The sequence below is a fragment of the Labrus mixtus genome, chromosome 1, assembly GCF_963584025.1.
Source record: "Labrus mixtus chromosome 1, fLabMix1.1, whole genome shotgun sequence".
Classification (NCBI taxonomy): domain Eukaryota; kingdom Metazoa; phylum Chordata; class Actinopteri; order Labriformes; family Labridae; genus Labrus; species Labrus mixtus.
In genome coordinates this window covers 27,974,807-28,044,360 of record NC_083612.1, presented here as the reverse complement: position 1 = coordinate 28,044,360, position 69,554 = coordinate 27,974,807, and the positions used below count along the sequence as shown (strand labels likewise).

Below are 69,554 nucleotides of genomic sequence, written 5' to 3'. Positions count from 1 at the left end.
TCTGTGATGCAGTGGGTTAAGCCGTCAATGTCCTCCCCATGTGGACTGCACAGCACCTCCCAGTCAGTGGTGTCGAAGCAGTCCTGCAGCGCCTCAGTGGCCTCCTTAGACCACATCTAAGGTTGGTACCTGGTTACCTGGTTGTGGGGGGTCGTTTTTTCACCATAGGTATGTAAATAGCTGCAGTCTCACCAGGTTGGGGTCTGAGCGCCCCAGTGGGGGGAGGGGTGATGATCTGTATGCATCCTTGGTGTTTGCATACAGTAAGTCCAAAGTTTTATTTTCCCTGGTATGGCAGTCAACATACTGAGTGAAAGTAGGGAGAGTGGCAGACAGGGAAGCGTGGTTAAAGTCTCCTGAGATGAGAAGAAGAGATATATAGTAAGGAGTTGACTTTAGTAAGGTTCTTTCTGTGTTTACATGATCTGTGTCTGTCTGTGCCTGCATGTAGGTAACCATTTCACTGGCTCTGAGTATTGTGACTGTACTTGGGACATGTTGGACTGCCCTGCACATCATCCCGGACTTAATACACAGCCACTATAGATATGAATACCTTGTAGATAATATCACAGAGGAAGAGGAATGGACATCATATGATGAGGTAATTTATTTTCTTACTTTTATTTTATTAGTTATTTTCAGTGTCATGTATAATATTTATTAAAAAAACGTTTGTAGGTAATTATAAAGGTATTTATAAAAAGAAAGCTGTATGTAGAAAATTGAGTGAGTGATAAGAAGAGTCTTTATTTATCCCACAAAGGAGACCATTCTTGTGTTTACAGCAGCAAAGAAACAAACAAAGAAGGAAGAATCACTCTCAGTGCACAAATACACATTAAATAGTTCCCAAACTGTAATTGATGCCTGTACATTGTTGCACATTCACAGAAAAATATTGACAGAAAATGATAATGCACACACAAAAATGTTTTTTACGTTATTGCACATGTACATGACAGTATGTGTATGTTAAAATGTCATAGATACCACTGGTTTCTTTGTTTGTTTTTCGTGTGTTTTTTTGTTATATATGTGTGAATATGTGTTTTCCAGGCCATGGAACGATCATTCGAAGCGATCTTCTTGCTCTACACCTTGATGGGTGGAATTATTTTCACTGTAATGTCAGTTATGGCTGGGGCTGCCCTACGTTCAACAAAGAGCCAGGTAAAAGACATCAAAACTCTCCCCAATGCTTTACAAACTGTTCTGAGAGCTGTACATGGTCCAGGAGCTCAGACGTTGTCTCACAGTATCTGCTCCGCTTAAATTAAAGTGACATTTTAGTAAGGAGCTAACAAAGATTTGAACGGCTCTTTGTTCTCTTCTCTTTAGACCATGATAATGATGACCACTCCAACAAGTGAAACACAAGTTGACCAACGAGGACAAGAGGACGGTCTAAATTGTGAAAGAATGAGCGAAGAGAAGTAAACAGAAGCATTCAATGAAGCACCTCTTAATGTCTCAAATGTATAAATGATTCCCAAGTATTAACTCCTTCTCACTATTTCTCACTTTTTAAGCATTACCACCAAAACCACTTAATATGTACTTAAATGCCACTTACTGTGTGCTAACTGTGCACACATGATGTTTACACTACTGCATCAGGGACAAAGGTTGGTGTGGAACAAATGCCTTCTGAGATAGTTGAAAATAAAGAGTACATATCTCAAAACCCAACAAATTTAATTAATTAATTTTTTTTTAGCCATTTTTCATTTAGGAACCATGTGGAATAAAATGTATATGATTTACATTTAAAGGTAATTGACAAGACAGAATTTTGGGTTGCGACTGTTACCATGCCAACATGATTATTGACTTCCTTTTTTCTAGCTTATATTTGATAGAAATCTCCAAATGAACTTTGACCAGCTTGGTATCAGATTGTTGTCAGTGTGTACATATAACGTTTTTCCAGCAAATCAAATATTGCATTTAAAAAACCCCCCAAAAAAACGAAGCAGTCTGCTCAATCAGATTTGACCACTCATCCATCGCAATGTTATATAGGATGTGCTGTAGAAATTTCTGGACCACAATTGATCAATGACATGACCAATGTGCTGACAGAAAAGTAGTTGTTTGTTTTGTAAAACTATTAAACATTAACCATCTATGATATAATCACAGCTAAAACTTTGAAAGAGTAACAAAATAATGCTCATTGTGAGTATTTATTGTTTGAATGTAGAGTTGCATTATTACCAACAGGATACAAAAAGCCATGTCAGATATAAAATGTTTTATGAGGAGAGAGAGAGTTGTTTCTATTTAAAAACATCTGTTACATGTTACGTTCATAATGTTGTTTTAACAAGTCCAACCATGAACAATTTAACTGGTCTCTCGATATGATATGATTTATTTTCCTTTTTGTCCCGTCCAGAATTCTAGCAGAACAAAACAGAACATGCACAGACAGAACAGGCACAGAATCTTGTGGCTGCCCTTGATACTTTTTTTTCTTGTCATGGCAGCTCAAGTTTCAGCTGCTGGAATATGAAGTACACACTCTAGGGCTCACAAAGTGCTGCCAACATACAGAGGACAGCATATAACGTTCTCGGTCTGAAAGAACATACACTGAAATGTTAAACACCATGGCGTGGCAGTTCCCTTGTGAAACCACAATCAAAGTTTGCAGTTTTAGTTAAGAAATGTTATAAATCAACTGAACAATTGAACATGTCAGTCCTAAATGTAACGAGGGACAGGGGAAGGAACATTTTTAGATAATTTTCAACCTAAACATCAATGAAATACACATGAAGTTTATGATTTTTTCCGCTGATTCAGACTATAATTATCAACAAAATGTTGCTTGCCTTTTAAGTAATTAAAAAATATATCAATATGTATAATATTGACAAGTGTTGTCAAGAAGATAAAAAAATAAAAATGTGTCTAAATCCATGAAAGAAGAAACACAATGACATGTAAATAAAATATTTTGTTATTCACTGTGTATTTTGAGTTTGTATCAGATATTTTACAACACAAAAAAGTTGGTTTGACCTCCCATAAAAAAGTTTGAACAGGGAATAGATGTGACGATTTTGAAGCATTTCATTGCATGTGTCTGTTAACACATTTGTGATTTGCATTTTCTTTCACAAGACTCTTGTTAAAATGTTCAAAATGGATTGAAAGTACTAAGGGAAGTCGGGTATCATCACTTAAAGTTCAGTCACTATAAACTAACACTTTCAAATAAAGGTAGTCCTGTGTTCCATGATTAACACCAAAAATGTGCTTATAAATGATTTAAATCACTAATGTACTTTTTTCTGTAAGCCCCTTTCTTCATATTTGGAGGGGCTGATTTCCATGGCACTGCAGTGTTATCAGGTTATCTCACATTGTTGGCATCCGGAAGACCAAGACACCCTTCAATGTAGAAACATTTCTCAGACTTTATCCCAAAATGCCCTCGTTGTCTTCCTTGCAAAAATATGGGAGAAATGTCCTTCAATATTTCTTTCCCAAAAACTGTCCATCAAAAACAGGACAATAAATTTTGGTTTTGTGCCCTCTCTTCAGTGTCTCATGTTAGAGAAGCAGGGGGCTTTTGAAAGTCAGTCCCAAGGGCACAGCGCTGGTGAACTCGCATGTGTTCTGTGACACGGTACTGTCGTGAAAAGGTCATAGGGCAGCTGGGGCAAGGGAAGGGTCGAACACCAAGGTGGCTTCGTACATGTCTATTGAGAGAGCCTCTCTGGCTGAAGGAACGGTCGCAGAGATAGCACTGGAAAAGGTGGCGAACAGGAGTCGACAGAGGAGACGATTTATTTGTTGGCATGATGCCTGAAACAGTTGCAGGTATGGAGTCAGACAAGGTAGAGGCCATGGAGCCTTGAACAAATACTGGATCAGTGGGTGGTGTACAGACTGTCAAGTTTAAGGCATGGCTCCTAACCTCTACAGTCCTTTCCTCATGTAGAACCTCAGCTCCGAGACTGCTTCGGTCTTGTCCAACAGATTGTCTTTTTGCAGCATTTACATCTCCAACCCAAGATTTAGTCTCAGCCCTGTCAAAACTCTCATCCCCAAGATTTGTCCTAGTTGTAGTCTTTCTCTCATCAACCACCTGTACAGGTGGCACTTCATCCCATTGCTCTCTATAATTATTCTCAAACACACTTGCAAATGTGTCTTTCTGGTCACATGCAACCCAGTTCTCCCCTACCACAGATCTGTGTTTGTAGGACACTAGCAATTCAGCAGGTTTGGTGCTAATATCCAGCAGTAGAACCCTCTCTGTCATCCCACTGGCAAAGTGCTGCCTCAGAGTCTCGTAATCAGGATTGGCAAATGTACCAACTTCCTCATCATCTCTGGACTGGTCAGATGGGCGAGGGCTGGAGTATAAACTATCAGAGTCGCTGTGTGATATTTGAGTGTCTTCTTGAGGTAGGCAGTGATAATGAAGATGTGCACGGTATGACTGCCCCACAACACTTGATGTTGGTTCAGAAGTGCTGTTGTCCACAGGAATTTGGCTTGACATACTTTCAAGTTCCAGAGATGTGGAACTCTCAAAGGCAGAAAGACTCACAGAGATGTTACCCAAACTTAATTCTGGTGTGGTGGGGACAGACGGGCAAACAACATAGTTCATTTGGTCTGTCATGTTTCTATTGTCACAGTCATCTTTTGGGCTTGTCTCAGCTCTCTGCAAGGCTTGGTACCAATCAGTCTTAGGTCCACAGAGGTTACTGTTGCTGTCCTGTGGAAACCGTTTTGAACATGTATGTTTCTCTTGCACTTCTCCCTCAGGACTGAGGTGTTCACATTGACAATCACATCCTGCGTCAGTTTCCAGCAAATAGTGGGGAACCTTATCTTGCTGGTGATGTGAGTGAATGGACTGCCCCTTTGCTGTTGTTGCCATTGGGATATCATGGCTATCGGAACAATCAAGACGCTTATGTTTGAGGGGGAAATCTTCAAAACTGAGATCAGGCCTATATTCTAACTCTCTGATTGGACTCCTGCAAAGCCTTTTCTGTGGTACTAAATTGCCTCTAAGATCTTTTAATTGATTCTGAAATGAATCACAATAAGCATTGTTGTCAATCGGGTTAACAATGTGGGGGAATGCATTGCCACTTTGTTCACTATTCTGTCTTGTAAAATGATCTGTGTTGCTGCAGTTAGATTTGCAACATACATCTTGGTTTTGAGCCCCATTAAAATCTTTGCGGCTGATGGTAGTTCCCTCAACAATGTTGTCAATGTCTGTGCTTTCCGACTGAGAGCAGGCGTTGACTGAAGCCTTGGGTATTGAAGGGTAAGGAGGCATTGTAGACAATTCTGCCCGCTGGGGCATAGAAGCTGTGCTGCTGTGACAGATGACAGAAACTGCCTCACAGCACGGATGTGGTGATGAGTAAGAGGATGAGAAAGAGGAGGCACACTGTGAGGGAGAAACATTGTCCTTAAGAGTGGCGGTTGAGAGACATGGAAGGGGAGAGGGGCCGATCTGATTTTTGTCTTCTTCTATTCTTTTCATTTGCTCCCCTTTAAAATTGCTTTTTACTTCTAAACATGATTGCTGAGTATTTTCTTCCCTTGTAGTTTCTTCCTCTTGCTGCTCTGCTGTGCAAGTTGAGAACAAGTCTCTCCTGTCCACAACTGTCCTCACCACCTTCTTCATTGTGTTCTCCTGACTAGTCTCTGAATATGCAATGCCAACTGAGCGAGACTTTAGCACCTCTGTAAACACCCCATGAGTTTCAATATCCTGAGATGTCAGGTGCCTTACTTGTGTGCAGTTACCTGAATTTGCACTACTTCCAGTGTTTCCAGATAAACAACAAATGGTGCTTACATTTCTTGAAGGGCTGTTATCCTTTCTGCTACAAGAGTTTGTACCATTTTCTTTGCTACTTCTGCGTGGGTATATTTCATTGCATGTGTCCACATCAGCTGCACATGTATGATCCTTTCTGTGCATTGAGTTTTCACTACAAGTGTGAGACAAAGGCGGATACTTACTAAAGCTGTTCACATTGGTACTATCAGCATCCTTCAAGTCCTTATAAGGATGATAGTCTGCTCCACTGCAACCATCTGATTTATCTGCAGCATCAACCTTAGTCTGCTGCAAAGCCATCAGGGTGTCCTGCAGTTCATCCATCTGCAGGTAGGTGGCAGCAGTGAGCAGATTATAATATTGTTCCTTGCTCTGAGTATATTGCAAAGATCCAGTGTAAATATAATCCAAAAGCATTGCCAGTACAGAGTCAGACAGACATGGATCCTGTAGTTCAACCAGAGCACCAGTTGAGGACAAGATTGATGCCAACACTGGACTAGAAGCTGATAGGACACATCTGGGGGAGCAGGAAAAGAAATCAGCTAGATTTTAGAGTTTAAGACATCATGTTTAAACAAAAAACTACAGAAAACAATTTAAAAAAAATGCAGATATTTTGCCAGAGGATACTTTGTCTTATTTCCTGTTTGATGTTGCTCACCTGTGGGCAGGGAAGACGCGGCCAGGGTTCAGTCTCTGTATGACCACGCAGTCACAAAGCTGAGCTCGTTCTCTTTGGAGGTTCAGATGTGCCAGCAGTTGTACTGCATAACTGCTGACTTTCTGGACAAAATCTGCCATCTGAATGAAAAAAGCTCAGTCAGTAGCAGTTTAACTGAAAGGCAGGTTTAAACAGAAGCATGACACTGACTGTTTCTTCCATGAAAAGATTAGAATGGTTTTTCTGATTGCATTTAAAGCCTCTACATGCACCACAAGTGTTTAGAATGAGCATGAAAAAAGAATGCCACTGCCCATATGAGGCATCTTATATTAGCACGAGTAGCTTCTCTTTCATGGTACAAATTATTTGATTCATGTAGAGTAATTGACTGAAAAGGCTTATCAATTTCATATAGAACTTTAGTAGGTTAATCGCTTTAGCTAGACAGTAAATGTATTATGTAATATAATATGTAATAATACATAAATGTAATGTATGATATTCAAAAACCAGGCCAATATGACAAATAAAAAAGCCTTGACCGATTTGATAAATAAACTGACTTGACTATTCTTATTTACTCATAAAATAATGACTGTTTCAACATGCACACAAGAAAAAATATATCCTATAAATATTATCTTACCTCTGTTTTATAGAAAATCTATAAACCCCTTCAAATCCTGTTGGCTTCACTGTGACGTCTCCTAGCACGGCTTGCTTGTAGTGAAATGGGGAAAAGAACCTCAATGAAGTCTATATAGTCACAGTCTACTATCTACGCACACTGTCTCATGCGGAAAACAATCACACGCTTTTCGTATTGGGGGCCTGGTGTGACGTGAAACGACAGGTGCTTATAAGGAACCCTGGCATCCAACGTCAGACTTTCCATGGCCTGTTTTGGAGTGGGAACTGAGACCTGCCCACAGAGGATCCACACAAGACTACAGACATAAAGCAAATAGAGACAATATTTCCATTCACTTCAGGATATTATCAAGGGAGGCATTTTTTTTAATCACACAAACATGCATGGATAACATACATAGGTTCTCGTTGCAGAAGAAACACACAGACCACGTGGCTCATCCATATTTATAGCATACTAACATAGTCGAAATTCTCAAAAAGAAGCTCCTTTTTCTACAAAACAATCTTTCTCCTGGACCTGTTGGGAGCTCATGGGTTGATAAAGCTAAGTAACTTGGGGCAGCAGTACCTCAGTTTATAGGTGGGTTGCTGATTCATTCCGGTATGGAACAAGTGCAGAATTGAGACTGGATGCTGGAGAGATGCTATTTAAATTTCCCTTGCCTGGCAATGTCTAGGTCTTTTTGAACAAAGTACCAAAAAAAACAACTGCTAAGGTGCCCTTTTGTGTGCTGGCCCTCATCCTGATATCCTCCTTTAGTGCATCCTGTTTGTGCGTGTGTTTCTGACCTATATGTGTGTGTAAAATGTTCAATAACATAACTCTTCTCCTTCTTATTCACAATGTGAATCAAATGTACGTTGGTCATAAAGAGCTGTTATTAAGCATCATTAGGTCCAGTGTGCCATCCATGAGTCTACACTGTAGTCCTATACTGCACTGTTAAGAATTTCTCACAAGCATTCTACATGCTCTAAAGAAATGAGGGATGTAAATCTCAACATTTCTGTCTGTTCTACTTCTACAAAGGGGAGCTTGCCCGGTGTTACTGACTACGAGACGCCCCCTGTCTGACGCTTTGTTGACAACTCCATACTGAGCTATTTCTCCACCCTCACACACCATGTGCTCGTCACGCCTCACAATCTCGACAGCACTGTGACAGCTGCCCACAGTGGTACAATTGCACTGGAAACTCTGCAATGGAAATACCACTGTTACACACACTAGCACATAATGAACCATTTCAAAGGACTCTTTTGGACAGAGGAGTCATGCTACAAGACAGAAATTATTGCATAGCTTCATTTTGAGGTATATAAAAAGTAAAACATATTTATGCTACATATCTCTTTTTATTTTCTCCAAAATATGTTTATAAAGCAGGCAAGCAAGTTTGTGCAGGGGGCATACTATCCCTTAAAAAATGTAACGTGTTCATTTAAAACTGCAGACAAAATGCATTTATTTGGATGTGGATTGTTGGATGTGTATAATACACAAATGAATAGAGCTGAATAACAGTATTTTGCATTAGAGTATCAATAATAGTATTCTTGTCTCTACTAAGCTTCTCCATATAAATGAGTGGGTTATATGGGAACAAGAAAAAAAAACATATCAGTTAAACAAAGTAAGAGAGGCACAGGCATACTCCCTTAAACTGAAACATTTGTATGAATTCTGTCCAGAAGATCACATACTCAAGACATACTCCCCTGTCTCTCTCACTGTTTCTCACCCGTCTGTCACATTGTTATCCTCAAATTTTGACTTCAAACAAAAACAATCCAAGAAAACAAACTATGAATTATTATCAATTGTGCTTTACCTTAAGCAGTCATGACACTCATGTACAGACATTTAGACACACACACAAAGTAGCATGTGCTGGAAAGATGTACACGTATAGTATTTCCATTCACAGGGTGCTTGGCGACATGGCTCATGTATTGTACTGGCTGCATGCAAATTAGGGAGGGTCTCACTGAGCACCATGCAGCTGTAGCTGCTGGAAATATGTCACGTAGTGATAGAGATGATATACTTGATCAAGTGTACTTAAGCTGTTATTGAGTTGTTTAGACACTTTCTTTTTTTATTTGAGCTGAAAGTCGAACTATTTCTTGCAAAGCTTTGAGGTGTGTTTGTGTCATCAAATCCTGCTGCAGTATGAATTCTTCTGCACACTTTTTGAAAACTTTTCATCAGCCTCAACACTTTTGGACACAACTGACCCAGTTTCTGCTTCATGTTCCATGTTCCATGCACTGTCCCCTCAGGAATTGCAACCAAGCCATGATATAAAGCTGAAAAGCTCCTCTTTGCCAATAATAACAATTTGGATCCGGACACAGTCCTGCTTAGTAAAACCAACTGGAATCTCAAGGTAACATTTGAACATTGGCTGCAGCTTGAGTTACTTGAACGAGGCACTGATGAACAAATAAAATCCACTTAAGTGTCATCTGAATTCTGGATTCAATGAAGGGGATACGACTAAAGGGAATCCTTTACACGAAGTTCAACTGGTTTGTTAGAAAGATATTAAGGTTATGCTGTCAAAAGTTATAGATACTAAATTAAAAAGTAAGAAAAGCCAAGCTTAACATCTGGCCTTAATTGAGGTCAAATAAGTATTTCTTGGGCCGCTGGTGGCGCAATGGTTAGTGCGCCTTGTATGGAAGTTGTAGCCCTCCAAGCGGGCGGTTCAAATCCAACCTGTGGCTCCTTTCCTGCATGTCATTCCCCACTCTCTGTCTCCCTGATTTTCAACTCTATCCACTGTCCTATCTCTCAAATAAAGGCACAAAAAAAACCTTTTTTAAAAAAAAAACAAAAAAAAAAAGTATTTCTTTACATCATTGGCCTAATCAACATCATTAGGCCATTAGATGACAAAGAAATACACACGGCTGTACTTTGAATTTCAAAAGTGCATGAGCAGACACTTGGGGTTATATCTGCTGACACTTAGGGTTATATTTACTCTTAAATTTTTTTAGACAACTGAAGCCAGCAATTCTCTGGCGCAGTCACAGCAAACATCAAAACGACTGCATTGCTTCAGGCGCACAGCCTGGAGTTGTTGAGTACAGCCATAACTAATGTGCTGTACTACAGCCCAGCACATTCCAACACAATGTACAGTACACGGCCTCTCTTCTCAGGGAAGACTTTGGACTTTGTGTCCAAACACATCATAATTAGGACGCTCATTTGCTTTCAAATATACCACCAGATATATATATATATATATATATATATATATTTAACCTGTAGTTGTAATTTTTGGGAAATGTTTACATGGATAAACCTGAATGAGAGTGTATAGCCCTCTAATGGTTGGGAGGCTGTAATTCTCATGACAGAAAAATATTTTGTGGATAAACCAGAGTGCTGGACAGACTGAAATTCTTAGCAAGGGGGGTCAGAGTTAGTCTGCACCAAAATGTAGTGCCAATATATCATGCATATAAGATATGTTATCAGTAAAGTCATTGTTTTGACCAATACCTCATGCACACGCATACACATCATGCCCAGCTTACAACATGATGTACCAACCCTGCTTCTGCAACACAAACAGAACCAAGCTCCAGCTGTGTACTTCTTGTCCCAGTTCCATTTTTACATATGTAACATCATCATCTTCATCTTGCTCTCCTGTACTCACACTTCCAGAACATTGTAGTCATGATATCTGGTGACTGCTATTCTGAGCTCATGGGCACAGCACTTTGAGCACTCATCCTTATATTAACACCTCTGGGAAGACATAACGATAGCAGGTCAGAAATATTAGGACTGCTGCCAACAGTAGTACCAGGCAGCATTCATGAGTCACAAAGCGTCTTGTTGGCCTTGAAGTTGTGAAGGTGCAATAACTGTTATAATTTCCAGCTGGAGACCTTGGTCCAAACCTCTTCTTCTCTAACAGCAGAAGTCTTAATTTTCTATCAGGGAAAGACAAAATGCAGAATTTGTGAATTTTAAGAAGAATGAGAGAAGATGAGTATGCCATTAGGATTGCTTTTATTAAAAACTCACAGCAGGTAATTTAACACGGATATCATCATTGGACTATGTAAAAGTTCATCAGAAGTAAGGAATTGAATTACTGAAATGTTTTCAATCAAAGCCTTAATTATTTAAAAGTTGAAAGGAGCATGTCTTCTGTTTTTTTAAATCTATAAAAATATGAAGACATTAAGCCTCTCAGTGACAGAGATTTGCATTTTAACGAGTTAGATAATGTACAGATGTTGAAGCTGTAGTATGACAATTTATGCAGAAACTTTGTATTGTCAATGGAGATCATTTATGGTGGCAGAATCAGCATGTTGACGATCTGGACATGTTGATAAAGCTGCACGCCTACCCACAGAAGCCTAACCCACAAATTCTAGTTATTTATTGAATTTGGTCCTTGTTTTTTCTGTGTTTAATATACTGTGTGTGCTCTTACTTTTTTTATCTTGAATTGTATACTTTCCTGAGGGCAAATTTTGATTTTACACTGTTATTGAGAGACATGCTACTCACACACACAGGCCCTGTTCTGATCCAGCAGAACTGAGCTAAAAGGACCAACAGTAATGCTGAAGAAAAGTTAGAAGTTAAAATTAGTATAATGACTCTGAAAATAAATAGAGACCTTTCATAAAGAGGTTTCCAGCCGTGAATACATTCATAAAGTAGAATTCTTGGATTTAAAAAGTCCATGTGCAGCAGAGCCTCTCAGACAGAGTCAGAGAACAAATCTCTCGACCAATCACATGCCTCATTCTCCCCATCAACAAGGTAACAAATAGATCCATCCAATGCTGCCTTTTCAAAAGTCTCAGTGTCAGAGCTTCCTGCATGCACCACACCTTTCTGTGAGGATTTGACAGCTTGATCCAACACAGAACTCTGACCATTCACTCCATCCCTCTGCTGCTCTTCAAGAATCTTTCCGAAATCACTGCTGCTGCACTCAGTCTGACTTCTGTCTCGTAGCTTCACACTCAGCAGTTTTTTAACAGCAGGTGTAGGAGGGACAAAAAGTGCATTGTTGTCGTCATTATCACACACAGTCACATCGAAGTGCCTTGAGTCGCACGTGTGTTTCTGCCTTCTTGGAGTCCCTGTGTTTGGAGCCCCTCTCTGGACACTCTGGGGTTCCTGAGCAAGAAGATGATTTTGATCTTTCCAAAATCTCCTTTTTGAGTTCAACCTGTGTCTGTTTAATTTTGTCCTCCACAACAAGTTTTCTTTGGTGGACTCTTTACAACACCAGGGCCGCTGATTTAAACGGACACATTTTGAATTGGAAGATGGGATTTTGGCTGTTTTCTTACCGTACAGTTGGGGCAGATTTCTGGAACAAGGAGAATCTGGACTTTGAATTTGAGAAGTGGACTCATCAAATGTCGAGGTTATGCATGAGCAGTCAGTTGACCCTGTCAAAGCAGTTGATTTCACAATGGGGGTGGACTGAGAGGGAGGGACAAAGTGAAGATCGAACGTGCCAGATGGAGTTAAATTGTCTTCATAAGTGCATTTGTTACTTTTCACTTTCTGCTTGTCAGGGGTTAATTGTGATGAGTTGGTCATTTCCCTCCTTGGGTGTTGTTTGTTTGGCACGGAAAGCGAGACACAAGCTTCTGTGGTTGTCCTGACAGTTTCTACTTGTGTTTTTATCGTGTTTGTGCTCATATCGACCATCAGTGAGCTACTGAATAGGTCTGCAGAACAATCGTAAGTGTCTATTTGAAGCTGCTCTTCTTCTGTGCTTTCAAAAGAGGCAGAAAAAGACTCCTCATCCACCCGGTTACATTTGTTTTTGGTCTGACTCCTATTAAAAAATCCAGCTGGTTTCTTACATACCTGGTCAGATAAATCACATCCATCAGCTTCATTCGGTGCTGCTGTATCTTTGTTACCCAAAAATATCTGTGAGTGACTGTTTTTAATGTCTTTGAAACTTGAATGAACAGACTCTGATTCAGTCGAGAAGTTCTTGTCTTGTGATTTGTCTTGCGGGATGCTTCTTGAGATTTCTTTTCGGTTTTGAACATTCAGATCTGGCTCTGATTCACCAGCGATGATAAAGTCTTTGTTTTCCTCACCCAAAAAATGTGTTAGACTCTCAGAGAGTGGCAAGTCCTCCCAAGCCAAGGAGTCTGATAAATATGTTTGGGTTAGTTTTCTGGGAGACAACTTCTTTCTTGAGCTGTTGTTGTCAGTTGGAGAAAGACTGAACCAAGGTTCTGTGATGGAGGTGTCTCCAACAGCTTCATCAACACATGAGAATGAGTATTTGGCAAACGACTGAGTGCTGCACAAGCTGCGCTGTAACGGAAGAAGAGGTGAGACTCCTCTCTCCTCTGTGACTTCAGGGTTCTTTAGGTTGTCTGTCCGTGTATTGTGATTTTGTGTTTTGCTTTTTTCTGTCTGTCTGCTTTTCACATCGTCACTTTCCTGAATGCTGCAGCCTTCCTCCTGCTCTGCTGATGATGTAACCAGTCCCAGAGATTGCTGCCATGGAGGGGTGGGAGTAAGTGTGCAGTCTTGGAACTGGGATCTAGGACCAAGACAATACCCACAAAATATAACATGAAATCTTGAGCAGATTTACACTGGAATTCACTGGAAACTTTATCAGTAACTTTTGAATCTCATTACCTTTGCAGTGGTTGACTTAGAAGACCTGATGTAGAAAGTGAAGCACTGTTAAAGCTGCTGGCTGGAGAATGATGAGGAAGCAGCAGGGGTGTTTCGGGGTTTCTCGAGGGTTTTCTTCGATCAGCAGATCCCAGCTCAGATTCTGCGGCTTTCTGCAGAAGGATCCGAAAATAACTGACCACTGTGCAGCCCCCCAGGCCTAAAGCTTTGGGGAGAATCATCTGGCTGGCAATTAACTGGACTGTGTCTTCATTTCTGGAGCAATTTGTGACAGTCTGTCGTAACCACGGCTCACGTTCTGTTTCAGTCACCTGATGGATACAAACAAGACCAGGGAGGGTTAGGAGTAAGATCTGGAACAGAACTTAAATTTAATAGACCTTTATTCTAGATATCTGGTTCAAGCATAGTGGACTAGCACTGTACCTGTGCAGACTTTTATTACTATTATATATGTTAATAAATATTATATATATATATAAACTAATATTAAAGCAGTTACACAGTTCTTGACTAAATATGGTTCTGAGGGAGAGTAAACAATTAAGATAAATTATGAAAATAAAAGTTAAATAACAATATTAATACCACTAAGAGCTGCTTATGTAGCCACTAGTGGTTTGAGAAATCATAAAATACCAAAGGATAACCATGTAAGAAGTCAGTGTGCTTTGTCTTAATGACTAGATGTGTGTTAACACGTAAAGATTGAAAAAAGCGAGTTTGCTGTGTTAACATTTTAGATTTTATCTTCGGTGTGATTTGTTAAGTGTATACACTGTGTATTCTATAGATTTAATATTGTGGCTCTAATATCCTGCTATATCTGGGTTTTTTGCTTCCTAGTTCTGCACCTTTAAGAAAAAGCTAAAGATCCAGCTCTTTCATGAATACCTATTAACTTAATGATGATGGTTTCGATATCATTGATGATGATGATGATGATGATGATGATGATGATGATGGTTGTGATGATGGTTTTTGTTTGATAACGACGACTTATAAGATGGTTTCTATACTGATTAGAGCGCTCAAGAACTGCCCTCAATGTTGTGCTTTGCCTCTGGTCACTTCCTGTCAACACCTGTGTGTCCAATCAGACTCAAAGCTGATCGTTTGCTCTTACTGACATTGTTCCCTTTTTTCTAGATCCTTGCTTGTGTTGTTCTTACTCTCTGATGTACGTTGCTTTGGATAAAAGCGTCTGCTAAGTGAATTGTAGAATTGTAGAATTGTAGTTCTGTTATTAGCACATTGTGTTATTGTGAGTATCTTTCCTATTCAATTTGTTATTTATCAGGGTAGCCAGGATAGCATGCTGCATATTTATCGGCATTCACAAGAGCAGTTGTACCTTTATACCAAAGATGAAATGTCTGCCAATAAAACAATCTTTGACAGCCTTAACCAACAATGTACATCTGGTTGATGTTTCCACTGGTCCATCTGCGTGCTCCACCAACCTACAACAGAAATACATGCAACATTTAACTTCAATGGCGAAGAAGGAAGCACAAATAATACGTTTACCTTTTTAAACATGCAACATTTAACAATGGGGACATTAAGTTAACATGTATGGCCTCTGACCTACACGAGAAATACTTTGATAAAAGCTCATTTCCCAACCTCACCTCTGTAAACCAGATGCAGGAATGCCAAAAAATGTATTCAAGCTGGTCCCAAAAACTGTGACTCCAAAGATGCATTTGTCCCGGATCACCTTCAGCGAGAGACGATATCTGTGATCAACATTTTCCCTCAGACAGATGTAACCACACTTGGCACATCGACACCTGTGGCGGATAGACAGAAAGATTCAAATAACCTCAGTGTTGGAATAGGTCAAATATTCTACTTATTCTGAGTTTCTCTAACTAGATTGATAACTTTTCTGTCTGGCAATTTGCGTTGTTACCTTTTAGCGTCCTGTAGTTCCACTTGAATCTTAGAGAAACAGTCTTTACAGCATGGATAAAACACACAGGCATCTTGCAGAGACAACACGACACAATCCACCAGAGCTGCTCGAAGAGACATATGTCTACGAGCTAGCAGCTAGCAGGGGCTAGCTGACAAACACTTAAACCGTAGTATTAACTTCATCCATACAGCAGAAACTTCTATTTTCACTGACTACATGTTTTTCAGATATAAAACCTACTAAAATGGTCATAGAAACATCGAAACGTTACTACGAAGTACGAACTGTTTCTTCTTCGCATTGTTGTGTCATTTGCGGTTGACAAACCAGCTCGCAGCTGCTTTACTGCCCCCTTCAGGACTGAGTGGATAACAGGAGGAATGACAGCGACATTACAAATTGTTATTATGGAAACAATCTAACATACGTACATATATTATCTTTCTTGAGAAGATACTAGATTTTTAATTAGTTGACATGGGATTAGAATGTAGAAAATGTATTTCTATTTATTCTATTGACTATTTCACTTTGACTTAAAATGTTCTCTTTTCACAACTTCAGAAGGTCAACACTTTTTTATTTTTTTATATTCAGGTCTAATTACAGATTTTTTCCTCAACTGTTTAAAGGTTCTTGCTTTAAATTACACATATATTTTTATCCCTGCACGGGTTATGTACATTTCTTGTATAAATCTATTTTTAATTGCACAGTTTAAGTTTGATTCATCTAGGGGGATTCTTTAAATCTTTTTTCAGGTTAATATATATGTATGGGAGGGGGGGGCGTCGGTTTTGCGGTTTAATTTGTAACAAACCTGCTACTGGATGCTTTGAATTTCCTTCGGGATCAATAAAGTATCTATCTATCTATCTATCTATCTATCTATCTATCTATCTTAACACCAACAACATATTTTGACTGCTCAGTTGGGTAGCCTACTTAAAGATCTAAAGTATAACCCATTCTCCTAAAAAAATATGTATCAATGGAGACTGCAGACTGAGGAAGGAGATAGGCCTACATTCTTGCTCAAATTCCACAAAAACAATAATTGATCACAAAGTTTCGAGTGTGCAGACCTGGACCTATCTGCTTCCTCAGTCTGCTGATTTTGCACTGCACCTATGTAATGTGCGTATAACTACCTCCTTTTTCAATGGAGACTGCAACCAGGCGTGCCTTAACTTCTTGAATTGAAATGGTTGCCTGTATTTCTGTATTTTAAGAAAACTTAACCAGGAAATATTAAAGTAATATGTCAAAATCTTCTCAAACAAAATCACATACTATATTTGTATAGTCCCACATGATATCCTACCATTATTTTTTGTCCAGAAGGAAGATTGTAATCAGATAGTAAGCTATAAGTTATAAACCGTGGATGGCAAGACTTGGAGCCCCAGGGACCTGAACCCTAAAGGAGTTTGAGAGAAAGTCAGAGATTTTTAAGTTCATCCTACCTTTTTCAGTAATTGTAGTAGTTTTACTTTTCTGTTCCTTTTTGAAACAATGAGACCTTAGCAGATAATCCAGCTCCCAGTAACAGCTATGTAAATATTAACCACTGAAGGATCCCCAACCTACCAGCTGGGCACTTAGAATCAGAGTGTGTTAATTCCCCAGTCTGTTTTTTTGGAAGAGTAGGAGATCTCTGCTGTGAATTCCTGGAAATACAAGAGATGGACAGTTTTACCAATTTCACTATGGTGCAGGGCAGAAGTGATTATGAATATTTTACCTTCTTACATCAGCTTTACCACTTAAATTCCTCCCTAATTGGTTCAAAGAAATCACTTATTTATAGTTATTTATAGGTTTCTTATGAAGGGACAAAAAACCCAGAATCTGCTGCAAAAGATTGATCAGATCAAATGGTGAGAAAGCTGAGGAGTTTTAATGTTGACAAATCTCTTCTGAAAATGTTTTATTCATCTTTTATTGAATCCATTTTGACTTTTGTGATGATCTGCTGGTTTGGTAACCTCAGCATCACTAACAGAAACAGGCTGTGACATATTGTTAAAAGATTGTTGGCGTTGACTTGAATGATCTTGGCCATATTTTTCAAGCAAGAACCCCTCACAAGGCAAACGCCATCTTAGAAGACCCTCAGCACCCTCTGCATGCAGAGTTTAGACTTCTGCCGACAGGGAGGAGTTTCATTTATATAAGGAGGGCCAAATCAAACAGATACCTGAGGTCGTTTGTCCCTTCAGCAGTTGGGGTTTTAAATAAGTTGTAGGCATTGTTGCTCATACTCTTTTACTATGTACTGTTGGTTTTTGTGTCCCTCATCTCACTCACGTTCATCATGATGATTTCCATGTGAGTTATGTTTTATATATGTATTTATGTCATTTTGCTGTTATTTTATGGATGTATTGCCTGCATGGACCTCTATTGTCCCCGAGGGGCAATTTGGTTTGCAACAAAGATTTTCCAAAATCCAAAGAATGGGAGTTCTGTTTGTTTACTCTTATTATCTTGCGTTGAATGCCAGATTCCCTTTGTTATGGGCCTACACATGTAAGAATGATGCAGGCAGTTGGATATGGATCAAGGAAACAACAAGTCTGTCTCTTTAACAGCTTTATGGTTTGATCCTAAAAACAATTTTTAAAATAGACAATTCTTCAATTCAGTTTTCCTGTGATGTTGTTAAATCATTGCTGAAGCGTTTATCCGTTAATGGATCGTCTTTACCATCATGCCCTATATGGAATAACACCTTAATGTGTAAGATATAAAATATTTCAAATTAAAATTATACATAGGATTTATATCACACCAAGCAGATTAAAGAGAATTGATAATTCCCTCACCTTTGTGCTGGCATGGCTGTGGTGATACAGGAACACTGATCCATCTATTGTGGCATTGTCCAGTGAGGAGTTTTTGGAATGAGGAGACAGTCTTTTATTTTGAAAGGAAAAATACCACCCTGTCTGCTAGGCTGCCTTCTTGGCACTATAGAAAAGAAACATACAGTCAACGCTCACATAAGAAATCATCATATGATCATCATATTGATCTTGAATTACTACTAATAATACTTTGTGAAGCAGTATATCAACAAACACATTGTTGTTTACATGTTGCATAGCAAAAATTAACTTTAACAGCTAGAAAAGTTGGCTTCTGCAGTTCTGCAGTTGGAAAATGTTGTAATATATGTATACTGGGTTATTGGTCACATGTGACAACTTGCCCCGAAATCACTGAGACAACTTGCCCCAGAGTGACATGTGTGCTATTGATAGCTATGCCGCAAGCTAGCTTTAGCGCAGGACTTTGGTTCAGGTATCAAAATAAACATTTTCTCTCCTCTATTCTGTCTAAAATATACCCAATTGAGCATACTTACTAATCAAATGTTTATGACATAAAATGTACAATTAAGTTTTTTTCCTTTTATGTTGGAAAAAGATCAAAATTGTTCCCACCTCAAATTACAGTGACTAATGCTGTGTGTAAGTAGCAGAATGACTTCAGACCTGTGAGTCGCACATTCAATGGTTATAATTATAGACAGCGCCCTCTGGTGGTAGAGATATAACCAGTGTGACAACTTACCCATGTGACAACATGCCCCGCTCTCCCCTCCTATGTCAGCGTGTCAGGCTGACTTGAATGTAACAAAACCCAAGTTACAATGAAAGTAATCGAGGTAAAAATCAAACATTACAAAAAAACTTGATGCATAGGCCTACATGCTAAGACTTTTAAGGTCATAGGATATTGAATGTACCTTTAAAATACGTAAAATGCGTCTCCAAGAGTTGCTGGGACAGAATGAAAACAATTTTCATCTTGCTTGCAGGTTAAAGCATTTTCCCTGAAGTGTTTGTCAGACTCATAAGAAAACAGTGAGTTCAACTGACACACCTGTCATCTTAAGATGAGTAGACTACAGCTAAGTTATGATGGGCTGTAAAGCACATCTTCACCTCTATAACATTATGTTTATTTACGCTATTAACAATACTTAATTGTATCGATGTAAAACCAAATATTGCCTATGGATTAATGAACCCGGACAATCCAATTTAAAGAAACAATAGACCACATAGAGCTGGATATATGATGCCTTCAAAAAGATTTAGAATAAAAAATGGTAATAGGTATAGGAAAGCGTAGTGCTGCCTCCTATAACATTTTACTTTCAAATCACTTATCAAAACTCACCTCTTTAAACAAGCTTTTAATGTATGATTGTGATGTATTTTCTGTTTTCTGTAGTTTACCTTTATTGTTGTTGTCTTTATGATTTGTGTGTAATGTTGCAATGTATGTTAGTCTGTCCTTACTGTGCTGTTCTTTCTGTTTTTAACTATTGTAAAGTGTCTAAATAAAATGTATTATTATTATTTTAATAAAAGCTGCCGTCGGCTAAAGTCTCTTTGTATTGTGCTCTGTGCTGGGACTGAAACGCCCTCTTCTTCTTCTTCGGAATTAGTGGAGAGACATTTCCAGTAAACGCGAGCTTCCCATATCAGGAAGAGAGACTCTGAGGACGCAGTGAGTTCTAGCTTCGCTTTCACACACAATGGGTCAAGAGGACTGAGCTGGATTTTAGTTTTCGAAGGACCTAAGGCAAATGAATCGTCTCACCATGGGATTAAAAAGGTAATCTTGGTAATCCTGGATATCGTGGGATCATAATTGTAAATATTGAAGTAGCCTTTAACTTGTTGTTTTTCTGCTTTCAGTCGAGTTGGCGTTCGGAACACTTTTGTCCTGCTGATTTTAGGAAATATTGCGACTGTAATATCTCTTTATGGTACGTACAGTGGACACGTAGACAGCTTTGAAATCAATAAATGCAATAAATCATGTCCAAATCTCATCTGTAAATTCTGTCTCCTGTAGGCCAAAGTCTTGACTGTACCAACGACTTCGAGGAGTTTCTGTTTTGCAGCTTTGGAGGGGAAAACTGTACTGAATACAATATGACTCTAAAGTGGGACAAGTGGTACGGGTGAGTTGTTGTTTTATAAGCGTGTGGATAACAGAGTTAAAATAGAAGGCCTACGTTTTGGATTAGCCTTTTATAGTTGTGTAATTGAAGAAAGTCCTAATTCTAAAAAAATATGAATTGTTCAGGACCCGTGAATTCACTTGAGTTGTCGACCACATCATGTGTATTATTATTAATAAAGCCAAGGGACTCGGTCTGAGGTGCTAAAAATAAGTGTTATGATTTCTTGTGTCCCACAGGGAGAAGGGTTGCATTTTCAGGCAGTGCCACGTTGGACAGTGTTGTTGCTCCGTCCAGATGAATTACTTTGTAATAAACAATAAGCATACAGCAACAGTTTGGAAAAATGGCAAAAGCATAGAGACCAAAACCATCAACGTCACAGACAGCAGTGAGTTGACTTGTTTTGAGTCAGAGTCCATCTGCATATGCCAGAATTAGACTGAACAGTCACAGTGTATTTAACTTACCTTTTTATTTTCTGCTTCTCTGCAGTAAAGCCAAAAACCCCAACAATAATTTCAGTTGATGAATCCAACGGGAACTATCAAGTTATGTGGTTGACAAACACGGACCAGGAGAGCATTTTAACTAAGAGCCTGACTGCTGAAGTGACTTACTATGAAAGAGGATGCACAGATAAGGTAGGAGAATAGTATTGTGCTCTGTCTAACACTGAAACTATTCATTCTTGCAGATTTAGACATAGACCTTTCTTTTTATGTCCAGTTACTGCTAGGTAAAATAAACTAGGATTGCCATGACTCTCCTTTTTCATTCATGTTTCTCCTTCCTAGGTTTCTGTAAAGGTCAACCAAACTGCTGATGGTGGAAGGAACTACTATGAAATTCAAGGCCGACTCTTGAACTCAAGCACAACTTATGTGGTCAGTGTGAAAAGCTTCATCGATTGGAGCGGAAAATACAGTGACAGTAGTAATGAGTGGGAATTTACAACCTGTGAGTGAATTCTTTACCTCTTCTATTATTAGCATTTTACTCTGCATATTTGTTTGAATCATAACGAGGATGTGCCACTTATTTCCCTAACACATGCACACATTTTATTGTCTGATAGGCCTCTAAACTCATATAATCTATTAGCTAAAGTGGACTCTCCTCTCTATCATCTCCTGTCTTGCTTCACTATTATGGGCACACTCTTTCCGGTACCCTAAAGACCTCCCTCCTCACCCACTGTATTTGTAACTGAACCATTGTCGCTGTCTGTTCATCTTATTTCAGGAAAACCGTCTTAAATGTTTTTTTAGTAATTCCTTTTGGTGAGGGTATAGATGTTGAATACAGGGTGTAGTCATTTGATGCAGCCTTTCTTTGGGTCACTCTACTGTTTCTTATTTGTCGCAAAACTAAACTAACCTTCTACATGTTTCCTCACAGCTGTGTCCTCAAGTACTCTGTTTTTGGCCATCATCTTCGGGCTCAGTGTGGCTGCAGTCCTCATCAGTGGAGTTATATATGGCTGTTATGTAAAGTAAGTCATGCCAATAAAAGTTGTTTCTTCTTGTTCTCTGTAAGTGAACTATATGTAAGGCTTTTATCCTTAAAAACTCTAAGTCAAGGTTGATGTTGTGAAATTGTCATCATTGATTTCTGCTTTTGTTTCCAGGATCAAAAATAAGTGGTTGGACATAGTTGCCAAATTTCCGAATCCAAAACTTCTTGATGTGCATTCAAGCAAGCAAGAGGTGAGTCTAATGTGACATAAACTTGATGTTGTCCAGAAATCAGAAACCTGCAGCATAGGTTGTTATTTAACCTCTTATCGTCTTTGTGTCAGGTCTTGAAGCCTGTGCGGCCCATCATCTCCTCTGTCTGTGTTGAGCCTTTCTCAGATGACAGCAAACCGTGGTAAGCAACAACAAAACAACGTTTTTTGAAAGGATTTCCATGTCATTGTAATGGAAGTTTGAAGAAACACATTTTTTTGTATTTAGGTTAAAGGATTCACTGAAGGACTTTAGCAGTGGCAGCAATCAGCAAAGTAGTGGAATCAGCACTGGCTCCTCTTATCTCAGCTACGCTAACACAGAACCAGCTGACATCATAGCCGAAGTCCAGGAAGCCCTCAGGAAAACTTTCGCCAACATCTGCCCAATATTACCTTTGACCACCAGCCTTCTTACAGACTCTAACAAAAACAGCGGTCTGCTGTGTGATCCACACAGCCCCTGTGATGTCAAAGCTGAAGACATGAGCTCAGGATCGTCTGCATTTCTTAATATAACCTACTCCCTCCTCATTCCCCACTGTCCTGCTCAGATTAAGACGGACATCACTGATGTCCAGACACAGAATGAAATGCTCTGTGAGTCTGCATACTGTCCTAGTGAGGGTGTCACTGTGATCTCTTACCAAGAGGCACCAGCATGTCCACTCATCAGCTTAACTTCAGAGGTTTCGTCCTTGTTGCCCACAGACATGTCATATCAGCCTTGTAATGCAGATTCTGGGGGATTTTCATACGCTGAAGACTCCGGTTCATCCGCCTTCTCTAGTGGAAGGGATACAGCTGCGTCGTGTGATCCTGGTTCCAGAGTTAAAGCTGCATGTGAGATCTTGGAAAATGAAAACCCTGAACAGGTCACTGTATGTGATGAAAATCCCTGCTACAACTCCATGCCTGCAGGCTCCCAGAGCTTTCCTCCAGTGGATTGCGACTATCAGCCGTTTCAAAATCTAGTGGAGCAGCCGTGTATTTTGCTTTCAGAGAAGAGGAGTGATGAAAAAGAGGAACATTTGGCCAAACAGCCACAAGAAGCCTTCATAACGATGCCTCAAACACTCTTAAACCCAGTTGTAGCGGGTCCCACTTCCAATGGCCGGTGTCTGTCTGAGCTGCAGAGACCTTTTCTGTCCCTGAGCTCAGCTGACCAGTTCACACCAGTCATCACAGACAGCGGGTATCACTGTGTTTAGAGCTACATTTTATGCACTCAAAATGTATTTATTTTTGTTTGAGTATCAAACATTTTTCGGCAATGTAAAGCATGAAAGGGAGTGGCGACACTGTGAATGTTGTTCACATCTTTTGCATCACTCTGGTTTCCACTTGATTGAACTTGAAAACAGTTGAAGACAAAGAGACCTCAACTCAAGGTCTTTTAAGAAGCTGTTCATAATCTCTCAGTCACACATCATGATCTTTCTCGGCACAATGAGTTTTCACTGTTGTCATGTAAATACACAATTTATGGTATAGTTTATTTTTATTCTCATCATCAGCATTTTTTTACATTTCCATGACGTCATCAGTTTCTGAACAGATTTTTAGTTGTCAGCTTCACATCTTTGAATTTTAAATACATTTAAATTGTTACATTTAATACCACTTTGCCACTGTGTATAACTGCCTGTTATGTTTGTATATAAAAGTTTAAAGTAAATTCTCTGTCATAAGCAGAATGCACTTGTTTTACGTCAGTTTAAAATGTGTTTGCTACTGTAATTAAACCAAATAACTGCCATGAACTGATGTATCTGATTTCATAATAAGGTCCTTTTTCTATTCATCAACAAATTGTACTCCTTAAATGTTGCATGAAACATCTTTGAATTTTAAATACATTTAAATTGTTAAATGTAATACCACTTTGCCACTGTGTATAACTCCTTAAATATTGCATGAAGCTGAGACACTGTTTGACTATATTAAGTCACAGTCATTCCTGCACCAAATGTGGTCATTAATAGTTGGCCTTGTGAAGAAAATACATGAGAATTGATGAAATGCTGTGTCTTTCACCAGCCAGCCCTACCCAGTGTTGTGTAATTACTTCCTCATTTCTTTTCTCTGGAACTGGTGATGCAAGTCCATAGAAATACGTAAGCATTGCTCAGCAGACTGTAGCTGTGGAACGTAACTCAAAGGAACTGTTTCACTATAAACAGGTAGAGGGATTTGTTTGAATGGGTAAATAAGATGTAACTGCATCTTTCCGTAGAAAACAGTTCAATCAGATATTTCTCATGTTTTAGCCTGTGGAGTATCCTGAGGTGTGTGTGAATTCAAAGAACGTAGCTGGGTGTGAAAATGTTTTTTCCTACCAAAAACTTGTAAGTTTCATTTATTTAAACTGTAATGTTATGATAAAAAAAGCTTAAAAATAAATAAAACAAAAACCTGGGTGGATACAGAATATACTTGTTTGTGAAATGAATTAGTTGTACCTTATTTAATTGAATTTATGTGTCCCAAATTAAAAACAAAAATGCCATGTCTTATGAAACACACAACATAAACGAAAACAGTTTCTTTCTCCACTGTCTACTGAAGCTGTGTGTGAGGACAACTCGTGTGTTATGTGGGGAGTGATATAACAGAAGCAGGTTGCTAAATGCAAAGCAGTTCCTTTATCACGCACAAAAGTTACCTCTGCTTCTACCTCGTGGCCTAACATGAGTTGACCCATGCAACCAGCTAAGAGTGAAAATATTTATAATCAAAGATAAATATTCGGATTTCTAAATATTTAGTTTTTATTTCTAAATATTTAGCTTTGATTTCTAAAAATGTAGCTTTAAAATTCAAAATGTTTAGATACAACATTAAACATTTAGATATATTATTTAACAATTCCAGTTGTTAATGAAATTATCTTAAATTTATATTCACAAAAACTAAATACAACAAAGTTCACTAATATTTCTCTAATGTGAATACATTTTTTTAGGAATGTTTTAGGACTAAATGTGTAGAAATGTTGCTGTTATTTGTAGTGTGCACAACTTTATTCGGTGTCCCATAGATAACACAGTAGCCTACGTTTTGGATTATTGTGGTTGTGAAATTAAACAAAGGCCTAATTCTAAAAAAATATGAATTGTTCAGGACCCGTGAATTAACTTGAGTTGTCGACCACATCATATGTATTATTATTAATAAAGCCAAGGGACTCGGTCTGAGAAGCTAAAAATAAGTGTTATGATTTCTTGTGTCCCACAGGGAGAAGGGTTGCATTTTCAGGCAGTGCCACGTTGGACAGTGTTGTTGCTCCGTCCAGATGAATTACTTTGTAATAAACAATAAGCATACAGCAACAGTTTGGAAAAATGGCAAAAGCATAGAGACCAAAACCATCAACGTCACAGACAGCAGTGAGTTGACTTGTTTTGAGTCAGAGTCCATCTGCATATGCCACAATTCATATTTCACCAGCCATTCATCTTCGCTGTTACTACCCAGTGTTGTGTAAGTACTTCCTCATTTCTGACATGTAGAGGAATTTGTGTGAATTGGTAAATAAGATGTAACTGTGCATCTTTCCGTAGAAAACAGTTCAATCAGATATTTCTCATGTTTTAGCCTGTGGAGTATCCTGAGGTGTGTGTGAATTCAAAGAACGTAGGGTGGGTGGATACAGAAAATGCTTGTTTGTGAAATGAATTAGTTGTACCTTATTTAATTAAATGTATGTGTCCCTATACCATGTCTTATGAAACACACACAACATAAACCAAAACAGCTTCTTATGATATGACTTTGTAAAAGATCCTCTGGAAAGACTAACAGATATGTCCTTCCTCCACTGTCTACTGAAGCTGTGTGTGACTTGACAAGACTTTGTGTTGGGAGTGATCTAACTGAAGCAGGTTGCTAAATGCAAAGCAGCTCCTTTATGACGCACAACGTTACCTCTGCTTCCACCTGGTGGCCTAACACGAGTTTATTAATATGCAACCCCATAAAAAACCGAAGGATCACCAATCACCACTTTATTATCAGTGACTCTCAAATGGCAGATGAACGATGACAGAAGTAATTGCAACACACCTTTACATGTATTCAATGAATGTTTGACTTTGAGGGACTTGAAAGACTCTGCTGTAACTGGAGGAGCCTCTGAGGTAGTGAGGAGGACACTCATACCTGTGAAGTCTTTGATTGGAAGAATTCAGCAGAGGAGGAACCTCTGATTATATCCTAATTCCTGAGAAACTCACGCTTACTGCTGAAACTCCTGTGAAGCATCTGAACAGAACACCTTCCTGCATACCTGAAGCTCAAACTGCAGCATGCAACAGCAGGGCCGGCAGAGGCTGAGGCCGTGGCTGGAGGAGCAGATTCAGTCTGGGACGTATCCAGGAGTCAGCTGGCTGGACCAGGTAGACCCCCTCCATCTCATCCTCTTCCCATACTCCTACACATACACACATTCATGCAGGTGAACACACATGTTGACACTTTAATCTCTTCAATGATATTTTGTTCTTTAGTCAGCACAAATCTTCCAAATCCCGTGGAAGCATGCCGCTCGACATGGCTGGAGTATTGACCGAGATGCAACACTCTTCAGGAGCTGGGCCATGCACACTGGTAGGGGTCTAGCACGCATATACATGTGATTTGTTCGTCTTGATTGGTCAACTATAAATCTTTTGTTTAAAAAATTCTATTTTATACTTACTTATCTTTTCCTATCAGCCACAGGAACTCTTCTTCACACCTTGCGTTAGGTTCTTATATTTACACTAACATCCTGATGCTTTGGTTCTGATATAAAGTGAGCAACATAACAATAGACTAGCCTTTTTGTTCTTTTTTTACAAGCTATTAAAAGATGGATTGCTTGGATGAGGGCTTCTCCACAACATATTGGAAATGTTCTATTTTTATCGTGTCAAAATCCATCACAACTTGCCTAATTTATTAAAGAATCTTCAGTGTGTTTAACATTGTTTCATATCATGTAAAAAACCGGAGCAACTCTTTATTAATTATGCAATTCCAATGTGCATGTAAAATACATATATTTTCTCATTGTGGGCACAATATTGGTTTATCCTGTCTTATAAACAACAACAGCATAAATATTACAATGTTAAATATGTCGCTCTTTGTGATACTCACAGGGTTGTGCAGTTCAACAACAACAGCAAAGATTTATTTTTTTAACACAAGTGTCTATCTACCTTATTAATGTTTAAAGACCTATTGCCTCACTTGTTATTTGTCACTCACTCTGTCCCCGGTATAAGTCTGGTAAGGGGTCCTGTCAGTGGAGGAAAAATATCCTTATTGGGTGGCTTAATGAATGACAAAAATTATCTTTATTTAAATGTTAGTTAGATGAGTATTTCTTTGACTAACAGAAATTCAGAGGAGAAAAAGATCAAACATGTAACTTTAGTTTTAATGTCCCTACACCTCAGTTATTAAGTGTTGGATGCCTTTTTTCATATCATATACTGTTTCCTGCTCTGTAGAAGTATTTACAGTTAAAAGCAGATGTTAGGTTGATTCAAATAGTCCAGCAGGCTTTAATACCAACAATGAATGCTTAACAAATCAATGTGGGATATAAAAATTCTGACAGACCAGTCCATGCAACTCCCTGCAACAATGACTCAATTTAGAAATCAATCCAGACAAACAAATGTTGACTTAAAAAAGGGTTGTTGGTTCATTTTTTAACCTGTACAACCTGCTTTTCCCCAATGCTTCATTTGTACGAACACACACACACACACACACACACACACACACACACACACACACACACACACACACACACACACACACACACACAGAGCATCACATCACTTGAGTGTTGGGAAAGTCATGCTTGGTGACTATACCTGTAGCTGCATCACATCATGGGAAAGCTCCAGTTCACTTGCTATCAATGTTAAGGGGGATCGTATTCCTGTGAAAGTACAACAGGAAAGCCCTTCTCATGTATATAACTCAAGAAATCACTGTGTATGTTGTGTGAAATTACCAATCTCTACAATGTATCCCAATATTAAGTAGCAATAAATAAAAACCATTAGAAATATAGCAGTGACCTATCTTGACATTTCAGAGGGTCTTTGAAACAAACTAGTGACAGCTCTAAAACTGTCTAAAGGGTTCATAAATCTGCTGCTTCTACTGCTAACTGCTCTTCTTTTCTTCTTGTTAGGCCTTGTCTGCTGTTAATGATCCGTAGTGGATCTTTCTAAGCTCCAATGATTTTATCACTGAGGTTGTAATTATAGTCAGAAGACTGGCTGAGATCCAAATCACACTGCGATGCTTAATACAATGAGCATTAATATTTATACATGAATAGAGTCCATACACTTGGTGAAGTCACTTCACTGTGCACAAGTAGAATACAGACACATTTCTTTTTTCAGATACCTTGCATGCTGATATATTACAGTTAATATTATGTAAACTGCTGATGCTGATATATAAACTATTGTAACACCTTATTGCAAAGTGCTTCTTAATTGACTTGAATTATGCTAGATTTTGAGATACGGAAATGTTTCTTTAAGCAGAGCTGTTGCTCCCCTGTGGTTTACCTTCCGATAGCGACCTACAGCAACACACCAGGAAAAGGTGACATCAATGTTAGATGTGGTTACAGGTGAAACACAGCCTGCTTCTTACCAGACCCTACTACTGCAGGCAGGTTTCCCTTTATACGGCCTGTCATGCTGTTACAAATATCTCATCATTAATGTAAACAAAAAAGAAATACAGAGCAATGCCATTCCCCCGACCGTGGATTTGGTTACAGAGTTAGATTGAGGTCTGTGTGAATAGGTGACAGGACATGATGGGACAAGAGTCTTAATCAAATACATGATTCTCACTGTGAGGAAAAAAGAAACACACTAAGTAAACTTTGATGTAATAAGGGCCGTCATTCCTACGTCTGTGCCTGGTGCTACTGTAAGTCACAAATTAAATTGACAAGAAGTATTCAATATTTATACTCAGCTACTTAACTTACCTTTCCAACCAGGTATAGCACAAAGCTGCCACTTGGCCACAGCAGCTTGAGGTTTTTCAATTCAAGATTTTCAATCTGTATTTCAGTTTCGCGATAACAAGTTTCCTTAACTGTGTAAATCAAGTGAGCAAACCCGGCATCAGGTATTCCAGCTTAGAAAACTAACAGTAAAAGGGAGAACAACAAAGACACAGAACAACAACAAACAAACAGATACGCACGTACAGACTAAATTCTGTTCATACATATTTTTCTCTTCAGGACGGTATCGCCCAGGCAAAGACAAGCCAGATCCAAAGACATGGAAGGCCAACTTTCGCTGTGCTTTGAATTCTCTGCCCGACATCTGTGAGCTGCAGGAGCACAGCAGGAAGAGAGGCAGCAACGCCTACAGAGTGTACAGGATGCTGCCCAGCACGCACACACCCAGACGCAGGAGAGGTAGCAGCTCGTAGTAAACATACACTTACACACTGGCAGACAGACCTCATTTGACTGTACTATCCTCCTTTCATCCTCTCTCTCTCTTTCTCTCTCTCAGGGCTGCGTTTGTTCAGCAGACCCCGAGAAAGACAGGCCGGTTTAGGTGATGATACACACATCACACACACTTGGCAACCCACAACAGCAAGACCTGTTCCAGACACACCGCAGAAGGTGGAGCCCCCTACTGAAGACATCTTTGCCAACGCTCAAACACACGGTGAGGCACTTGTTGGCAAAGCAAATTGTTGTTGTTCTGACAGTTACATTTGTGGCCTTGTGCTGTAACGATGGTTGTTACTGTTGTGTTGCAGGCATGTGGGAGACAAAACCAGAGGACCAGGAGCAAAATGAGGCTGTATACAAGGTACCAAGCAAACTCTCACTTGCAGAATGACTGACCCCTGAACAGCTTTCGGATTTGACTTTACTGATTTTAACTCAGTTGCGTATTCTTGGGATGCAGTCAGTGGAAATTCTAGTCTGTTGTGGCCTCTGCAAAAATTCCCTGGGGGCCCCCTCCAACCAATATTAAGTCTATCAGTGTTCTGACTCTCTTCCTCTTTCTTCTTTCAATCCCAGACAGACAATTCCTCTCCATTTTCCTTGAGTGGTTTAATTGTACTGAAGGAATAATACATGAGATGCTAAGCAGGGCAAGGAGAGTGAGTGCTGTCACATGGGGCCCTATTCGGGAGGTTTCCTACTGTAATTGCAAGATTTGCACATTTTGAGCTACTGCTGCGGTTTTAGGGATGTCAGCCTTGGGGGGGCTTTACTGGCCTGGGGCCCCAAGCAGTTGCCTCCCTTGCCTGTTGACAAGCAGCGCCTCTGGATGCAGTTTGGGCTCTGTAGGTGTCTGACCGATTAATTCTGGTTCCTGCAGTTGATGGACCACCTAAGCAGCAGTGACCACTGGAACCAGATCGAGGAGCAGAAAGGATGGAGGACACACACACTGTGGGACCACTGGCATGGTATGACAATATGACGGTATAGTTTGTCCATGAGAAACATCAAATAAAAGTACTTTTGTTCATGTGTGGTTAGTCAGATGCTGAAGTTGTAAACCAACAGAAAATATGTAATATGTTAAATGAGATAGAGTAGAGTCTGTTTCAGTCCTTAAAGTGTTACTTTATGTGTTTTGCCGTCAGGTGCTGGGGATGAATACGCGTATTCTCTGCACACAAACACCTATGGTGATCTGTTTGGTCCAAACTACATCAAGGAACTCTCTGATTGGTCCATACATCAGCAAACACTGATGCTCTAGCTGTTCACAAACAGCTCACATTTGATTAAAGCTGTGTTTGCTTCTCGCTAACCTTCGGCTGTTTTCCGCCCTGCTGTCTGTCTGACTCAGCTGACCGCTGCAGAAGAGAAACAAGAGAGGGGAGAGCGGGCGGAGATTATTGCTCTGTCAGTCAGCGCATTGGTCATCTCTCTGCTGAGCATGCTGAGATGAAGATCATGTTCCAAGCCAAGCTTTTCTTCTGTCATCATCACCTGGGTTCATTCTGGTTCAGAGGCTAAAACTCACTGAAGTGACACCATGCTTACACCACAGTGCACAGAGTAAGCAGATCTCATTTCTCTTCAGTGCAGGATCGGTTGTGCTTTTTTGTCAATATATATGAGTTTGATACTGTCATGCAAATGTCTCTAAATATGATCTTATAAAGATCTGTATTTTTTTTCCAAGTGATAATTGGTGCATTTTGTTGTTAGACTATGTTAAATGTTTTGGTTGTGTCTGTTTTGTGTATTTTTTTGATTAGTTCAACATCTCGAACAGTTTAAAATCAACTGATGCACATGACCGTGTCAGGTGTCTTTTAGTTGTGGGTACATCTATTCAGTTATCTTAAAAAAACAACTAAATTGATGATGTGGCTTTATTTTGAATCATCTTTTAAAGTCTTGTGTTTATATTTTTTAAATCATTTTCAAGAAACATATTGACAGCAGCTAAAAACACTCAGCAGCACAGATAAAATATGATGTGTGACAAGTTCCTCCCTTAAAAATGATGACATCAGACTTTTACCATAAAAAGAAAACCATGTGTAGATCGAGTGTTGTGCAAACCACAAGTAAAACCCACTCACACCTCCAGGTGAACAGTAATCTACTGAAATCTAATCTCTTAAACGAGACAGTAGAAAACTGTTTTCAAAAGGCTTCAGAGAGCTAGACATGGGGAATGTGAGGTCAATATGAGGAAATGTCAACTTAAATGGAACTTCATTTCTTATTTAAAAAAAATGTTTACTTCATTAATAATTGCCTTAAAGGGACAGGTGTTGCAAATTAGCATCCACTATAAACACTCTGATATTGCTGTTTTCAGTTTGTCTATGTACTGTATCTGAAATAAAACACAAGATAAATAATAAAATAAAAGCTTTTAATGGTATGAAGACCACTGTTATCTCTCTTTGCCGTTTTCAGGCCCAGCTCAGTGCAGATATTTGGACTTGTTACAGCAGGAGACACGTGCTAAAGATAACATATACTGTGGTTCTGTTCCTTTGAAAAGTGGCACCATCCTACTCCAGTGCTTCATCATGCAATGACACATCTTTGAGTAATCCATCCATATATCTATCTATCTATACGGCTTTTCCCGTTTGGAGTCGTGGGGGGCTGTAGGCAATCCCAGCTGTCATTGGGCGAGAGGCGGGGTACACCCTGGACTGATCACCAGTCAATTACAGGGCTGACGCCACACTCACACCTAGGGGCAATTTAGAGTCACCAATTAACCTAATGAGCATCTTACTGGACTGTGGGAGGAAGCCGGAGAGAACCCACGCATGCAGAGGGAGAACATGAAAACTCCACAGAGGGACACTGTCCGACGGGAATCGAACAAGGAACATCCCTGCTGTGAGGTAACAGCACTAACCACTACACCAACGGGCAGACGTCTAGAAGTATTATGCATTATGTTAATAATAAACAGGGCAGGATATTAACGGATACATTTACATCCATATCAAGAATGACCTGTACTGTTATTAGTGAGCACATTCAATATTTTAGAGTGCTTGATTCAGTACATTAAGTACAGTGTTGAGTGTCTTTTATATCCATGTCTTGTTGCTTTCTTTTAGGATACTTATATTCAGAGATAAATATTGTACTTTGTACTCTACTAGTACCATAAGTGTACAACATCTAGACGTGTGTTTACAAACCATTTGCTTGTGAGCCTCTATAGAATCTCCCTGTAATGATATCAACTCTGAGTTTAAGCTTAAAAACTATACTTTAGTTATATATGATCCTCTTAAACAAGCTCAATCCCTTCCTTTGTCAGCCCTGAAGTGAAACATGAAGCACACATTTGGTCAAACATCAACATTGAACATTTATTTCTTATTTTTTATTCTGAAAAATGCAGAAAAAAAAGACAAATGAATTTCCCTTAAAGTGGGAACTACATAACAGGCAGTTCCTGAGAAAAAACAACAATGACAACAGAACACTGCGCCAACACCTTCCCAAAACTCTTACACAGAAAAGTAACCAAAAATAGGTACGATCCCAATGACATAGAAGCATGGATCCATTACTTTATGTTTGGTATTTACATTTCATCATAAAATATTGTCTTATAATATCGGGAGGATTAATCTATGTTTTTTTTAAAGTCACATTCAACCAGTCCACTAGCACAGCCTGCTGGTCACTTTACATACGGCCATCCCAGTTTGTCTGCACGTACTGCAGCATTGAACTCCGAGCTGGAGAACAAAGAACAAACTACACAGACTGCATGTGGATCTCTTTTCACACTGAAAATACTACAGAAACATTTAAAGAGGAACAGATGTGCGCTGCGACAACATTAAAGCCTGATGAATCACATGATGTAATCTGTCTGTGAATGTTGGACAGTCACCGTCAGCTTTAAGGCTGTAAATGAAAACATATTACAATGTGGCTATAGGATATTTAACATCGCCTGATACAAACACCAAGAATTCATTCATGTATCATATCATTGACATTCACTCATTTAACACCAAATTGTTTGACACAATTATACATCCACTTTCTGTTGTTTGAAAAGTAAAGCATATGATGTACATGGAGAAGAAATAATCACGTGTATTAAGATCCAGACCTGCTGGTTGGCTCTACACCTGTAACCTTCAGATTAATAAGTCACTGTCCATATGAATGAGCAGTGTGTACATACGGAGTACCAGAGACCCTGAGTAGAGGGGCCCAGGAATTTAATATCAATCTGAAACTGAATCTGAAATCAAGGTTTCTCCAATTCAGCTGTGTTCAGAAATGTGAACTGCATGTGACAATACTAAGGGTAGAAAATGTACCAGCCTGTCTGTATTAGGGAGAACAGCGACAGTGATCACTAACACGACTGACAATCTTTGTAATCAGGCCATAAGAGCTGCCGTTTTTTTTTAATGTAAAGTCAAATATCATATTCTTGAAAAAGTGGATAACAGAGCAACAAGCTGAGAAAAGCATTTAGTCCTCTAAAGGTGGAAAGTAGGGGATTCATTACGCTTTACATTTTAAATGTTTGTCTTTTTACAAAAGTATTATTAACGCCACATGAATACATGCTTTTACAACAAAGCTACAAACACTGCTACAAAAGGTGGGTCACATACATTTGAATGTCGTTAAGAAGCATTTATATACGTTTTCAAAGACACGTTAAACGACTACAACAACCCCCCCCACCAGAGGGATGAAACCTCCTCGGACCAAATTGTGCGTGTATCAGCCAAAAAAAATGAAAAATGACTTATACTATGACTAAGACTCCTTAAAAATGCGATACACAAAACTGAGCAGGGAAACGAAAGATGATGGAAAAGCAGAAGATAAACTATAGGTTTGACAATACTGCATCAGACCAGACCCACATATGCAGCAGTGTTTGCAGTGCTGATTTGGTTACTTCCAAGTTTAATTCTTGGGTTCAATGTTGGTACAAAAGTCTTGAAAAAAAGAAAATACATGTAAAAAAAAAAAAAAAAAGGAACAAAACATTTGAATTCGCTAAGCTCAGTATTTGCAGCATCAAGCTGCCAAAGGAAGCTAGTTAAAAAAAGATGAGCATGACTTCAGAAGGCAGATTATGAAGGTCATAGTTTATTAAAATTCTATATGGTTTGATCTAAACGAGTATAAAAAAAAAAACAGTTGAAATAAATCAATGCGGAATTCCTAAGCAAGTGTAAGTGTACAATGCATGGTCCAGTGTACTCTACTCATTCAAGTTTTAAACAAGACAGCAATCGTCAACCCTGAAAGCAACTCAGAATGGTGAGCATTTCTCAGAATAAAACAATGAACATGTGGCGTTATGCTTCGCTACCTCTACCTGTCCTTTGATAAACCTCTGAGGACAAAGAAGGAAACTGAATGACCAAAATCTCCAGTGTGGCCCAGCCACCATGAGGTCCGTTTTACAAATCAGGTAATAAATACAGGCATCCAAATGGGCTACAACAGCAAATCATTTTGAAACTTATCTTTCTCATGCATACACACAAGCATTCTTGGCTGACATTATGAGCTTACTAAACCCTCCTATCTACTCCTAACAGCGACTCTTTACAGTGCAACAGTATGGCAGCAAATGGATAAGCAGTGCTTTCATTAAAAAAAGGAATGGAAATAAAAATATATACAACATTATGGAAAAGCAGTAGTTTCATCTTTTGGTCCTGCGTCCATTACAGACAGCACTGCTTTTTGAAAATGGTTCCTCAAATCAACAACAGTAGTTTCCACAACACTGTGAAGGGGCTGCAAGGAGAAAAAAATGGAAATCAAAGTTAGGATGTCAGATGCTACTGATGGCTGGGACGTGGCTGGAGTCTTAACAACATTAATATACCGTCAAATATGAACCTCTCTGTTGTTTTCATTTTGAGAGTGAACAGACTTTGGAGTGCTGACCCGACCCCAACCAGTTAATCATTTTTAAGACTTGTTTTCTTTATAACATGTTATGCAATGGTGGTTTGAATTTATACAGCTGTATCAAAGAGACATGTGCCAAAAATAAAAAGTGAAAGTGACCACATCTACCAAGACAGATGAGTCAACAGTTAACAAGTTTTCTACTTCCAAAACAGTCCTGTTGAAGAACAAAAACATCACTAATAAAAAATACTGACAGCTGTGTATCATCACAAGGAACATGCTCATTTCTATTGTCACAACAGAGCTAATCAAATGGAAAATACTTTGATTACTTAATGCAAGGGAGGAAGAATTCCCAGAACAAAAATGACAAACATAATGCTCAGCATAGTATAAACATTGTATGTGCTGTGTGCTATTTGACCAGATCATGAACGTTAACATGATCTGTCATCTTTTTGTTACCAGATAGCATGAGAGGAGTCAAGTCTGCATCTCTTGCTGGAGATGTTAACCAGAAATGAGAATATAAACTATGTATGTACTGATGAATTCTCTCAAAAGGAACCTTGACCTTTAGCCATAAACAAGGAGCTATTTGCATCCAACATGTCTCAGGTGTGCTTGCAGGGCTGAGGGGTCATGAAACTTTTTCCCATGAAAGAAAGAAAAGGAAAAAGTATCTCTCACCTTGTTACAACTGAGAACCTTCAGACCCTCCATGTGAGTAGCCTCCTTTAGATTTCATCTGGGCCTGGACAAGGTCCACCTACAATCATCAAGGTGGAAAGGTTTTACATACTGTAAAAAAAGACTCTGTTGGTGGCATATTAATTACAGAAGACTAGAAACCTACCGATGCCAATCCCAGACCCATGTCCCCTGAGCCTACATGTGTGGTGTGAACAAAGTTTGTTGGCTCGCCAATCATGGAGCGATCGATCCGTCGCCGCCGTTTCTGTGAACAAGGAGCAGAAACAGAAACTTTAGTAAAGATCATAGGCCCTCTTATCCTAAATATAATCACAGGTAAAACTTCTAATCAAATAGAAAGGAGAATAGATAAACACCAGCCGAAACAGAAACCCCTTGTCCTTTTCCTATTTGTCATTGAAACCTGTCTGCAGTAGAGCTATAGGTCCGTCTTTCTTTTATCTCATGTGTATGCAGGACGGCTGATTGACTTTAAGCAGTCACAACAGCTGCTTGTTAGCCACTCTAATGAATCTTATTCAATCTAAGTTAGTCTCTGTCAGGCAGAGGGATGTGGTTAGCCTGAGACCCTGTTGCTTTTTGAAACTTTCGTAAAAAGAGGATGTGATGTATATTTTGTCATGAGAATGATTTTCATGAAACTACTGAATATTCCCAACTTGTTGAAACTGAAAGTAAAAGGGCCAACACATTCCTTCACACTAGCTAACACTGCTTTGTTTTTAAACCTATATTCATGCTGAAACGTTCTTCTGACCAACTTCCATGTTAAACAGGCGGCTAAATGAAAAATCCAGGCCAATGAATTAGTCTTCCAAGTGAATGTCATACTCACAGGTTGTGGCTGCTCTGCAATGCAGCAGCTGAAACAAACCCAGAACTCAGTCATTCTGAGGCTGAAGAAGAAGCCGCAGCAGTTTCCTCTTTCAGGTCAGACGTCTCTCTCCGCCTGTCTTCCTGTTCAGAGTCACCAGAGCCACAGACACGCAACCAAAACTGATGACAGACACAGACTGCTGGTTTATCCTGGGTTAACTGTTGGCACTAGAACTGTTCTCCCAACACAGGGCAGCTCACTCCTGTCAGCACCTGAAAGTGGAAGGAGAATAAAAAGAGTTAGACACAGGCATTATGTCAAGACTCTGTTTTTTTATTGTCAAATAATTATGCATTTGATGGTTTCTTGCAGGTCATTGCGTTCATTTCTAGAAGAAGAGTTATTTCATTATACCCATTATCACCATGAGTGTTATCATGTGGTTGTTTTAGTTGCTGGGTCTGTGCCAAGTGTGCCGCTGCGTTCATTTAAGTAGGTTCCTCCTCTGGCAACACCCACAGATAATGAGGTCACACCAGGGGGACACTGGTGGGTATACACTCTCAATGAAAATTGTAATAAACATCTCTTTGAGATTGATTTGAAATACAGTTACGCTAAATGTATTTTCAGGAACGGGGTAAATTGTACATCTTGAGATCTAAAGAGGTTGGCTACACAAATGAAAATGTGTGAATTGTGCATGTTTGTACAAATCTCAAAATCAATATTAGTAGCAGGCGGCATGGAATTTGGGTTACAATATAGGACCCGGAGCAAGCGCCTAATAACACACAAATGTTTCAAGTGATCAACATTAAGTCATTCTTATAGCACGTTGTCTAAAACAGGATCTGACCAAAGTGCTTTATAGACAAAGACAACAGGAAACAACGTGTTAAAGGCAGTCAGATCATAAACATCCTCATTTAAAGATCAAAACCCACGAATAATTTGAAACTAGTAAACGTACAAGACTGTACCATTGTTGCTGGTCAGACTATGTTTCAGTGTTTTTCCTATAACTTGAATCATAATCTCCCTGAGGCTGAACTTTTATGCTTTACATTCAGGAATCACAAGATACTGTAGAAAATAAAATATTGTGAAAAGTCTCACATGATTGATTGAAAAGCCAGTGCTGTGACTACAGTTTATATTGCATTCACAAATGATAAATAGGAAAGAAACGCTTGTAGGAGTATGGGATCTTGTAATGGTAACTCGTGATGACTCTTATTTTAAATATGAGAGTCTTGGTGAGTAAGTGACACACAAAGAAGAGTTTGAATAAGGAGGTTTAGGGACTAAGTCATTCAGTGCTGGAAAGTGAGAGGATTTAGCTGTGTATAGTATCTCCAAGCAGTATCGGCAAAACAGGATAAGGCACCTTTCCCAAACATTATTGCCGTGAGACGAGGTGTGACAGGTGGATGAAATGATCCCGCTGACAGAGCAGATTTCACATCTTGTACCTCACTGTTACCAAACACTTCCTACACCTGAGTCATACTGTGTCAAGTGTCACCTAATCAGAGTTTAGTGTAGATCTCTGTTAAAATGTTTAAAGGATTACTTACTCTGCTCCTGATCTCGGATTACACGTAATCGGTATTTACAAACAAATTAAGGTTATGTAACTTATCAGCGCTGAAGACTCTCCTCTTCACACGGCATGTCCGAGATAAACTCAAATGCAGAGGAGGTTTTAGTTTAACCCCAGAGTTTCACACATTATCTGATTGAAATCACCCCGGTAGAGTGGGCTCTTCTTCTTTGCATGCAGCGAGCCAGAGTTAGCTCACAAGCTAGCGCTGTTTTTTTTTTTTCTTCCACTGACAGCTAGCTAACCAGGCTAACTCAGCCCGTCTTCGGAATCCTGACTACAATGTTTCACACAATGACCCTGAAAAACACCTCAATGTTCGCGTAACTGTTCAGCAGACGTGTAATAGATCCCTTTTCCGAAGAATTCCTATAATTTTCAGTGAATAAACTTACCAAATGACGACCGGTTTGCCGAAGAAGTAAAGGCGTACGATCGACTGAAAGCTAAAGAATGTAAAAAAAAAAAACACACCAGGAAGTGAGCTCGATGATTACGTCAGAGGACTTCCGTTCCAGAGGGTGACGCATTTCCGTGGTGACCCACGTTGTCACGTTTCCACGGCAGATTCAGCTACTCGCAGATAGAACATTTGTATTAAAGTACTCAAAATGAGGCCACTGACAGAAGAAGAGACGAAAACGATGTTTGAGAAACTTTCGAAATAGTAAGTGAACTCTCGACGAATATTTTGATTGCCCATTTAAAGATTCAGATTATAACAGAAATGTTAGCATCCACGTTAGCCCATGTGTGTGATACATTGTAATTTCTCCCACTACAGCATTGGTGAAAACATCAAACTTCTGGTGGACCGACCCGACGGTACCTTCTGTTTCAGACTGCACAATGACCGCGTCTACTACATGAGGTCATTAAATTACAATCAAACTCAAAGATTTTGGTGTTTTGCACACATGAATTAATAAATCCATCCTCGTGTTCTGTCCACAGTGAGAAAATCCTGAAGTTGGCCACAAACATCTCCCGTGACAAGCTCGTGTCAGTGGGGACATGTTTCGGAAAGTTCACCAAGACAATTAAGTTCCGACTTCACATCACAGCTCTGGATTTCCTTGCTCCTTATGCAAAGGTGACTTAAACTGTGCATGTCTTTATTATTTGTATCTTCACGATCCTAATGTGCATCCCTTCCTCTGTCTCCTGACCTCTTGTGTTGGAGGAAAGGATGCTATCTGAATGAAGGCAGGCACATCTTTAGTGAAGCGATCAGTCCTTTTTAAGTATGGAGCCACGAGTGGAGTCTATTTTGTGATGTGATTCTAATGGGTGTGAATGTTTACATGTTACATGAGCTTCTAATGACGTTTTTTGTATCTTGAATTTAACTGAAAATTGTCTGGTGGCATATGATAATTATAATTGAGATCTACCAGTGACAAAGTACATTTTTATTATATATTCTGCCACAGATTTGACCCTTATTGTCAAAGGCCAAACTGTGTTTTCAGTACTGACTAAATGAGATCCATCACAACTGCGACGTACTGTGGCAAGCCGTTCAGGAAATTAATATATTGAATGAAACTTTGAATATATATATTATTATATATATATAGATATATATGAATGGAAGCCTGTAGTGTTATTTCAGCTAACAACTCAGAGACTAAAAAAATCTCTAAAGATGGATGTACAAAGTGCACTCAGCAATGTTTTGTTGAGCATTACTACTCATAAGCAGTAAAAGTGTTCCAATCATTGAACTATGATCTTCAAGGTGACGCAATCTACATTCCATATTATTCATATAGTTTTGAATACGACCAGCAACTTCTCAAGAAAGTACTGGTATATTTCAGCTGATGTCATTTTGTAAAACCAGCATATTCAGCAGGGTGTCTTTTGGATGACAACAATGAAACTGATGGATTTGGAGAATTGAAATCAGCTTCAATTCAATATATTTGAAGTTTCATTCAATATATTAAAACTTCATTCAATATATTAATTTCCTGAACGGCTTGCCATAACGTACTCTTAAGCATAATATGAATGACGTGAGGTTTTTTGTTTGTGTACAGTTTAAAGTGTGGGTGAAACCTGGAGCAGAGCAGTCTTTCCTCTATGGGAACCATGTGCTGAAGTCTGGACTGGGGAGGATCACTGAGAACACTCAACAGTATCAAGGTGTTGTGGTCTACTCCATGGCTGATGTGCCCCTGGTAAGTTTCAAAACTAAAATGCTGTTTTGCTAACATACTGGAGGACAATGCTGAATTTAAAGTGCTTGTATTCCTGCATGGGCAACCGATCCAGCATGTGAAAATGTATAAGGGAAGGATTGATATGTTGTGGCCTTCAGCTGTATCATTTCACCTTGGCAGCATTTATTCTCGTATGCCAAACATAATTTCTGTCCATGCTCATCAAAGGGCTTTCTGAACCAGTCATGTGTCTAACTCTCCAGGGTTTTGGAGTAGCAGCCAAGAACACCCAGGAGTGTCGGCGAGTGGACCCCATGTCCATCGTAGTGTTCCACCAGGCAGATGTGGGAGAGTTCATCAGGAATGAAGACACTTTAACATAAAGATGCAGCAACAACTGGACTGAATTTTCATCTAGAACAGCAGCTGTTCTTCTGTAAATGTTTGATCGCTGGACTTAAGTGCCTGATTTGATGGCACAGTTATAGCAGATGTTACAACTGGCCCAAATTCTCGAAGGTCTAAGGACTGCAATGAAGACCCATCGTCTGGCTCACCTTTGGATAAAGGTCTGCATGATCTGCAGGAGTCCCTTGTCCCTAAACCTCCTGATATTCCATTACTCTTGTTCATTTCTTGTCAAAATGAAAGTGAATATTTTTTGTTTTTCCAATAAATATGTTGTCTTGCATTGAATTTGGTGACTTTGCTAGTGTGTAAAGGGCTGCATTAAACATGCGTTAAGACACCTTTGTAGTTTTTATTACAACAAAGGGACAAACAATCCCGCACATGAAACCGTTCACATTTATCAAACTTGAGGGAAAAAATTGATTCCAAAAAGAAATATTTTTGTAAGGTTTATAAAGTCTGTGAGGAAACCTTGTTCTCTCACTTGAACCTCTCAAACAAGCTTTAACTTCTTCATTGTTCTCCATCTGTCCTTGAGCTGGACATTTGTTCGATAGTTGAAAGAGTAGTAATCTTTGATCTTACTCCAGTTTCCCTCTCCAAATTTTTTGACCCCTTTTCTTAACTTGACTGTCTCAGCCTCGGTCCACATCTGAAACAAAACAAAGAAATACCGGTTACTCAGTTACCTTTTTTTGTTATTGCTGCTGCATGATAATGAGGCTAGATAAAAATCATCAGCAGGTGAAACCAACCAGGATCAGAAAATTAAGAAGCATGGATGTTTGAATTCATCAGTTTTTTCCTCTATACAACCAATATCTCCCAAATACCTGTCATTTTAGATTTATATTCCCACTTTGAATCTCTAAAATGATGTGAACTTGTAATAATGAACCACAGGTATCTATGTATGTATAATGCAGACATGTATAAAATACAACTCGTTATACTTGCCTTCCTCTTCTGGCCTGTGTTTGAATCATTGCTCTCATCTTGTGTTTCTTTAGGGGGGAAACAGATCCATTAGTGAGTGTACAAAGGTTTTCACTGTTTGATTAATTACAGGATTAATCAGAAGAAATAGATGATGTTACTGCTGTTCTTTCGGCTGCTGAAATATGTCTCCTCATCGCTCCATGTATCCCTACTCTCCTTTGCATTATTGTAAAGCTTTTTCCTGTGAACGAGAGCAGAAACACAATCAGCTGTGAAAGATTCAAAAAGGGCAGCACCTCACATGCTTTTTTTTGCTGTTGTGCAAATAGGTGGGGTAGAATTTGTTTGGTATGTGGTGAAGCAAGTTCATTTATTTAAACTACCGTTGTTTTTGAAAAAGGGAATGAATCATTAAAATGAAAACGTGAGTAGTTAAACTCCTGGGCCTGTATTCACCAACATCCTGAGAATCCTCTCAGAGAGCTCCTAATGTAGCTTAATAATTTTCCTAGCCAGGGCTTTTAGCCTAGGAGTCATTTTATGAACATTCTCAGAGCAAGGAAGAGACAGAAACTTTTATCTTAGTGGGGAGGCGGGGTTCAATCCATGCTAGGTGTGACACATTTCTTTTCTCACAAGCTGTGATTGGTTAATCTAAAAAAAAAAATCTTCGACAAAAAAGTCAATCATAGAATGTAGTCAGACATTGTGTAATTATGAACACCATGAAATTAGCATCTGTGTGATAACATGTAAGACGTACTTGAAAAGTATATAGCCTACAGAATGTTTGAAATCACATGCTCACTTATGCAGCAGCTTCTTCACATGCTGATCGTTATAGCAGCATGTGAAGAGCCTTAATTAGTGATTGGATGCACCTGTGGGGGTAACCACATGTAGAGAAACTCAACATGCATGTCTCAATTTGCACTGTAAAAAAAAACAGGATGGATGGAAATGTCTGCACAGATCATTTTTGTCTGTTCGGCCCGACTACGAGTCCAAAAGGTTATTCCTCATGTAGTGTTTGGAGAACATTTCTCTGTTTTCTCCTCAGCTTGAGAAACTCTTAAGACTGTTAAAAGTCCTCCTCACTACTCTTAACGGTTTTACACCTTAGGAGCTCTCTTAAGGGCTAAGACACTTTGTGAATAACTTTTATCTTTATAAGGGTCTAGTCTTAACTTTTAGGGGAAATTCTTGGAAAATGTCATGGTTCTAAGAATTTTCTTCAAATGTTGTCACTAGGAGCAACTCTTACTACTTAAGAGGCTTTGTGAATACGGTCCCAGGTGTTCTCATCACTAACCATTTTGAATGTGAAGAACCTTCATCTTTCATCTGAGGGGTGGAGCTCGTTCGAGGGACGGGGCGAAGAGGAAACCGCATGGGTGAGCTGTCCAGTGAAGAGTCTGTCATCATGTCACTTGCATTTGCTTGATCTCTGCATAAAAACAACATGAAGTTAAGCAAATGTCAAATTCATAAACATATTGACATCAAATGAGTGTTTTATTTGGACTTGCTTGTTGAGAGGATCCCTGGCCAGTCGTTTACGAGGTGTTTTACAGGGTGACGATGATTCCTGTGGGTCTTCAGTAGAGTCTGATGATATCCTCTTTGACTTGTTAGAGTTTCTATAGACGAGAGTTGAGACTTAAAGCAATGTCAAAAAATGTGATCCGTTTTGTAAAAAACATTCTTTGCTCTCTGTAAAATTCAATAATCCCAAACAAAATGTAAAAAATACTGATGATTTAACGTCTGTTGAATACTTTCCTTAAAGTACGTCAAAACAAAAACGGTATTTTCTATCAGTCATGTTGAGAAAACGGTGAAAATCTTTATATTTCTGATAACAAACATCTCCTTGTACCATTCCAAAAAATACTTAGAGAAGTTAAAGTAACCAGCAAGATAGTTTCAGATTGAAAAAAACAAGTTTCCTTATGTGGGAAAGTTGTGTGAAGTATTTGACATTTTGACTTACGTCAGTGATCTGTTTGTCTCTTCATGGAGTTCGTCAGACGAGTCATTCTCAATTTCCGCTGACAACTCGGCCAAACTTGTTGCGGCTCTGCGTGACAAAACAACAGTGTTAGTTCTGAGCACTCACCGAGCACCACAGGACCACAAGCAAGCCTCAGAAAACCAGAGAATGACACGTGCTATACAAAGACAGGAGTTATTAGTATTTTTGTAAGAGTCATGTGATAATGACCAGCTACTACTACTCGTCATCAAACTTTATTCCTTTATTCTCTCTGATACCCACACAGTACTTCTGCAATAGCTTGTCGGCTTCAGTATTTTCTAAAAGTCTCTCCGCCATCGGGTGACAAAACCCCAAAGCTACTGGCTAACAGACTACGCCTAAAAACATTGTCTTTACTTATTGTTATGTTTGACAGGATCTGGCTTTAATGGTAGAGATGAAGAAACTTTGGTCAGTGGGAACACTAAAAATATGGATTCTTTTGTCTCCTACAATGTGCGAACAAATATTACAACCAATCCATAACTTGACAAAGAGAATGTTGATTACAGTGACCCCTAATGTTTCTTAAAAAAATTGATACCTGTTCCAATTTTTTTCCTTGGCTTTAGCTGCTGACTGCGGCCGCTCTTCTGTTCTTAAATCAGCCAGCTGATCTTGAAGAGCTGGCGTGCTCTGCGAGCTCCCCTGGCTGTCCGGCTCCACCACTAGACGTGCCAGATTGTAAGGGGGCCGTCTGGTCCTCTTCACCGCTGGTGTCTTTGAGAGTGAACCTGCCTGTTCTTGTAGAACAGCGTCTGTCTGCGGAGTTTGCTCTGCTGGGGACGCCTCCATGGGGCTGCCTGAGTCCCTCTGAAATATCAGTTCCTGCTCTGAGTCCTGATTGGTGCTGTTCTCTGGAGCAAGTGAGCAGTGGAGGGAATGAGAGTCCCTTTTTTTCCCCTGTTCCTCTCTCTCCAATTCTACCTCCAGCTGAACGAATGGTCTCTCATCTGAATCATGAGACAAAGCTATGTAAGCTGCCTCCAGCCTGGTCCTTATTATAACTGAATGTTTACTGGGAGAAAACAAAGACACAGAAAATAAATAGAGTCTGAGAGGGACTGCAAGTCAATATATTAGAATGGAAAAAGGTTCCAACATGGTTTTAATGAAAACAAAAACATCATTGAAAACAAATGACCCTGAACACACCTGTGGTAACGATCAACTGATAGAAGTTTTAAAACCAAATACTGTGACAGCTAAGTTCATACTCTACTTTTTTCTCTAATTCCTCCCACTAACAGCAGACATGTGGTCTCATTTTGACATTCAGTGTTGCCACGGCCCTCAAAAAAGAGAACAATCAAAACTGAGAAACTCCAATCCAAAAAGCAAAGAGAGGATGTTAGTCTAAGATCTGGAAACTCTAAACAAAATGTTAATATCTGTGTAAGGTTTATAAACTGTTGTTGTACCACTGCTATTTTTCAGTCCAATAGTTATAGAGGATGAGTGTGTCATATGATGCTCATGATTTAAAGCTGGCATAGTTATTTTGGCATCACTGAGAGAAAATGTCAAATTGCCTACTGTATATATTTTTTTAATTGAGGAGCATTAAGAGAAAACTGAAAGTGTGCACATCCTCTCATTGTGCTTCACACAGACTGTACTGTTACAATCCTGATGCATGTGTGCTACCCTTTAGATGTTGAATTTCTTTGCCTGATTCAATGTCATTAAGGGCTAATTCTCCAGCACTGGCATTTACTGCCTACACTGTAACCTACTGGAAAATAAGAAGTTCAACATCCTGAAAAGAGAGTGGCGATTAACACCATAACAAAACTAGCTAAAATCACAGAGAGACAGTTGCACGAGTCTCGAATAGCCTTCAGAGCTTACCGTTCTTAAAAGAGACCATACTGCATTTTACATTAGCAGGGAAGGTGAGAGCTTACCATGGTATGAAATGGGTGATGTTCAAAGGAAGCTGAGAGGATGGGCCAGGTTCCTCTTGCTCAACAGCTTCGGCTGCCTTGCCATCTTCCTTTTCTTTTCTTTCACCAAGAAGCCTTTTTGCAGCCTGTAACAGAGATAAAATGAGTCTGTGGACGGGCTGAACAAAAGTCTTGTGATCACTAACAACACTAATGTTAAAATGGAAACCAACTCTTGACGGAACTCAGAGATGGTTAACAAAGAATTCTGCTTCTCAAAATGATAGTAGTCATCAACAAAAAGTTGTCAAACAATCAGCATCTCAAGAAAAGAACATCTCAAATCCAACATTTGCATAACTCATTTTTGCCTATCCTCAGTCAAAATACCTCACCAATTCAAAAAGTCACCTTGAATGTCAATAAATGTGTCAAAACAACAAGCCTTTATCGTAGGCTTTGATCACAGCTACAGACCTGGTGGAGAAAGGGAACGCCGACTGGACAAAGCCTCTCACAAAAGGCCACCATCTCCTGCTTGAACTGTTGGTAGTTGATTTTCTCGATGACTTCATGTCTTGTACTCTTCTGCCTGACAAGGCCTGTGAATATAGCTTTCTATGAACAACACACAAATAGGAAATGAAAAAATGTTGATAAGTTAAATCTGATTGACATTGTTACATGTTTAACTACAGATTGATTCAGCATCATCTGAAATGTGTCAAAAAGTTCAATTGAAGGATTTTAATGCAAGAAGGAAGACTACAGGCTAATCAACAACACTGTAAACAATGAACACTAGACCCATGTACAGTAGTAGCTACTAGCTGCATCCAAACAACAAGGGTCTGGTGTGACTGAACAAGGTCAACAAAAAAGTCCTCATCAATCACAGAATATAACAGGAGGCATGGCTGACAAATAGCACACAGATGATGAAAGAAAGTCAAACAAGCTAAATCGTAACATTGCCTGTATATTTTGATAACAAGGTCAACTTTAAATACATGGCCTCCTCCTGAAATGTTGGATGGATGCAGTAATGGGGAGATTATTTTAAGGTAACATTCTGATGAGACTTCTTGAATTTATGGAGAATCCCAGAGGCCAAACTGTTACAGTAACAGAACTCACCTTGCCAACCATTTTCTCGGGGAAGTGTTTGTTCAGCACCTCTTTTGCTTTGTCAAACTCTTTGTTTTTAATGAGAATCCCAACAAGCTAAAATAAGAAAACAAGACATGTTGGTAATCTGATGAAACATTGTGTACAACACATGCTCAGATATGAGAATTGTGAGGGTGAAACAAGAATTCAAAAATACGTACCATCTCTTTCAGTGAAGTGCTGACCTTCTGGAAATCCTGCGGTGAAATAAGGTTTTCACTGCTCATGAGTTCCAGAATGGCTAAGGCTGATTCCAGAGGAGTTATTGACTGGTCCAACTCAAATGTCAAGTCTGCAGGTAAAGACAAATCAAGTCACTTAATATGTCACTAAACTAATGATCTACTCATGAACGTACCTACAACTCTCTTAAACATGGAACTACATTTATGTTGTAGCAGTACTCTTGGAAATGGATATCAGTTTTTAAATAATAAAAGTTGTGAAATGTTGGTGAATCAAGTGGCCAAACCTCCGTTTTATTTCTGTAGAATAATGCAGAGCTGCATTAGTGAATTACAGATCTGCATTTTGGAAACGGTGTTGATGGATGTTTTATACTACTTACAGCTGAATATTTATAATAACAAGATGTAGCTTAATAAAATCCACAACATTACACACAGTTGTTAATAGGATGTGCAATGTAAATGTATTGATGTTTCTCTTACCAAGTTTTTCGCCTTCATTTATCCGGGAGAGAAACTGCAATACTTTGAACTTTGTTGGCATGACATCAGTGGACTGCACAGGACGGGCCAACACACCTGTAACAAGCCAAACAAACAAGGTTGTGTTTTTCTACAAATACAGATGGAAAGTAAATAACAGCAGACACACTGGTCATCGCTCCTTGACAGATGGATAATACTAATTAAAGTGTAACAGAAAACAACCTTATCAGCACACATTCATTTACCCACAGTTCCCCTGCATGTACAATTTTAGGATTTCATTGCAGTTTAAAGCTAGGAATGCTTTGCACATTCACACATAACACCGTGTAGCAGACTTAAAACACAGCATCAGGATTTGACATTTTAATTCCTGTAATGAAGGAAAAGTGCACAGAAAAGTCACACACACAGACACGAGCAATGGCGTGGTCTCTCTCCCTATCACTGAACTTTACCACCTTTGCAGCTTCGTCACACAAGTGTGTGCATGCATCATTAATCAGAGTCTAATTAGACTCTTCCTCGCTGAATATTAGGTGAATTGTCTATCAGACAAATGGTCTCTCCAAACACATCGGATCATAAGAAAGTAAGTAGGAAGATATTCTAATGATGTTGAAGATTTTTTACATATTATCCCTATGAAGAGAACAGACTTGGTAGAGTAGTCTAAACTGATTGGTTAGTCTGATGACGCACCTCTGATTAACGCAGACGCGTACGAGGCTAAAGCTAATTGCTAATTGCTTCCCACAGTGACGAGCATAAAGCACGAGTTAAACATGGACAGTACGACAGTATATATGTAGTGAACATAAACAGTTTTTTATCACAAAGTTTGTCAAACACAATAAGTAAGCAAAGTCCTGCACAACTTTGAGTTCAAGAAGGGGGTAGCTTGATCCGTCACTTACTTTCAACAACACCTCTAATGTCACAGAAGTCATCGTAGTGGTCCTTTTTAAACACTTCTAATAAACAACAATAATAGTAGTCCACCAACCAGCGGTTGATAATAAATTCAACTTCGTTTTTAGGAGTATTTACAGTTTCCTTTGCCGCCATATCCAAGCTTGCCCACGGAAGCTGTAGGAATAATAAAGTGTAGGCGGGGAAAAGATGGAAGCTGGGTTTTTACTTCCCTGTATTTAGTCTTCCGGCAATGCTTCGCCGATATGTCGTCGCCTCAAATGTACTCGTTAAATCATAGACTTTACCTTTACGTTTATTAAGTCTAAGGGTTAAACTTGAAAGTACGAACGATGAGTGTCAGCTAATCAAGCTGGAGGAGTAAAACCTTTAAAATTTGAAAACAGTGGTGCCTGAAAGAAACAGCTTAGGGAATATATTAACCCACTGTACTCTTCTTTTGTAAGTGTACTGTAGGACATCACAGCGGAAAAAGTTATAGTGCCGCCAACTGGACTACAGAGAGTATTGCTACAGTGCTATGAAATATTTTATTCTTTTTTCTTAAAGGATTGTTGCGGTTTATTTCCAATTAACAGTTACTTATTTGATTATTATTTATTTATATAATTTAAAAAAGTTAGATAAAGTAATTTTCATTATAAGACTTACCTATGATTTTCTTATCTTTCTTTTTTTTCTTCATTTGACAATACCAACTCAGCATTTATGGCTAGAAAATGTTTAATGTTAAGGTCCCAGTGCCAAAACTGTTGCCTTTGTGTACAATTCTACAACTCACTTAGCAGATGCTTTTATCCAAAGCGATGTACATCAGAGAGTAAGTACAACATTAATCCATTCATACACCGCCACCGAAGCAGCAGGAGCAATTCAGGGTTGGGTCTCTTGCCCAAGGACACATCGGACATGTGGCTCAGCTGGGGATTGAACCCTCAACCTTCCAGTTGAGAGGCAACGACTCTACCAACTGAGTCACAGCCACCCTAAGTTTACATTTTTATTTACTTGTTAAGATTCCCTCAATGTCCCATAACAACATATGTGTCTGTTGTTTATTCTGGGATGATGGTTGCATTTAAAAAGTGGCCATATACATGTATAGACTACACTAATGTGTGTATTTTGTTACTGATTTGCTGACGTGTGTGTCTGCTTCACTTTTAGGTTACAAAATGTTTACTTGATTTTCCTGTGATTCTGCAGCAATGTATCCTCCTCTTTTCAATTAATCTTTACTGCGTCTTGAATCTCAGTTTCTAGAAATTAACAGCCATGAGCCCATGTAACGTAACAGAAACATAAACCAAACTGCTGATTAGCATAGCATGAAAACATTTTCCGTTGCATTTTCCGACTATGGGAAACACAACACCTATAAAAAAAGGAAAAGGAAATAGCATTTGATAGAAAACCAATCACAATATATAGCTTTAATGTAATCAACTTTATTATGTAAAAGAATGACATTAAAGATATGACATAAGATCATGACACAATTTAAAAACTTGAATAAAACATTCCATTTATATACTGTTAATAGTAACCTTTATACTTTGTTATAAATTTGATGGACTTTCTCCTAAAGGAAAAATTCTCTCAGGAGAGTAGCAAATAAAACCTTTGTCGACTGTATATGAAGATGTTAATGTAAGTCTGTAGTCACATCACCATAGTGCTCAGAGTCATAACTATACATCACAAAATGTTCTTTATCCTACATTTTCTGCTTTGGGAGAAAAGCCTTTGACAGAATAGTTTGCATTGTTTTACACCACTTTGCACACTGTCAAACAATCCTCTCCAATGGTGATTGTATTAGCTTAGGACAAACAGCAGGTAGGGATGAACACACAATAATGTGTACAACTCTTTAAATGAAGAGTTTGTTTATTCAATAACTAAGGATGAATGTCAAACTACATACCCTGTAAAAAAAAAATCCTAAATCAATTCTTTAAACGTACAGCATCAGAGAGGGGATATGAATCAAGAAAATCCTATGTCGAAGTACTTGTTTACATGAATCAAGCCCAATTTATTGCACAAAATACACCATTCACCATTGAATATTGACAGCAGCAATGTCCTTCAATTCAAATGGCCCATGATCTGCTACTTCCTACAAATACATCTAAGAGTTAAGTGTTTGAGTTGTTTGTTAGTACTGCCACTGTTACTATTATAGGACTCAGAGAACTCTCACTGGCTCTGGATGTTTTGTTTGCCACCAATACCTGCAAAGTATTTTTTTAATAGAACAAAAGTATGTGTGAAACTGTCAAACAGACAGACATTTCCTATGTATAATTGAAACCAACAGCTTGAATGGGATTTTTCTTTGTGTATGGTAAGTGTACATTTACTCTGCTGTATTACACACAAAATTGAAATCAAGGTTAGTTCAAACAAAGGGCTACTGAATTGAGAAAAAGAAATGGTTATTGGCCAAACTATACCGATAGAAAAAAACAAGAAAGGTGTTGGTTGGTAAAGTGATGCAGTCCTGCAGAATACAATTAGACATGTGAGGACAGCTTTAAATAAATCCCCTGATATCAGTTGGCTGAAGTGCTGTGTCACTTAGCCCCACAAAAAGATCTTTTACATTCTAAGTACATGTTGTAGTCATACAGCAACAGATATGATCATTTAGTGTAAACAGTGGAGACTGAGTTCCTTCTCCTGACAACCACAGATGAGAACAAAAAGCAGTATGCAGTAAAAAAAAAAAATGACACTTGGATAATCTAGATTTGTCAATACTTTGATAATAAGAGCCTGCCAGTCAAGCATAAGGTTAAACCCTGAACTGTAGATTCAACAAGTCTCATCCTTTCAGTGCAAACAGGCCAATTGATTATGTCAAAATGGGAGACAAGCTGTCAAATAGTGAGGGAACACTTTCATAAATATGGCAATACAAAAGCTGATAATTTCATTTCAATCTGAAGGCAAGAATAAATTAAAATAATCTGCTAGATGTAACAGGACTGACATTTCTGGAGTGAAGTAGGAAAGGCCTCTGAAGCATTCGCCGGGCTCCTTAAGACTTTGTTCAGAGTTAAAGATTGTATAGAGCCAGCTACCTCAGCCTCTCCTTTGTTATTCTGCAGGCAGGCTGCACAATGGAGGCTGGCTCTTGAGACCAAAATGAGCTCACGAGAGCCAAAAAAAGGGGTTGTGCTAATGTCTCCAGTTCTGCTATTCAAAATGTGGCACCAGGTCCTTGCAGAGGAGCATGCAAAGCCGGCATAGCTGCGACTCAGGGGATTTGTGTCGCTGTTTCTAGGAGTTTAAATGCTGTGAATTTTTATCCAACTGTTACTCTTACATATGGATGCCGACTATAAACAGAAGTTCTTTACATTTGGAAAAACGGTGTGCAAGTAAATTCAAACTGAGTAACATTCAGTTTTTTCAGCAGGTAATGTTGTTCAACCTATATTGCTCTGATATGAAAACCCAAGGAGGCATATGAGTGGATCAAGTGATAGATCATTTGCTGAAAATAGGATTTGGAGCAGCATGAAGGAGGGGAGGAACAGCACATGTACAGACACTGAACAAGTAATACAAAACTGTGATTCCCCCCCCCCCACAAATAAGGATTTGAAACAAAAGTATTTATTTCCAGAGAATCACTACAGTCAACTGTTGAGTTGTGGTCACTGTGATGATAAAGAGGCAGTTGTTAACAGAGGAAACAAATATTTCTACTGGCCCAAGTAGCCGAAAGAGAAAGAATCAACAATTTCAGCTTGAGGAGACAAACATGACAAAGAAGATGAGCAGATAAGAAAAGACACTCAGTCCTGTCAAATAACAACGAGGTGTTCACAGTTTCCTGTTCCTGTCCGAACATAGTGAAAGGCTCATTTTCAGGCTGAGATACCGACTGATCCAGCTGTTACACATGCAAATCGAGGCGGCACAGTTCTTTTAGTGAAGTCCTCTCTGCGCACTATCCAATCTTTCTCCTCAAGTGCCATTTAAGTAATGCATGTCCTTGACTGCGATTCCCTCATCTGGGTTCATGAAACAGTTTCAAGCTTTCGGCCATTTAACTTGACTTGTCTTGGTCTAGTGATGATCTAACTCCTGCAGCAGTCTTCTCAAGGTGCATGAGTTGAGCTCAAATGACACCTTGGAAGGTCTCACCAGGAATAAAAACTGCATGCTTTACCTAAAAACACACACTGAAACCAAAAAAGCTGCTCATGTTAAAACCAATATTCCAGTTGTACTCGTGCAGACCAAAGGTGTTGGGTCACTTTCAGCATGTGCAAGTGATAAGACAAACTTTCAGTGGTGGTAGTGTTGCACTGGAGCAGCCAGTCAGTTGTGTCACCCACACATGAAGAACAGCCTCAGGGAGCAGAGGCTCATCTCTGCTCCCCCGGAAACAAATAAATATCGCTCAAGAGGCGGACTAAGTGTTTAGCGGCATGAGTCTGCCCTGCTCTCAGACAGAAAACTCAGATCCGCCCCGGCGACCTTGTGTCAACAGCAACAAGCGCCTCAGACGCAGGCCTGTGAATGGATTACACCATAGCACGGAGGGTGGACTCCCAAACACAGCTTTCATCCCGTCCCATCTCATGCGACGCTCCCAAGTAGGCTTCTCATTTTTAAGACGTTCAATCTCCTGCAAGACATTCAAAGAGGTCTGTGAGTCAAAGGATTGCCTTATTTGCAGGTTTACATAAACAATTACATCAAAAAGGGTAAAACACATTTGGGACAAAAGAAGAAAGGAACTTATATATATATATATGTATATACACGTTATCACCCCACGACCCTGAAGACATCTTCTTGCTGTGACCCTCCCCAACACACACAAGTTGTCAAAAGAAACAAAGCTTTCAGGGTGCAGCGGACACTCACCGTCTCATCATTGCAGATGGAGTGGATCTGCGTACCAAACATTACAGCTGTGAAAGTGAGGAAGAGGATGGCTTCAAGACAGAGGAAGATCAGCAGCAGCACAGATACCCCCGGAGAAAAGTCGCTGCACTCTGATCAAAGGAAAATGGCAAATGGAAATGGAGTTTTAGTTTTATTACTATTTGACTGGGATGTTAAACAAACACCAGCTAATTTAATGCATTCAAAAAAAGGAGAAACTCCAAAGGCCTTTATTCTTGACTGAGCAAAATCCTGCTAAATAGACCCTTAAAGACAACATAGAAATGTTTCCTGGTTTAGTCCGATGAAGTTGTGAAAGTGATAATGTGGTCTGTAGAAGCTCTCATTTGTCTAACTGATGCAATCCCGCACCTTACCTGACCTATAATCAGACTGAAACTTGAAAGCATTCTCCCCAAACACTTCTAACAAGCTGTAACTCATTCACAAAAAGGTTTTTATCTAAGGATTAGCTGTTGTGTGAAATTGGCTGCAATTTTCTGCCAATCACAGCAGCCTTACATATTATTACATCACATTTGCATGTAAAACAAACTGGCTGAGAATATTTCCTTGATAACCAGAGTATCATCTTGTGCAGTAAAAACGGAAATGTGTTCATCTCTACAAAGAGACACACAAGGGGGGTGGGAAAGGTCAATGACATCTCTTTGATGACTGTGCTGAACAACTTCATTGACCTGTGGAGAGCAGCTGTTCTTCTCAACAGAAGAAAAGCCTCTACATGTTGATACTGAAAAACAGAGAAGCCTTACCGTTCCACTGGACTTTAATACAGCTGAAGAAGTGCATACAGCTGAGGGCCAGGGCGTGGGCCGAAATCAAGGCTATGTACATCTGCAGGAAGACGAACAGAAGAGGACGGAAGAGAGACGGTAAGTGACCGGCGCAAAAAAGGCCATTGTGCCATTATCCCACTAGGCTGGCTTAGTCATAATTTCCCTATACTTATATCACATTTGTACATTAATAAAATAAAATAAACAATGCACAGTGCTGTAATTAACTATTAAACTCTCTATTGATGTAAATATGTTAGCAGAGCAAAAATGTCATCTCACAGGTAACCTTGTACTGCACAGCCATATATAAGAGCTTTATGGTTCTGCGTCAAAAAAGTTCCAGTCAGCACATGAAGCCATATAAAAAAAGTGCTGATGTCGTGAGAGTCATAAATGGCTATGTGAGTACATTTCATGTAGGCGTGTGTCTGATGTGAGTGACATCACTTCTGAGCAGTGAACCTCAGCTGAAAGAAATGATCCAGGAACAATTTTTCCTGGAAACATTTTCTTTCTTTTTTTTATAAATATTATAATTATTTGCATTTTTTATTATGGGCAGATATTAAGTCCTTGAAGTTTCAACAAATGTTGAAATAAAAAACGAATTAAAGGCAAATGGTGTACTCAATTTGAAAAAGAACTGAGGCAATGCAAACATGTTCGATTATTAGTTTAAATTAGCCTTATGTGATATCAAAGAAGTGATGTATGTACATAATGAATCTAATCAACCACACCCTTGTTCAAAATGAATGTACCACACCATGAGTACTTGAATGTACTTACAGTGAAAAGTACAAAGAACCTCTGATTCTTTTCTCCCACACAGTTGTTGACCCAGGGACAGTGGTGATCCATCTTCCTGATACATCTTTTACAAATACTGCAGACAGGGGAGAGAAGACACAAAGGTATGAAAAACACACCTACGCGGCTTTCAAGGGGCAGCTAAGATGATACAAGAAGCACCTCATTCAGTGTAGAATTGGCCCCTACGCTGTGACTGACCTGCAGTGGTGTGCCCTCTCAGGCTTGATGCTGCAGCACTTTGGGCACTTGTAGATGACCTCACCGGGCTTCAGCTGTAAGCTCTCCATGTACTCCTTGGTTGCATTTCCCTTAGGAACTGCACCCTGTAGGATGGAGGATGATAGATATCAACTATAAATGTCCAAACAAATACATTATGACATGATGGCTAAGTGAATTCAAGCTGTGTGTCTCAAATCAACAGGTGTTTTACTTTCCAAGCAAAGGGCTCCAAACACACAAGGGCTCGGTCGTACATTAAAGAGAGCGGGACTCGGGTGTCACACTCATTGTAAGTCATGACTCACATAGTTATTTTCAGAGGATATACTTGATTTCTGCTATATTTATGTGTAAAAAATTGCACATTTAGCCTTTAACTAATCCAATCTCATTAGTTTGTGAGTCTACATTATACCTGCTGAGTGAGTCACAATGAGCTGTAGCTACCACTTTAAGTGAAATCATCAAACAATGTAAGACCTTTAAGTTCAGTCAAAAGCCCAATCGGACACTTTCCAGCACAGCTGACTGTGTACTATTTTGGGCTTTTAAATGGAGCAACTGTGAAAGCCGGGCTGTTGTGGGCTAGAAAGCACAAGTGAAGCCGTCATCAGTCATCAAGTTTCTCAGAGTAAGAATGAGTCAACGTTGCAGCACTACTGATAATATTTGACCTACACTCCCTACAGCATGACAAGAGGATCAGTAACAAAGCCAAGACTTTACAACAGCAACAAACAACAACAATCCTGAACAAATGATATCTATCAATATCTGAAATTATGACTCACCACAAAGACATTTAGGTGCACCCCCCCCCTCAGTGTGTGCCAGATTACACCAGAGAGCTACAACAAGTGTCAGACCCTGACAGAGCATGTTACTTGTGATATACATACAAATTTAACAGCAGTGAAGGAATTCCTTTCATTCTATAAAACTCTTCATTTTACCTCAATAAAGACTGAGAGCACCATATTACAATTGTATTTAATTCAGAGGTGGCCCTTTAGTTACCCTTCTTTTTTTGAGGAGCCTATTACAGTAAGGTATATGATTTATACATTTTGTCTTAAGCACTGACTCGAGCCATATTTTCTCTGCCTGATTTTTTTTTCTAACCCTGCCCACTGTCTCTTTCTGTTTAGCCTTTCAGTCCATCTACATCCTCCACCTCTCCTTCACATGCTTACCGGGTCAGTCAGCATGGTACGCAGATGTGAGGCCAATGCAAGCACAGCCAGAGAATTGAAGGCGGCCCCGTTCAGCAGGGAGTACCAGAAGTTCTTGCTCGGCAGCAGCATGACAAAGTTCACCACAAATTCAGCGTAGAGCACCAGGAACCAGGTGATGGATGCACACACCATCCCACAGCTGTCCTGAATAAACCACAGTGTGCGGTTTCCTGCTGTATGGGCATGGGGACCCCCGACCGTGACATCGGCCGACAGGCTCCCTGACTCCACATCGGAACCTGCCGACAGCAGCGGGTGGTGCTGCTCCATATCTCGCAGTCGGTGGTTTGAAGACTGCATCCTACCCTAGAGAGAGAGAGAGAGATAGGTAGAGATAGTACATTTAGGGCTTCTGTCACACAATCTTTACATCAACTGCTGTAATGTTAGTAAGGTTAAAACGAAGCAGCCTTCTAAAAGAAACTTTACGTACATATGTGAGTAACTGTATCTCGGACTCAACTGTTCTGGGCCCTTTGAGCGCTGCAACGTTTATTACAAGGGACATGAGTGGTTGTGTGTTTCTTGCTCTGTGTTCATGTCAAGGTCACATGAGAGTGTTCAGAACAGGCCCCCGAGACAATGTCGGCTGCTTTAAGATCAATCAATGAATGCTCTGATCCCTTTAGAAAACCGATCCTGCAGCCAGAGAGCATGTGAGGAATACAGGCTAATAATAATCTGTACAACCTTCTGTTGGTAGACATAATGGGACTTACTGACACAAAGTCAACCAATTAGATAATATATAATAATTTCATCAGGTTTATTTTGAGTCAAAACCATTGAAGTATCTTGATGGTATGATGATTAATCAGGGGTTAGATCAAAACAACATTGAGCAGCATGGGTGGAAAAAACATTCACCATTCTTCATATAAGAACCTCTTGAGACCTAAACATAAAAAAACTATAAGAAATACTTTTTCATTAGAGGGGATTTGTGTGACAATGTATATTAGCTCAGTAAGTTAGACAGACCCTGGTCAATGATGTTACCAAACTGGGGAAAGTTAGTCTTGACCTCCTTTATGCAAAACAGCCAGAAAAAAAGTTTTGAAGACGTACAAATCCAAAGATTTTCATTTAATGACAATAACATCTGGATTGCTACAGAGGTGGCTTCAGTAGACACACCAGTGTATTACACTGTAAAATGATAGTCTGCAAACTTGAGAGAAGGAGTGTTTAAATGAAGTGAGTGTTGGCATGGCAATAAAAGTCTTCTCTGACAACTAAAGTATGTCTTTATCGCAAACAGGAAATGAATAACAGACCTGCTATGAATGTGCTGAGCACACAACTGTGGCTTCCTCTTGGATACGGTCATTGACAACCACTCACACAAACACATGCTCTTTCATTCATAAATAAAAGGAACATTGCTAAGAAGTCTTTTATCATGTTTTAACAGTTTACCAGTCAGTCACCTGTAGTCAATTTGAAGGCAGAATTGACTTTTCGTATTTGTTGATGATGAGGTGCTCTGGTACTTTCTACTATATTGCTTTGACAGATGTCACTGCTTCTATTTGCTGAGCGTATGAATGAGACATTTCCAGTGAGTCAGTGGGTGCAAAGCTGAGCAGGACAGTCTTCAGCTAACGAGCCAACCCAGCTGCTTTTCTTAACACCAGACTGCGGTTTGTTTCTGTATCCATCCAAAAACTATCTGTGTCAGTGGGTGTCATTTCTATTGCTTTCAAAAAGGATATACAGAGATGAGAGTTTTTGTCCCTCAGTGCTTAAAACCAGAAATCAGCAACCATGTCCTTCTGACAGAAGCAGCAAATACACTCCAGTTAGAGGAATCTGGTTCCAATTCGGCACAGTGAATTTGTAGAGATGATTGCAAATATTATCATAACTCTGTGACAAGAAAGTACATAATAATACAATTTATCCCGTCAGTTAAATGTTTCTACAAACACAGAAAAAGAGCGGCTTAGCAGCAGGTTTTGTAAATAATTGGTTTTGGGACTAAATCTTGATCATATATTACATTTAATCTTGAAACCAGCGATTAAACTGGGTTAGTTATGTGCTTGTTGCAGTCAGTGACACGGCTATTGAAGGTCTCTCAAACATAATTGATAGTGATAGAGGTTAGCCTGAGGATACTCTGCACAAACACGCTGTGGCTTTAAATTAAGATGACAACATTTTACAACAAAACACAACTCACATTGAGAATCTGAACAGTGAAAGTGAAAAATAAAAGACACAAAGACAGAGACGTCCTAACAGCTAATAATAATATATAATAATAATAATAATAATACAAAAAGTAATAACGCTGATCTAATATTGTGATTGAAATTAATTTTCATGCATTTGGACATTTGTGTGTTACTGCGTCATAACTAAGAAAGATATGGCTTCACCTTTATGTAAACCAAATTTCTTAAGGTCAGTGGGACAAAGTTAAGGACACGCCTCCATTTCAAAGAGGGGCCAATTGGAGCCTGTTGGTGTTCTCAGGATAAGAACTGGACTTATTTAAACTTTAACTGATATGTTTTGAGCTGCATTAAATAAATTGGCACGCAATCTGGACAAACTATTGACTTTTATTTCTCATCTAAATTGTGAGTTTTTTTTCTTTATTAAGAAAGTATTAGAATAATACAGATTAATGGGGACAGTAGGGATGGTATGAAATGGAACAAAAGTCTCCAGCAGTGACATTACTGCATAGCCATTCAAAAGTAGGAAAGTGTCACACACTTAGCAAACGGATACCCTTTAAGAGATTTACTACATGATCAGTTTTATTGTAAATGTTGTTATATCTGTTGTAGATGTGCAAAGCTCCACCACTTCCCCCTGATTAGAGGCCTAATTGGATCATTAAAAACAATTGTGTGGGCAAGCAGAAGTCTTTACCAACCGCCCTCCTAACAGATTAAAAAGGTTGATGACACTGAACTCTATGTCAGTTCTATCCTCATATTACACTGTTTTAATATCAAACACAGTGAGTCTATGTGAGATAACAATATCAGAAGTGTTGTCCACTGTGCATAGAATGAGATAGAATGAGAAAGTGAGGGAGGTCTGAAGCTGATTGGAATCAGTGCTGATCCAGACTCATTCGATGAGTTGGTGATGGATCTACTCTGTCAAAATTGCCCCACAACTCAAGCCAATACACGGGCAACAAAAACAAAGTTTGTCAGCAGCTCAGTAGTGTGGGTCAGGGGAGGAAGAAAAACTGCAACCACAGTTTGAATTAATGACAACCGAACATGATTGGAGAGCAGCTGAATGCACAGAAGAAAGGAAAAAAGATTCAGAATATATTCAATGTGTCAGATCACATCTCATCAGATGACATCTCTCCATTAGTGTACGTCAGATCCGCACACATGTATTTCTGTCGATGTGTGTATTATCATGTCTCAATAACTGTGTGAGTGGTCAAGCAATTTCTCCTTGTTGAGTAAATGAAGCATATCTTCTTCTTCAGAAAGTGACTGCACGAAGTAGTGTATACTTTTTGTAATTGATTAGTGCAGCATGTGAGTGACCGTAGAAAATGCTAATAGTTTCAGTTTTTGGATGGGTTATATTGGACACAATCCATAAACTCAAATACTGTAAAATAAGTGCAACATGTGTCAAGATTAAGTTTGATATTTACAAAGCCAACACCTGCTGTCACCATAGAAGCTAAAAAAAAAAAAAGGCAATAATTGTTAGCAATCCCAGTAAAAAGAAATGCATAGAAAGTGATGTGCAGAAAAACAGACCTGACTACATGGGGCATCCAGTTCAACAACGTTGTTTGTTAAAAGCTTTATAAGAATCTTTCATAGAAAGCACCTGTCAGTTCGATCTGTAACCAGTGTGTTTATCTCCAAATCACACATCACCAGCCTTGTTGGACAGCATGTTTTTTTCTGTTAAACAAAGAAAACCAGCATCATCTTTAACAAGGAACAAAATGCTTCTGGCCAGTTTAGAGCGTATTGATTCTTTTCTGAGGTCAATGAGAGGGAGGTCCATTAAGCCACACCAGCTGCCTGCCCTTCCCAGTCAGAGGGCACAACACAAGACTCCCTCTCTCCTTATCTCACTGCCTCTCTTCTCTCTTACATCCATAACCAGCAGTCACTTCAGTGTCATCCTGCTCACATCACTTTACAAGACCATCACATACTAAGTCACAGCAAGGGGAAGTGTCAATGCTAAAGAAAATGAGATGAAACAAGAGCTAAAGCCAAAAATATTCCAGAAAGAAATGGGTTTCAATTTACGGACTGATACAACTCATGCTATTTATACTAAAGTGCAAGGGTTTTAACAGCCAATGAAATTACTGACACAACAAAGATATTATGACTGGTTGTTTAGTCACTGTGTAATTGGACAACCTACATTATCCAATACCAAATAAAAACATTTACATCAAATATTCCATAGTGGCTTCTCCATAACTTGTTATTCCATTAGTCACAAAAGATTGAACAACATTGTGCTATTCCACAGCTTTATTCTCATCCAAACGGTTGAAGGCTTCTATCCATGAATGTATGAATGTTTACAGTTTAATACAGAATTGCACTCCTATGCGTTCTAATTTTTACACCTCATCTTAATACTCTGTTGCAAATGACTTCTCAAGTCACTGCTCTCTGGTACTAACAGCTTAGATAGTGAACAACTCCATAAAAAAACCCTCCTATGAACAAGTAAAAGCCAAAACGAGGAATGTCACTCTTCCAGCTTTTGCTCTAACAGACAACATGAGTTTAGCCGATTTGCTCTGTTTGCTCCTGTTACACATTATAATCTGTCAAACAAAAAGCATGCAAATTGAGAAAAAAAGTGGGGCAACGTACCAAATATGGTCTTTCTTCACAACAACATGCTTATGTGTTGATTTCCTGGACCATCATTCAGGATGAAGTAAATATGTAGACTGACAGGTAGGCTGATACCTGAAATAGATAAACATGCACAGGGAAGAAGTGATTAACCTTGGGATCAAGAAACAAATAGCCAGTTAACTGCACATGAAGATCACTTTTTTTTTTGTTGAAACTGAGACTATCAATGTTGACAAAACACCATACACATCTTTCAATAAAATGCAATACTTTTCACCACTAACTACAGCCTCTGAAATGTCCATACATGTAATCAACTACTTTCTAAGAAAGCTGCAAACCCTATTGCAACCTTTACAAAAAAACTACTGTAGGCTGCATTGAATTTGACCTGCTGAGTGTATATTGAGTATGACATACTCATACTCATTGTGATACTCACAAGTTTACAAGTGTTCCTTGTTTAATTCCAGAAACACACACCCAACATGATTTCTATTCATACCAATGTGGTGACACTGCAAGTGTTTCCCGTTTTTTAGTCCGGGAAGTAATGACAGACTGTCTTGACTCTGAATCCTGCCCTGAGGATCAACCACCTAAATGTAGCAAACTAAAGTGTCAAAGCCACCAAATGACGTCAGCGGTCACAGTGACTGTCAAACACCAGTCTCTAAGAATAACAAAATAACACGAATAACAAAACGACGTTCACACCTTTACACATGTTTGTACTATTATGGGTAAGACATGCAATTTAAATGTAACATGCATTTTATTTTCTTTGAATGATAGTAAAAGAAAGCAAAAAGGTGTGCCAACATAAATACTTTGATTTAAATAAACAGACAAACCACAAAGTGACGTAAATCAACAGATTACTAAAGGAGGTGTGACTGAGATTAGAGCCTCTGCTGCACCGTTTACAGTAAGGGTCGTGACTGAAAGAGAGCCCTATCAACACACACAAACAACTACACACTCACCCACACACACTGTACACATCAGCTCCCACAGCTTCACACTTATCATGCATATAAACTGAAAGGTAAATCAGGCTGGCTAACTATTTAGCCACAAACAGAAGCTAACACGGCTAGCATGCTAACACTGTGTGTACACGACAGGCGCAAAAGCAGAGCCTCCAATATGGACGACAAATTACATACCTTAATAGTCGTTTTTTAATTTGTTGGGGACTCCTTTTTAATACATTTTGAGCTCCTGTTTTGAGCTAAACAACAGCTCCGGCGTAGCCGTGCCCGCAGCAGCGGCAACACATCGCTCTAACAACGAGCTGGTAGTGACCAGTAACGACGGTGCTTCCGGGGTTCACCTCGGGTTCCTCCGTCGTCATTCGGAAATGTCCGGAGAAGTTGTATTATAGCGCCATCCCGTGTATTTGTAAAGAATTGCAACATTAAATCTGCGATAAACTCAATTCTCCACTTGTAGGTGCTATTGGCTAAATACAGTGGATGACATTGACCCCGTAAACTTAGAAAACAGTACTGCATTGAAATGCTACAGTTATTATGTCTTCATATAGGCCTGGTGAGTTAGGCCTATGATAAACAGTTTATTAAAGAGAATGTCACAAGGAGATCTTTGTATACATGCAAAGTAGCTGTATATTTATGTTGCCTTCAACTAAAGGCTATATGTGAATGCTTGCATGATCACTCCTACTCTAAGTTCAGTACAATTATTTTTTTAAACTCTGGCCTACAGAAAAGTAATGTATTCTGCCTCAATTAATTGTTTCTTTTGGCCCTGAATTAGCCTCAAATTAGCTAAATGTTTGAACTTACTGGGGCCACCTAACCATAGAATATGCTTTACATTTCCAAATCCAATTTTCAAAAGGAATGCCATTTATTGCATGTAGGCTATATATCCCCCCATCAAGCAAATGTCAACTTATCAAAATATATTAGCTTTTGTAGACGTCCACATGGACACTCTGAGTCACCTAGATACAAAGTGCCTGGATACTATTAAATAGACCTGCACTTGAACTGCACTTGCAGTACCAGCCTTGGTCATGACAAGTAGGTATAGAAAGGTTTGAATATTTTAAAGTTATACAGAACCCTCAATAACTGTCCAGCATGAGACATTTGAGTAATGTTACTAAAGGCATTTTCTGGGACAGACCTGCCCCTGACTATAGTAAATATTTAGTTTGACCTGACCAGGGTGTCTTGTGGTCAGATGGGGACAGATGCCCACTTGTGGCGTCATGTCCCCAGCAGGGAGCAATAGGAGCTTCCTTGCAGCAGTCTCTGCATGTCACGTGTCTCCCAAGAGTGAATAATAAAGACAAGACAAAGCAGCTTGGCCCTTCCCTGGCCTGTGGCTGCAGCTGCGCAGTGAAAGCTCAGGGTTTCTGCCCTGCCTGTTCTAGTTCAGAGCTGATATCAGCGGTCTGCTTTAGGGGGAGGTAGAAAAAAAACCCCAGCAATCCACTAAAGCAGCTTAGCGGCTGGGGACTGAAGCCATTTCCATTTCTGCCTCTCTCTCTCTCTCTCTCTCTCTCCATTATGGCTGGATAAGCAGCTGACTGACTGCTAAAAGAGCAGCCACAGTAGCTACATTTAACCTGCAGTTTTCTAAAGGCTCCCCCAACCTGATAAACATCCTTTGAAACATTGCTTACTTGGTTGTATTAGAAAGGGTGTAAGAGACTGTAAATAGCATCTGGGACAAGCAGGTATTTGATTTTAACTCTTGATGCAATCAGGAGACTTTTATGTGATTTAATAATGAATGGTAAGTGCTCATGCAACAAATAAAATGTACAACAGGAGGCCTTGGGTTCCCATGTGCATTATAATTTTGGAGTAGCCCCTGCACTCAAATTTTCCACAAGAACCAACATTTGTTGACATGCCGCATGCCGGCTTTTTGGAGCTAAGTGCTGCAAAGTAAAGTTAAGAACAGAGTGTTTTGGAGGAAGTGTGGCTGTAGCTGGTCCCCCTTCTTTAACCCTTTCAGAATTGAAAGGGGTAACGATGTGTAGCTCGGCTTATATCAGAGAGAGGGAGAGGAGAGGAGATAAAAATACCCTTGGTGAATAAGAGTGAAAGAAAACACAAGCAAAAGAAGAGTTCCTGTGAGGATAGCTCAATTCAGGATCAATTTTACTATCATTAGCCATTTCTGTGTCAAAGGAGACTGCCTTATTTATTTTTTTGGCAAAATCACAGCAAAGCAGTATACCTTGTTGTCTGTCTTTCAGATGCAATATGTAAAGTATGCACAGACTCATTTAAAAATAGCTCTACCTGCTTTCAGACACTGCTGTACCTTGCGACATAGTTGCTGCTGTGCAGCTGTAGGCCTACTCTAATTTGTATAGGTATTATATGTTTTAAATTGTACATAGGTTTCTATTTGTATTCCTACTGGGTTATGTATTTTTTCTTGGAATAGATCATATTTAAATTGTAGGGGTTTAAGTTTGATCGATGTAGGGCTACTTTGTTTTCCAATTAAGACCTCCTGTTTGGTTCAAAAATAGTGTCAAAATAATAATTCAATATGATAATGATATGATATGATATGATAATAATTCAATATGCCAGTTGGCAATATGCCAACTGTTTTAAAAAGGCTAATCCAACATTCTGCTTGACTTTGATTTCTGTTACAAAATTAGGCTGATACAAATATTCTAAATAATATTCCAAGAACAATGTATTGTAGTTTATGCATTTACCTTAATTACGTTTTCACACAGACACAAACTTCTGAAAGTTTCCCCAAATTTTTGTGGATCAGCTGCCTGTGTGAATGCAAATGCCCTAACTGTTCAACCCGACTTTACCAGGATTTTTTCCTGCCAGCCAGCACCCTAGTGAATTTTCTGCGTGAAGTCATGGTGATGTGTGAAAGCAGCAGGAGATAGTCATGAAAATTCAACGCAAGCAGTTGGTAGGGGTTGGTGACATTTATATCCGACCAGTGTGATCTTCATGCACATATTGAACTGCTTCATTATGTTTTCCTGTTCGCCAGTATGTTCTTCTTCACTCTTTTACTGATAAGGTGAATGTATCGAACTACACTAATCATTGATATAAAACAAAAATTGTCATCAAAGCGACGGACTCTGTAGCTTCATCTGCCTTTTGTCCCATTGGAATAAGTTGTGTTTTAGCTAATTATTATTTAAAACTAACTAAATCCACTGGAAAATACTTTTGTCTTACAAAAAAAAAGAGTCATGACATTTGATCAAAACATTTTATTTTTTATACAGATTTTTTAACAGCAACAAAATGTGGGCCTACCTAAAAACAAACACGCACTGTTTAATGATCAACATGTTTTAGAATGTCAATTATGAAGTTCAATTTCTTTTCAAAAAATATACTTTTATGCCCACCAACACTAGAGCTCAGGAGCTCCACTTCACATTAAGAAAGAGAACATTTACATCTTAATAACTTTTCAGACAAAGAGTAAAAGCAGAAATAGCTTATGCTTTTTTGGCTCCGGGTATTTCTTTTTTTTCCTCCTATGCGTGATGAAGACAAAGAACCATCCAAATGAGTCTTTCAAATCAACAACTGAAAGATCATGGGCCTTTAACTTTTGTTGCTAATGTGTTAGCTGCTGTTGGCAAAAACAAACTGGATTGTAGAAAGGTACACTGTGAAAGCTGGCATTGAGTTCAAACATCACATGACCCTAAAGGGCTAATTGATGTTGACTGGATTGGTTTACTGTTAACTTCTATCAATCAGTGCTGTAAATATCCATGACACTGTGCGTGCAAACTTCAGAAATGATTACAATAGCAGACTGAAGGTAAATTAGAGCAGATGTACCAACTACTGAGAAGTGGGAGTATTTATCTCTCTACAGAGGCATTACGGATAACACTGACCAGGCCATGATGGAATGGCCTCTAACCTTCAGGCTTATCTCCACTCCATCCACCTTTCGCCTCGCCGGCACAAATCCAACCTAGAAGCCTTTTAGAAGGGATTTTCTGAGAAGGGCAATCTGTTGGCTGTTCTGTAACTGCAAGAGTGAAACAGACAAAGGCCAAGACCATATGCCACCCAGTCCACCCCGGGATACCCTTGTTTATTTGAATGCAGTTTCCCAAATACAGATTGAGGCTGAAAATTGTTGCTAGTTTTCCTCCCTTTCTTAGCTATGAAGGCTCAAGAGTTTCGTAAAGAGATCTTGCGTGAGCCAGCTGAGGGATATCTTTTTAATCCATTTATTTTTTCCTACTTTCACTGGGCTGTTCTATTTTCTGCATCAAGGGACAGGTATAATGGATTACTTGGAGGTTTATGTGAGAGGAGCCAACAAAAAAGCAAGTATCTTCTTGACAGACACAACTGAGGACATCGAGGAGCAGACTTCTTTAAAAATTCAAACCAAAGAGTCTCAACAAAAAGCTGAGACTGCAACTTTCAAAATAACGAGTTGACATAAGACATTTGTTAACTTGAACTTTCAACTCCATACCTCTCTTTGGTTCTCCAGGCCTTGCCTTGATGTGATTGGATTAGAAGTAAGCCCTTACCCTGCAGGTGCCCAGGTCATCTCAGGTTGACATAGTGTGCTATATACTGTAGCACACTAATTCTTCACTTGACTCTTTAAAATACAAGTCATTAAAGCTAGTTTAAGTCCATTGAATACAACTGAGTATACAACATGAGTAACTTAATAGTGTAGTTAAGATTAATTTTGCACAGAGACTAGAAGAGGTGGATGCAGCTAGCCTTGCTCTGTCAAATAGCAATCATCTTGTATATGCCTACAAGCAACTTTAAAAATCATTATTTAGTCCACACAAGTATAACAAAATGCAAACAAGACCATTTTCAGAGGGAATTTTGTGCCTGAGGTGCCCATAAAGTAAATATTAATAGACAAAGTCTGAGTGACGTCACCCATCTGTTACTGCAGGGAGCTTTGAAATCCCATCGATGGCGGTCACCATGCTGGAAATGCTGTCTCACCCGAACTTTCAGTCAACCTAACATCGGGCTAAGAGTTGGAGCTGAGGCGGGTTTGAAGCCTCTTGATAAACCCCTTACACCGAGCCCGCCTGATAATCAGGTCAGCTACGCACCTAGTGAATAACGCTTATCCTTCATAAAATCAAAACAGAAGAGTTAGCAAAAAATCCACCCCCAATACAGTGTGTGCTGATCGATACATGAGCTAATATTAAAAGCTACATGATACAAGATTGGGTATTTCTGTGCCTTTAAAAATAAGCGTTATGTATTCAATCAGAGCCAGGCTACGTCTTTGTCCCCTTTCCTGTCCTTCTAAGCTATGCTAACGGGCAGCTGTCTGAAGCTGAAGTGTCTGCAAAAGACATGGGTGAAGTCTAAAATAAAGATGCCAATGACTCTGTCTATGTCATCTTTAAAGAAAAGTGGTGGCTTTTTATTAAAGGATTTATCTGAACAGTACATGAAAACTATCTCTCTCTATCTCTCTCTCTCTCTCTCTCTCTCACACACACACACACACACACACACACCATTTTAGAGTACTGCATCATATTTGCTAAGATCGATAGAAAGTTCATGTGAGGGCTTCTAAAGTAAGCTCTGGTTTCCTTTCATATGGAGTTGGGAGAGGAGTATTATTGTGTGTGTGTGAGTGTGCGTGTGTGTGTGTTTTAGTAACGGTTCAGTGGAGACCCGCTTAAGTCTGGACCTTCATGGAGTTGAGGCATGACTCACGGTTTACCCCGCTTCTGCATGCTGCGCTGTGAAAGAGACCACATAGTGGATGAGGTCCATCAATTATTCAACAAAGACAGACTTCCCCTCTCTCTCTCTGTCTCTCTCTCTCTCTCTCGCTCTCTCTCTCTCTCTCTCTTTCTCTCTCACACACTCAGTGTTCAGGTTTGGTTTTCTAACTGACTGAATCTTCTTTATACTACCACAAACAGCTTCTATCTCTGGCTTGCTCTCTTCTCTGCTTCTCTGCTAACCTGGCTGTCCTAAACCACTTAAAACAAGCTGCATCCAAATTGAAATCTGAGGCCCACCCTAGTAATCTTTGGCTTTAAAGGGATTTTTTCACTCCAAAACAAGACATCAAGTAATATGTCCGTGATCGTGTAAGATTAAGGCTACACAGAGTGCTAATCCTGTTCAGAGCTATGTATCTCAGACGTGGGCATCGCTAAGTAAGATGTCAAACTGGGTAGAGTCAAAAGGGGATGTTTTCAGAGGATTTCCGGAGATGATATTACAACCACACAGGGGTTAGCAGTTGCTAATGCCTCACTGTAAGAAGGTGCAGGACCTCACTGACTAAAAGTGGTCCAACAAAAGCATCAAAGTTGTTCATTTGACATTTTAGGAACATCTAACCCAACTATAGCGATATTTACAGTCGCTATAACTGTATTTGGTCATTGATGGGTGTGAAATAGTTACAGAGTCACATGCTTTAGCCTATTCAAATAAAGTATACTTAATATCATTTCTGGCTATTTTCCCAAAGTGTT

The 69,554-nt window shown here is 39.2% G+C and overlaps 9 protein-coding genes and 1 long non-coding RNA gene across 10 annotated transcripts in view; 4 read left to right on the top strand and 6 right to left on the bottom strand.

Annotated features, from left to right (window-relative positions):
• The window catches only part of LOC132976141 (uncharacterized), an 8,342-nt gene extending 5,363 nt beyond the window's left edge, over nt 1–2,979 (top strand). Inside the window, exons 5-7 of the mRNA XM_061041033.1 lie at nt 452–604; nt 1,060–1,173; nt 1,342–2,979. Coding sequence (XP_060897016.1) covers nt 452–604; nt 1,060–1,173; nt 1,342–1,440 — 366 coding nt within the window. The 3' untranslated portion in view covers nt 1,441–2,979. The remainder of the gene's footprint in view (nt 1–451; nt 605–1,059; nt 1,174–1,341) is intronic.
• LOC132976125 (uncharacterized) lies at nt 2,962–8,331 on the bottom strand. Its single transcript, XM_061041032.1, has 3 exons — nt 7,144–8,331; nt 6,495–6,634; nt 2,962–6,350 (listed from the first exon to the last, which is right to left on the bottom strand). Exons 2-3 carry the CDS (start codon nt 6,632–6,634, stop codon nt 3,560–3,562), a joined length of 2,931 nt encoding a protein of 976 aa, XP_060897015.1. The 5' UTR covers nt 7,144–8,331; the 3' UTR covers nt 2,962–3,559.
• A 2,839-nt stretch (nt 8,332–11,170) lies between these two features.
• On the bottom strand, nt 11,171–16,047 carry ddias (DNA damage-induced apoptosis suppressor). Its single transcript, XM_061041031.1, has 5 exons — nt 15,740–16,047; nt 15,456–15,617; nt 15,176–15,284; nt 13,822–14,132; nt 11,171–13,720 (listed from the first exon to the last, which is right to left on the bottom strand). Exons 1-5 carry the CDS (start codon nt 15,859–15,861, stop codon nt 11,893–11,895), a joined length of 2,532 nt encoding a protein of 843 aa, XP_060897014.1. The 5' UTR covers nt 15,862–16,047; the 3' UTR covers nt 11,171–11,892.
• A 4,142-nt stretch (nt 16,048–20,189) lies between these two features.
• Nucleotides 20,190–23,956, top strand: LOC132976219 (uncharacterized). Its single transcript, XM_061041040.1, has 10 exons — nt 20,190–20,377; nt 20,461–20,531; nt 20,621–20,729; nt 20,969–21,120; nt 21,225–21,373; nt 21,527–21,689; nt 22,131–22,224; nt 22,360–22,438; nt 22,531–22,601; nt 22,688–23,956. The coding sequence occupies exons 1-10, from the start codon at nt 20,349–20,351 to the stop codon at nt 23,667–23,669; spliced, it is 1,899 nt and encodes a 632-aa protein (XP_060897023.1). The 5' UTR covers nt 20,190–20,348; the 3' UTR covers nt 23,670–23,956.
• On the top strand, nt 21,058–32,378 carry LOC132976235 (interferon regulatory factor 1-like). Its single transcript, XM_061041041.1, has 8 exons — nt 21,058–21,186; nt 25,936–26,855; nt 26,967–27,066; nt 29,738–29,917; nt 30,018–30,179; nt 30,274–30,326; nt 30,846–30,936; nt 31,117–32,378. The coding sequence occupies exons 2-8, from the start codon at nt 26,766–26,768 to the stop codon at nt 31,233–31,235; spliced, it is 795 nt and encodes a 264-aa protein (XP_060897024.1). The 5' UTR covers nt 21,058–21,186; nt 25,936–26,765; the 3' UTR covers nt 31,236–32,378.
• LOC132976300 (uncharacterized) lies at nt 24,107–24,496 on the bottom strand. The gene is made up of 2 exons (XR_009673452.1): nt 24,361–24,496; nt 24,107–24,138 (listed from the first exon to the last, which is right to left on the bottom strand). It is a non-coding gene; the product is annotated as an uncharacterized LOC132976300 (long non-coding RNA).
• A 944-nt stretch (nt 32,379–33,322) lies between the features above and the next one.
• cdc42se2 (CDC42 small effector 2) lies at nt 33,323–39,537 on the bottom strand. Its single transcript, XM_061041044.1, has 5 exons — nt 39,411–39,537; nt 37,428–37,681; nt 36,735–36,836; nt 36,569–36,647; nt 33,323–35,758 (listed from the first exon to the last, which is right to left on the bottom strand). Exons 2-4 carry the CDS (start codon nt 37,479–37,481, stop codon nt 36,573–36,575), a joined length of 231 nt encoding a protein of 76 aa, XP_060897027.1. The 5' UTR covers nt 37,482–37,681; nt 39,411–39,537; the 3' UTR covers nt 33,323–35,758; nt 36,569–36,572.
• Nucleotides 39,522–41,876, top strand: nip7 (NIP7 nucleolar pre-rRNA processing protein). Its single transcript, XM_061041042.1, has 5 exons — nt 39,522–39,682; nt 39,800–39,886; nt 39,970–40,108; nt 41,061–41,201; nt 41,447–41,876. Exons 1-5 carry the CDS (start codon nt 39,627–39,629, stop codon nt 41,564–41,566), a joined length of 543 nt encoding a protein of 180 aa, XP_060897025.1. The 5' UTR covers nt 39,522–39,626; the 3' UTR covers nt 41,567–41,876.
• Nucleotides 41,877–41,929: 53 nt separating this feature from the next.
• terfa (telomeric repeat binding factor a) lies at nt 41,930–49,667 on the bottom strand. The gene is given in 13 exon segments (XM_061041045.1): nt 41,930–42,246; nt 42,552–42,598; nt 42,692–42,774; nt 43,846–44,006; nt 44,008–44,173; nt 44,527–44,613; nt 45,116–45,589; nt 46,479–46,603; nt 46,935–47,075; nt 47,595–47,681; nt 47,789–47,919; nt 48,299–48,394; nt 49,219–49,667. Coding segments are annotated over 13 exon segments (1,908 nt in total). The 5' UTR covers nt 49,370–49,667; the 3' UTR covers nt 41,930–42,087.
• A 995-nt stretch (nt 49,668–50,662) lies between these two features.
• zdhhc7 (zinc finger DHHC-type palmitoyltransferase 7) lies at nt 50,663–63,373 on the bottom strand. The gene is made up of 8 exons (XM_061041030.1): nt 63,220–63,373; nt 62,063–62,161; nt 57,177–57,524; nt 55,960–56,084; nt 55,738–55,834; nt 54,922–55,003; nt 54,125–54,255; nt 50,663–53,882 (listed from the first exon to the last, which is right to left on the bottom strand). Exons 3-8 carry the CDS (start codon nt 57,516–57,518, stop codon nt 53,700–53,702), a joined length of 960 nt encoding a protein of 319 aa, XP_060897013.1. The 5' UTR covers nt 57,519–57,524; nt 62,063–62,161; nt 63,220–63,373; the 3' UTR covers nt 50,663–53,699.
• Between the last annotated feature and the right edge of the window lie 6,181 nt (nt 63,374–69,554).

Bases quoted from the DNA above. Each gene is read 5' to 3' on its own strand.
- LOC132976125 (XM_061041032.1), bottom strand. From the start codon at position 6,634: ATGGCAGATTTTGTCCAGAAAGTCAGCAGTTATGCAGTACAACTGCTG. The intron at 6,351-6,494 runs GTGAGCAACATC...CTGCTCCCCCAG, and splicing joins CGCGTCTTCCCTGCCCACAG to ATGTGTCCTATCAGCTTCTA.
- ddias (XM_061041031.1), bottom strand. From the start codon at position 15,861: ATGTCTCTTCGAGCAGCTCTGGTGGATTGTGTCGTGTTGTCTCTGCAA. The intron at 14,133-15,175 runs GTACAACTGCTC...TGTATCCATCAG, and splicing joins ATTTCATCTTTGGTATAAAG to GTGACTGAAACAGAACGTGA. The intron at 13,721-13,821 runs GTAATGAGATTC...TCTTGGTCCTAG, and splicing joins CTAAGTCAACCACTGCAAAG to ATCCCAGTTCCAAGACTGCA.
- LOC132976219 (XM_061041040.1), top strand. From the start codon at position 20,349: ATGAATCGTCTCACCATGGGATTAAAAAG. The intron at 20,532-20,620 runs GTACGTACAGTG...TGTCTCCTGTAG, and splicing joins GACTGTAATATCTCTTTATG to GCCAAAGTCTTGACTGTACC. The intron at 20,730-20,968 runs GTGAGTTGTTGT...TGTGTCCCACAG, and splicing joins AAGTGGGACAAGTGGTACGG to GGAGAAGGGTTGCATTTTCA.
- LOC132976235 (XM_061041041.1), top strand. From the start codon at position 26,766: ATGCAACAGCAGGGCCGGCAGAGGCTGAGGCCGTGGCTGGAGGAGCAG. The intron at 27,067-29,737 runs GTAGGGGTCTAG...TTTTCTCTTCAG, and splicing joins GAGCTGGGCCATGCACACTG to GACGGTATCGCCCAGGCAAA. The intron at 30,937-31,116 runs GTATGACAATAT...TTTTGCCGTCAG, and splicing joins ACTGTGGGACCACTGGCATG to GTGCTGGGGATGAATACGCG.
- cdc42se2 (XM_061041044.1), bottom strand. From the start codon at position 37,481: ATGACTGAGTTCTGGGTTTGTTTCAGCTGCTGCATTGCAGAGCAGCCA. The intron at 36,837-37,427 runs GTGAGTATGACA...CCTTGTTCACAG, and splicing joins TTGCAGAGCAGCCACAACCT to AAACGGCGGCGACGGATCGA. The intron at 36,648-36,734 runs GTAGGTTTCTAG...TGATGATTGTAG, and splicing joins TGGGTCTGGGATTGGCATCG to GTGGACCTTGTCCAGGCCCA.
- nip7 (XM_061041042.1), top strand. From the start codon at position 39,627: ATGAGGCCACTGACAGAAGAAGAGACGAAAACGATGTTTGAGAAACTT. The intron at 40,109-41,060 runs GTGACTTAAACT...GTTTGTGTACAG, and splicing joins TCCTTGCTCCTTATGCAAAG to TTTAAAGTGTGGGTGAAACC. The intron at 41,202-41,446 runs GTAAGTTTCAAA...CTAACTCTCCAG, and splicing joins CCATGGCTGATGTGCCCCTG to GGTTTTGGAGTAGCAGCCAA.
- zdhhc7 (XM_061041030.1), bottom strand. From the start codon at position 57,518: ATGCAGTCTTCAAACCACCGACTGCGAGATATGGAGCAGCACCACCCG. The intron at 55,835-55,959 runs GTCAGTCACAGC...CCCTGTCTGCAG, and splicing joins GAGAGGGCACACCACTGCAG to TATTTGTAAAAGATGTATCA. The intron at 54,256-54,921 runs GTAAGGCTTCTC...TCCTTTGATCAG, and splicing joins TATTAAAGTCCAGTGGAACG to AGTGCAGCGACTTTTCTCCG.